The sequence below is a fragment of the Apodemus sylvaticus genome, chromosome 7, assembly GCF_947179515.1.
Source record: "Apodemus sylvaticus chromosome 7, mApoSyl1.1, whole genome shotgun sequence".
In the NCBI taxonomy this organism is placed as follows: Eukaryota; Metazoa; Chordata; class Mammalia; order Rodentia; family Muridae; genus Apodemus; species Apodemus sylvaticus.
The window spans coordinates 91294096-91366184 of record NC_067478.1 but is presented as its reverse complement, the minus strand read 5'-3'; the positions used below and the strand labels follow the sequence as shown (position 1 = coordinate 91366184).

General features: G+C 35.6%; 4 protein-coding genes and 2 pseudogenes across 4 annotated transcripts; all 6 read left to right on the top strand.

Annotated features, from left to right (window-relative positions):
- Positions 1 to 4481: 4481 nt before the first annotated feature.
- Positions 4482 to 5432, top strand: LOC127689760 (olfactory receptor 147). Its single transcript, XM_052189372.1, has one exon. The coding sequence runs from the start codon at positions 4482 to 4484 to the stop codon at positions 5430 to 5432; it is 951 nt and encodes a 316-aa protein (XP_052045332.1).
- Positions 5433 to 13149: 7717 nt separating this feature from the next.
- Positions 13150 to 14100, top strand: LOC127690027 (olfactory receptor 145-like; annotated as a pseudogene).
- Positions 14101 to 30629: 16529 nt separating this feature from the next.
- LOC127690026 (olfactory receptor 8B3-like) lies at positions 30630 to 31559 on the top strand. Its single transcript, XM_052189593.1, has one exon. The coding sequence runs from the start codon at positions 30630 to 30632 to the stop codon at positions 31557 to 31559; it is 930 nt and encodes a 309-aa protein (XP_052045553.1).
- A 5381-nt stretch (positions 31560 to 36940) lies between these two features.
- LOC127690024 (olfactory receptor 8B3-like) lies at positions 36941 to 37873 on the top strand. The gene has a single exon (XM_052189592.1). The coding sequence runs from the start codon at positions 36941 to 36943 to the stop codon at positions 37871 to 37873; it is 933 nt and encodes a 310-aa protein (XP_052045552.1).
- A 10229-nt stretch (positions 37874 to 48102) lies between these two features.
- Positions 48103 to 49034, top strand: LOC127690023 (olfactory receptor 8B3-like; annotated as a pseudogene).
- A 6586-nt stretch (positions 49035 to 55620) lies between these two features.
- Positions 55621 to 56553, top strand: LOC127690022 (olfactory receptor 8B3-like). Its single transcript, XM_052189591.1, has one exon. The coding sequence runs from the start codon at positions 55621 to 55623 to the stop codon at positions 56551 to 56553; it is 933 nt and encodes a 310-aa protein (XP_052045551.1).
- The last annotated feature ends 15536 nt before the right edge of the window (positions 56554 to 72089 follow it).

The window sequence follows — 72089 nt, the reverse complement described above, 5'->3', positions numbered from 1 at the left end:
ACAGGAATCCTACAAAACCCCAAAAAGAATGGACAAGATAAGAAATTCCTCCTGTCACATAATGATCAAAACACAAAATGTACACAAAAAAAGAGAATATTTAAAACATTAAGGGAAAAAAGTTGAGTATTTAGTCCATTGATACTAAGAAATATTAAGGAAAGCTGATTGTTGCCTCCTGTTATTTTTATTGTTAGAGGTGGAATTATGTTCATGTGGTTATATTCTTTGGAGTTTGTTAAAAGAATACTATGTTCCTGCTTTTTCTAGGGTGTAATTTCCCTCCTTCTTTTGGAGTTTTCCATTTTTTATCCTTTGAAGGGCTGAATTTTCTAAAACATACCGTGTAAATTTGTTAAAGGCAGACCTACCAGAATTATACCAGACTTCTTGCCAGACACTATGAAAGCAAGAACATCGTAGGCAGATGTCATACAGACCCTAAGAGAACACAAATGCCAGCCTAGGGTACTATACCCAGCAAAACTCTCAATTACCATAGATGTAGAAAGCAAGATATTCCATGACAAAAACATTTTGCTACATATAAGAAATACACCTCAGTGACAAAGACAGACACTACCTCAAAGTAAAAGGCTGGAAAACAATTTTTTAAGCAAATGGCACCAAGAAAAAAGCTGGAATAGTCATTCTAATATCAAATAAAGCCAACTTTCAACCTAAAGTTATCAAAAAGATAAGGAAGAACATTTCATATGCATCAAAAGAAAAAAATCTACAAAGAAGAACACTCGCTTCTGAACATCTATGCTCCAAATACGTAAATGAAACTTTACTATAACTCAAAGCACACATTGTATATCACACAATAATAGTGTCAGATTTCGACATCCCATTCTCATCAATGGACATATAATGGAAACAGAAACTAAATGGAGACACCGTGAAATTAACAGAAGTCATGAACCGAATGGATTTAACAGTTAGAACATTTTATCATAAAAAGGAAAAAAAGATAATACCTTCTTCTGAGCACCTAACCATACCTTCTGAAATGACCATATAATTGGTCACAAAAGAGGCCTCAACAGATCAACCGTCAAACCATCTCAACCATAAAACCCTGAGAAACATCTCCAGAGATCACAAGGTGTAGAAGTCCATCTATCATCCTGAAATTAGTCGTAGTGTAGAGATGATGATATGATTATTATTTGTCAGAAAATAAGATGATGATATTAGCCATATAGAAATATAATTTTTATGTGGCTGTTGTTCTATATTTGAATAATATTGTATCCTGGTTGTGGTTGGGTTAGTAGCAATATTTTCAGCATTGAGTTCCACAAATCTATGCAGAGACCTGTAAACTCACCCACATAAACCTACACCCCGTTGCACACAGTGTTCCTGAAAGCTGAACAATATTTGTGGTTTAGTTAATATCTAACCAATTTCAGTTTCTTAATTTTGCTATTGTTTTAACATTTCAATGTCACTATAAGCAGAAATTATGTGATAGAATTTCTATGTCTCTTTAAAAACATTATGTGAATTCCTATTTAATAATTTTAAGGACCTTGTTTTGTTTTTCTTTTCTCTTATCAATCTAAGAAATCAGCCCTTCAGTGCCCAAACACTCTGTATATGTTTACCAAGTCGTTCTTTTCTCCCTTCCCATTAAATCCACCCAACATGGTTGCATGACATCCCACAGACAGGTTGCAATAGTTTATCCCGTCATCAAAAATATTCTTTCTCATTTTAGAACTTATATTTAGTGTAATAAAATGTATCTCATTCATTAGTGTGTAAGCCTCTGTGTGTGTATGTTTGTGTGTGTGTATGTGTGTGTGTGTGTGTGTGTGTGTGTGTGTCTGTGTGTGTATGATTAGGGGAGTCACAATGTTTTCAGCTACTTAAAAAATATTCCCCTTTTATTGAAAGTTGACAAGTTTCAAATATCTATGTGGACCATTGTGAGCTATATTTGGTCAAAAGGGTACCAAAAAATGTTGAATCCTTACTATATTCTGTACATGAACACTGGTGGTTCCACTAAGTACAGTTAATTCATGAATTACAAATAGCACAGAAGCGCTGAATCTTATGTATTAACTACTTATTTAATTTTTGTTATTTACATTAATATAATTATAATATTGATAATATAAATAAAATTAATGAATAGACTATTAATGAAAGAAACATCTGTAGTAAATAAAAATTTAATGATGTACCTTAAAATATAGTTTTCAGAAATTTTAAATTTCTGCTTAAGCATGTTTAATTAACAAAGAGTTTGTAGGTAATGACATTCGAACATTAAATCTAGCAGTGTTTTCATGTAGTTTTAAGTTACAAGCCTTTACATTAAAATATATTCAGTGTATCAAGTTTTACTTAAAATATAAAAAATACATATCTTTTCACAAGTAAATCTTCATGTATATGTGGAAATTTGAAGTCATGTTTTTATGAAATTGTTGCTCATAAATATCAATCTTACTGATTTAACATTGTTCTATTATGGGTAAAGATTTATCTGAACAATGCAAGATAACTAAAGTGACTTGAAGTAAAGGACCATTCCAATTTTTTGTAATTTGTAAATTATCAATGCCTAAGAACAAATTAACTTATTTGACTGCCTGATATGTATATAATTCAACCCTGAGGTGCTCATCAATCAATGCATGTGTAAAGATTATGTGACATCATACACTGCATAGGTTTATTCCTTCTTTAATAAATATTATCGCAATTATTTTATTTCTGTGAAAAATTGAAAGAATTTAAAATCGACATGCTCTATGTGTGAATTACCGAGAATTACAAAGGGTACAGATGTGAATTGAGTACAATTAGTGTGGTTGAAGAGAAAAATATTGGAAAGATGCAAAATAGAAAGAGCAATATGAGGTGACTATGTTCAATGTTTATAAGATGCAACTCTTACTTTGCATAATAAATATAAAGTAAATTTACTAAAATAAGCATAACAAATAAAATTTACATTAATAAAATACAGATTTTTGTCTAAAACTAATTTACTTCATAGGCAGAATCAGTGAAAATGGTGTTAATTGTATTTACAACTTTGTAAGCATATACCCTGTGGACTAGATAATCCCTGGTGAAAATATTATGTGTACTATGACAAAGTGGGATTTAAACATAGATTTTGTTTTTTTCCCTTCCTACTTGATCACCATGGAGTGTTCCTTAGTGGGGACCTGTTCCTGGATTTCTAATCAGGTCTAAAAGTTTATAAGCCGTCTCTGTGTGCTCTATTTAAGTAGTGGCTCTGGAATGATATATGTGGATTTCCTTCACCAGATTTGCGAAAATGATTAGTTACAAGTGCTATTCATATCCCAGAGTGGATCTCAAATCATGAGACCTGTGCTATTACACTTCTACCACATAGGATTTTATGATGACATCTGGCCATCTTTAATTGGTATTTGATGCCAATTATATGTTCTGGATAGTGGAGGTAAGATATAGAAAGAGCTGTTGAAAAAATAAAAGGTAAGTTCATTCATTCCTATTCATGTATACAATTCCTTCTGTGTGTAAAAAAGAGAGGATTTATTACATTGAAAAACAAACAGCAAGAAAGAAAGAACAGAGCAGTAGTACAGTGCTCATATTCTGTTGTTACCTGTACTTATTTACTCTTTTTTGTATTGATTTCCTCTTGGGTCATATAGAAGATAAGCATAATATTTCGAGGTGACACATGAAATACAAAACTACCATAGCAGGGAGTGGGTACTTATTTTAAACAAAATACTAAAGCACCATGTACAGAAAGGATTTATATATAATGAGTATATAGTTTGAAAATTAAAATATGTATCATTAATGAAACCCAAACACACATTCATTACTATTTTCTCTTTCATACCTTTGTAAGCCTTTGAAAGCAAAACCTTTATCCCTCTGTGAAGTTGGGATAGAGTAGAAGAAAATATGAAGAAACAGAAAGAATATAATTAGATATTTTATTATTAAAAAGATAAATCTTGAGCTACTATGGATATCATCTAAACCTGTTATCAATTATTAGCTTCATTGAGTCTTTTTGTAAGTGCAGTGGAAACCTCACACACTGTGAGGAATGAATCTGTATGACTGATGCTCTACCAGAATTCACTGTTTATGTACATCAAGGAAGAACTAGGATGTAATGCAACTAAGGAATGTGAGTTGAAGGACCAGACTGAAGAGACTGTTTTTTTGTAAATGAAATCCCACTACCTAAGTTAATTAATGAATGAACATGCTTTCAAGGCACACTACCTCAATACTTTGAGGGAAGGATAGAAGAATATTATTGTAGTATTCAGATTATAAAAAAAAAAGTATGAGATAACTCTGATTTGCTTTAATGGGAGAGTATAATATATTCAGCTGACAAAGCATAACATTAATCAATTGTGCTAAATTCTGCTGATGGTAAAATTGTGGAACTGGTCCATGCATTAATAATTGTTTTCTCTTCTAGATTTTAAATGGTAAGCATGCTGACTGGAAATGGTTCCTCTGTGACAGAATTTGTCCTTGCTGGTTTGACAGATCGTCCAGAGCTCCAGCTACCTCTCTTTTACCTGTTTCTAATAATCTATATAATCACAGTAGTGGGGAACTTTGGCTTGATCACCCTGATTGGCCTCAATCCACACCTGCACACCCCTATGTACTATTTCCTCTTCAACCTCTCCTTCATTGATCTTTGCTACTCTTCTGTCTTCAGTCCCAAAATGCTGATGAACTTTGTCTCTGAGAAGAATTCCATCTCCTATGAGGGGTGCATGACTCAGCTGTTTCTCTTTCTCTTTTTTGTCATTTCTGAATGCTACATGTTGACCTCAATGGCCTATGATCGCTATGTGGCCATCTGTAATCCACTGCTCTATAAGGTCACCATGTCCCCTCAGGTCTGTACTGTGATATCTTTTGCTGCTTATGGGATGGGGTTTGCTGGATCCTCTGCCCACACAGGCTGCATGCTCAGACTTACCTTCTGCAATGCTAATGTCATCAACCATTACTTGTGTGACATTCTCCCTCTCCTCCAACTTTCCTGCACCAGCACCTATGTCAATGAGGTCGTGGTTCTCATAGTTGTGGGTATTAACATCACAGTCCCCAGCTTTACCATCCTCATTTCCTATGTTTTCATCCTTGCCAACATTCTAAACATCAAATCCACACAAGGAAGATCAAAAGCCTTCAGCACCTGTAGCTCTCACATCATGGCGATTTCTCTTTTCTTTGGATCAGCTGCATTCATGTATCTTAAATACTCTTCTGGATCTATGGAACAAGGAAAAATATCTTCAGTTTTCTACACTAATGTTGGGCCTATGCTCAACCCCATGATCTATAGTTTGAGGAACAAGGATGTTAAGATGGCATTAAGGAAATCACTGGTTAAGTTTCAGAGAAAAGACAGGTTGTAATTGGAATCAATAATCCTATAAAAAATTGGAGGATCTAAATTTTTGTTGCTATTTTAATTGAAGAGCTTTTAAATGTCAATGTGTGGGTTGGTAAACTTTCTTTACAAAATATGGAAAATTTCATTTTGTTTCTGGAACTCTAGCATACTTAACAGCTTATTTAAATGATTGAGTGATATCATATAAGCGATGCAATAAATACACAGGCAATTTTCATTGTTATTCCGTAATCTCTTTCCTAGGCTATTTCTCAACTCCAAAAGAAAAGTGGTATCTTCTTTTCTTTTATATTACAAAACATGGAAAACTTTGACATGTAAAACTCAAAATGATAAATAGTAGATGCTTTCTCATTTTGTAGTAGAATCATAGTTACCAAAATTATAGGGAACTATGTAGATGACAGCAAGAAGAAGGCAGATCATGTACATTGTTTTAGTCAGGTAAATTACATTCGTGTCCAATACACTGTACAGTGTGACTCTTGTTAACCATTTTTATATTTTAAATTTGTAAAATAAAAGCTTGTGCTGAGAATATTAATTATATTGTATGATCTGACATAATAATTATGTCAGTTGATGATTTTTTATTTTATTCTATTTACTCACTACATAGTAGACATCTATTGTTTAGCATAGTTTCTCATATACAGAATATATGGGATTTTATATTCAATTTCAAATAAAATCAGAAAAACTCATCAATGACATACATGACTTCTAATTAGTATTGCCAGAGTTGATAACATTTAAATACAGAACCTGATGACTTGTGCTTCAGAACAATTACATATTTTCATTAGTAATTTTAGATATATTTTTAGTATATTTAATAAAAAATAAATTGTATCTTCTGAAATATTTTAAATTTTGGATAAATTTTATAAATATTTATAGTTTGTAAATTATGTTTGAAGACTGGAGATTCACCCTCAGCTGTTACTTATCTTCACTTGATGCTCAACTCTGGCTTCCTTCCTAGTAAGCCTGGCTAGCTGGGATGTGAGCTGCTAGGAATTCTTTTTTTTTTTTTTCTTTATTGATATATATTTTTGTTTACATTTCAAATGATTTCCCCTTTTGGGGGGAAAATACCATAACTCCTCTTCCCTCCCCCTGTTCCTCCATCTACCCCTTCCCACTTCTCTGTTCTGGTATTCCCCTATACTGTTGCATTGAGTCCTTCCAGAACCAGAGGCCACTCCTCCATTCTTTTTGGACATCATTTAATATGTGGATTATGTCTTGGGTATTCAAAGTTTCTAGGCTAATATCCACTTATCAGTGAGTGCCTATACCATGATTAATCTTTTGAGACTGTGTTACCTCACTTAGTATGATGTTCTCCAGCTCCATCCATTTGTTTAAGAATTTCATGAATTCATTGTTTCTAACGGCTGAATAGTACTCGTTGTGTAAATGTACCACATTTTTTGTATCCTTTCCTCTGTTGAAGGACACCTGGGTTCTTTCCAGCTTCTGGCTACTATAAGTAGGGCTGCTATGAACATAGTGGAGCATGTGTCCTTATTGCATGCTGAAGAATCCTCAGGGTATATGCCCAGGAGTGGTATAGCAGGATCCTCAGGAAGTGTCATGCCCAGTTTTCTGAGGAACCGCCAGACTGATTTCCAAAGTGGTTGCACCATCTTGCAATCCCAACAGCAGTGGAGGAGTGTTCCTCTTTCTCCACATCCTCGCCAACACCTCCTGTCTCCTGAATTTTTGACCTTAGTCATTCTGACTGGTGTGAGGTTAAATCTCAGGGTTGTTTTGATTCTCGTGTCTCCACTTCCCACAAGTTCAGCACATTACAGATGCTTGACAGCAGCAGTACAACCTTACATAGGTTTAGAAGATACAACCTAGGCTACCAGGCTCAGGTAAAAAGCACTTTGACAAACAGCCATCTCTCCAGATCAAACACAAAAAAATTCATCAATGTGCTGTATGACTGATATCTTATTCTATGAGTTTGTCACAAAATATAATTCTTAAATCTTATAAGACAAAAGCTAGCAGGTCCGTTAATAATTTATAAAATATAAAGAGAATTGTAGTTGTCTTAAAAAAACAGCATTGCAGAAAATTAGTAAATTATCTGTGTTTGTAAGAGGTTATGTCGCAATAATCTAGGACCAGGGTTTCAGATACAGTAGTGGATAAGAAGCTCATTTACTCATTCTGCTAACGAACACTATGAAGAGCGAGGGTCTCAGAATTAGGCATCTAACTTTTATGTATAAGAATCTTCAACTACACTTTTTAGTTTTTGTCTCTTCTACTTTGTACTGTCTACGTGCTAAATAAACATTTAGTAGGTTGACTGAAGATGACCCAATGTATCACTGAAGTTCTGATACTTTCCAATCATTTTTCTAAATTTACCTTTGAATATTTTATTGATTTTTCAAGTTTGCTCAATGTTTTTTTAATGTTTAAACTGTTAAACACTAGCTTCCTATGCATTTTCCACATGATTCTTAATTACTAGAATGAATTTAGATTCATAGAAAAATATTCAAGATAGGAGAAGTAAGGCAGATAAATTTCACATACATTTTCTCTATTGTTATTCTATATTAGTGTATATATTTATTGATAATTAGTGAAGTAATATTAATATATTATTAAAGTATATGTATTATTCAGACTTATTTGAGATTGTTATTTATTTACTATCTGTCTATCTATCAACTATCTATCTACTTAGTATTGACTAGAACATTCTCTGTTACCTGTTATTCTGGTCTGAACTTACGATATTCCTTTAATCCTACTGCTGGATTATAGTCATACATACAGGCATACTATCCCATTATGCTTTGATTTTGTTTGTTTTTATTTCACATTCCTTATCTGTTTCAGGCTCACAAATAGAACATCACATTTAGTTCACTTGGTGAATTTTCATTTAGCTTACTGGTGTTTGTACGTGTGGTTGGTTGATTTGAGCATCTTTGCTATTTAGTCAGGCTTGTTGAACTTAGCTTTCTGAGTGCTAGGATTACAGCCCTGTATCAGGCTCTCATTATGTTCCTCATTGGCAGTTTCTAAACTTTGCATATTACAGATGAATTTGAAGACATTGAGGAGTCCTCTTAACACTATGTTATATAAAATGTTATCACGGTAGTTGCTATTTTATTGGGGAGGTAAACAAGCTATTTTAGTCAGCATATAAAATGAGTTTCACAACATTATTATGTGTAAGTTGTAGGGTCTTGCTTATATTCATGATCATCCCCTCTCCCCATCCACTGTTCTCCACTCTCTCAGGTTCATTTTTTCCCCATCTGGTAAATATCCCTTTAAACTTCAATGACACATATGTATGTTCATATATGTGAATATATTGTATGCATAATTATAATTAATTATATATTATTATTAATTAATTATTCCATATTTTCCTATGGAAGATAATGTGATATTTTGTCATTATTCTTCTCATCACCCTCTGTTGCTGCCTAATTTCTCTTTGTAAATGCCTGTCTCTCCTGTCATATTTCCTTATACAATTTTATATTTTATTATATGGAATATAATGAATATTTTATTTAAATATTTAAAATTCAGATTCTGCAGATAAGTAAAAAATATATAATATTTTTATAATTCTGGCTTGCATTCTTTAAAAAATATATTTGTAGTTTCATTCATTTTCTTCAGATGACATTTCATTCTTTTTATTCCTGAATAAAACACCATAGTGTACATTTGTTACATTTTTATTTTTTATAATATGTACCTGGACAAGTTTTATTTTATTTTTATTATTTTATATTTTAAATTACCATACAAGATAATATTCTTCTTTACAACATTTTGATAAATGCGTATAGTTGGACATTGTTTTTAATCACTGCTCCTTCCCCAGTACTGACAAATCTCCCAAACGCACTGCTTTACTTCCCACACAAAGACCCCCTTCTAAATTGCATTGCTTTCATTAAATCTAGATCTTCACATTGATTTCACTTCTCAGATTCACATCTTTTTCTTTCATTCTTTTCTTGGCATATATTAATTCTACATAATGATGAGAATCACGCACATTGCCATTCATATATGTTGTCATTCTATTATGTAGCTTTCCTGTATCCTACCTTTTTTTCCTGTACCTTATCTCGGATAGGCTTACTTCTTTCAAATTGTACAGATAAGTATATTATAATATCTAGAATCTAAAAGTGAAAGAAATGTGGTATTTTTCTTTCAAGGCGTCCATATTATTTCTGCTGTGATGATCTTCAGTACATTCACTTCCTATCAGTAGCACAACTTCATTTTACTTTATTGTGTGTTGAATACACAGAAGTCCAGCCATCAGAACTCCCCTCTCCCATTGGCCATTTTAATTAACATGCCAGTCACAGCTAATCAACTCATCCTAATACAAGGTTTCTCCTTTTACCTTTATAAACTGACATTTGGCTATGGGACACATTTGTCTCTTCTCTATCTAGAGGCAGTCTTCTGTCTCTCTGGGACAAATATTCCTTACTCCTCTTGCTTTGTCCTCATTTTTTCTTCTCCCTTGTCTTTTTTTTTTCCTGTCTTTGTCTTTTATTCCCTGTTCTTTCCCCCTCTGGGGCAAATCAACCTACTTTGTGCTGAAAACTTCTTATTGGTCTGCCTTGGGCAGATACCAGCCCCTTCAACTGCTATAGATTATTATGTGAGTAGCTAAGGGAGACTTATTATTTTTTTCCCTCCAGTAATATCCAAAGTACCTTTAAGCACCAGAATAATAGTAGGAAGTAAAACATCTACTTGGACAACACCTGAATTTCCTCATGTTCAATGCTATAATCAAATGGTATCCTCAGCAATATATAGGTCTTAACTTACAGGTTTTGGAGGATAACAAGTAAGTTTCTTCTTGTCTCTATTCAAGGCAGTCCCAATTACCCTCTCAAGGCTCAGGGATCTATGCAGAAGTGAAAGAAGAAAGACTGTGAGAACCAGAGCCAGATGACTCCAAGGAAAGAGTGCCTTCCAGATATGTGAGAACAGATATACATATGAACTTATAAAGACTGTTGTGACATGTACAGAAATACAACTTGTAAAAGTTCAAACCAGAGAAAAATCTTTGCACCAAGAAAGGAAACTGGACAGGTAGTCTAACCCTGGACTAAGAAGCTGTCTGAAATTGGTACATGCTAGGAAATGGAAAATCATTTTTCTCCAATGCAGTAACATTCTAGGTCATGCCTCATTTCTAGGAGTAGTTGACTAACACAAGCTTCATGTTTTTCTGTCTGTTTTGGTTTGGATTAGTATTATTTTGTTTTGATTTTCAATTTTTGAGGATTCTCTTAGATAGAGAGAGAGAGGGAGAGAGAGAGAGTAATTTTTATGAAAAAATATACAAAGAACTAAAAACAACCAAAAATTAAAAAACACAAAAGTAAGAAAGCCTAAACATTTAGTAAACTAACAAACCAAATATAATATTGGCTTTGGAATTGAACAGGAAGTTCTTTAAAACAAAAACAACTTATAAACAAATCTTCCCCAAATACTTTAAAAAGTGTCCTATGTCATTTGCTACCACATGAATGTAAATTAAAAACTACTTTAATAATATATCTTATTCCATTCACACTGCTAGTCATCGGGAATACAAATGTGGACATGGATGTAGGAAAGGGGTACCCTTTGTACAATGCTGACATACAGTGTACACTAATGTGGCCAATGTGGAAATAAATTTGCAGTACCCACAAACTATAAATAGCTCCACCATGTGGGCCAGCTATGAATCTGGGTATGTTCATATCCACTCTGTTAACAAGAGCTACAAAAAGGATGTAGATACCCATCAAGCAATGAAAAGGTAATAGAAACACAATAGGTATACTCAGTGGAATATTACTTAGCCATTAAGAAAAATGAAATTGTAAAACTTGATTTTAAATGGATGAAACTAGAAAATTATATAGAGAGCAAAAACAATCATATGTAGGTGCTATCTCAAATGTCCTGTTTTATGTATTTAGCCTGGAGAATAGGCAAAGTCAGGAAGGTAGTAACAGTATGTGAAAGCCCAGATTTAGTGTGGTAGCTGTTCATAAGTTTCCTATGCCTCAGGGGATAACTCACTCCAATAAATATATGGGTAGTAATATGTGTTCTGAGTGAGCATGTTACAGGGTTAAAAGAATGTCATCATAAGAAAGGTAAAAGGGGTTTAATTTAGCTTATAATCCCCAAAATGATAAAGTATACCATTGCAAGTATGACATAGAATTTTGTCAGAAGCAGTAAACAGAATCATCATACTGTCATGCACAAATAGGAAAGAGAGGGAGAGAGATAGAAAGTATATTAAGTGTGACTGGGCTAAAACCCCTCAAACCAGCCTTAAATAACATACTTATTACAGTACATCTCTACCTTTAAAAGTTTCATGACATCCCTAGGAGCACCACCAGTGGAACCAAGTTTTGTCATATGTGAGTATACTTGAGACATTTTTCATTTAAATTATAGTATAAGTGCATACTATCTGTACTTTCTATGTACACACACACACACACACACACACACACACACTTTCAGGTAGTGACAGTAGCTAGAAAGACTCATCTGTGGAAATAAGCAATGTCTTAGTTAATTCCCTATTCCCTGGAATATGCTCATTTGATATGGAATTTAAAAATGAATATAAAGTGCTGTGATTCCATGAAGCAAAATTAATTGAAGTGAACATGTATGTAAATACAGAAGAGTTAATTCTGTATAGTGTTTCCCCTGGAGAAGCATTTTAAATCAGGTCCCTAGGATTTGCAGTGTCAAAATCCTCTTGGGCCATATTGGCAGGTGGCTCTTTTGGCATCAGTAGATGCTACTTCTCTCCCCCAGGCTAGTGAGGATTCTCTGGGCAAAGTCTCTCCATCAGTTATAATCAGTAACTAATGATTTCTCAGAGCCTTTGAAAGCAAAGTGTATGTTCTAGATCTCTCACTAAAACATTTATTCCTAACTAAATGATGAGCATTGTCTTTTTCCTCAACATATAACCTAGATCAGTAGCTATCACTGTTACTGCAATGGAAGGGAAGAAAGTGAAGAAGATCCTTTGTTGAAGTTCCCATCCGAAAAGGTGAACTTTTTTTGATTTTTGAAACCTCTGCTAAGGGAGTCAAGACATATCATGTCTTTGATATGCCTCATCTTCTCATCTGATACCACCATGGAGTCTGAGTTAGGAGCTAGGCAATCAAGGTAGAAATTAAGCAGAGATGCTGAAGCTGTTTGCTCCTTATCCTACAGAAATTTATATTTAATATACACATCTTAATTTATTAAATATTAGTCCTATAAAACATTAAAATACCTTATTATTTATGTGTTTATATGTGTGCATGTATATATTTCACAGCTTTAATGTGAAGATAAGAGGAATATTTCCAGCAACTGATTCCCTCTTTTTCTGGATCCTAGGGACCAAACTGAGGTTATCACATTTGGAGGCAAGTGCTGTTTACTGTCACTCTGGGCCACTATTCACATTTATAGATTTCCTTATTTTTGTAAAAGTATACGTATGGAAATGTGAATTAAAAACAAGTACAGGGACTGATAGGTTTGAGAGTAATTTTCCATTCTGACTCTTAATATTATTATAGAGGGTCTATGTATTATAGAGCTAGAAAAATCTGGGATATCATCTTAATGTTCCTACTTCTTTCATTCTCACAGATATGACCTGAGGAGGAATGGCCTCTGGCAATGAATCTTCTACAGTGAAGGAGTTTATCCTGCTGGGATTGACACAACAGCCAGAGCTCCAGCTGCCTCTCTTCATCCTCTTCCTGGGAATTTATGTGGTCTCCATGGTGGGAAACCTGGGCTTGATTGTTCTGATTGTTTTGAATCCTCACCTGCACACCCCCATGTACTACTTTCTCTTCAACCTTTCCTTCATTGATTTCTGCTACTCCTCTGTCATAACCCCCAAAATGCTGGTGAGTTTTGTGAAGCAGAACATCATCTCTCATGCTGAATGCATGACTCAACTCTTCTTCTTTGCCTTCTTTGTTATTGATGAATGTTGTATTTTGACAGCGATGGCCTATGACAGATATGTGGCCATATGTAAGCCATTGCTTTATAAGGTTACCATGTCCTATCAGGTCTGTTTCATGATGACAATGAGTGTGTATACGATGGGGTTTGTGGGTGCCATAGCCCACACAATTTGCATGCTGAGACTCACCTTCTGTGGTGCCAACATCATTAATCATTACATGTGTGACATACCCCCTCTCCTGAAGCTCTCCTGCACAAACACCTCTATCAATGAGCTGGTCGTTTTCATTGTTGTGGGGGTCAATGTGATAGGACCCACATTGATAATCTTCACTTCTTATACGTTGATCATTTTTAACATTTCCCATATCCGTTCCACAGAAGGCAGGTCCAAGGCTGTTAGTACCTGTAGTTCTCACATAATCGCTGTTTCTATTTTCTTTGGAGCCTCAGCATTCATGTACCTTAAGCCTTCTCCTGTTGGATCTGTGGGTGAAGATAAAGTATCCACTGTTTTCTACACCATTGTTGGCCCAATGTTGAACCCTTTCATCTACAGTTTGAGAAACAAGGATGTCCACATTGCTCTGCATAAGACTTTGAAGAAAAGCATGCTTATCTAGATAGAAATTGTTTTCCTTCTAGATGAAGATCTTACTTGTTTCATGTGATGTATCAAGTTATAGAGGGAATCCTAAGAAGGTGAAATGAAATTCCAACTATTTGGTAATACAGAAAATTAATTACGAAAAACAGTTCACAGATTAAGGCAATGTGAAAAACAGGATGCATCATTCATTCTTTAAAAATTTTAAATAATTAGTAAGCTGAATAAACCCTTTACTTCCACAAAAAATAAAAATTAAATAATTAAATGAATTCTGAATTTTCAATAAATTAATACAATAAACTGAAATTGTAAATATTCAGTTGTTAATTCTCTAGCTTACGTTTTGATTTTCTAATTTCTGCTTTCTGTTTTGTCTTATTATAAAGCTTAGGATTATCACAAACTTCTTATTCTTTTGTATTATCCTTCTGATTGCTGAGCTATAAGCAGGAATTTGCCACTGTATATGATTTATGTGGATTTGAGTAGAAGAAGTTCTGAGTTAATAAATCCAGGAATGAAAAGACAGTGACTTTTGTTTTCTTTTTTCTTTTTTTTATTGGATATTTCATTATAATATATCTAGATTCTGTAGAACTGTGATGGACAACATAAATTTGGAGGTCTTAGGGCAATTCATTTCCTAATTTAGAAAACCTCTGTTTCATGTTGAACAAGTTTCTGTTAGGAGAGATTTCTTTCTTTCTCTGAAAGAAGAGGAAAAATGTGATTTTCCATGTTAGTGTTCCTTTAAATTCAAGGAAATTTGGAAAAGTAAAGTCAGATTTTCTTGCCCAGAAAATGCAATAGCAATTTTATTGGACAAAATAAATGCACGTATATCTATGTACATGTCTTAAATGCAGAATGAAAATTTATGTGACCCATGAAAAATAATTTATAAATGGTGCTTATGCATTAAGAGTTTATAAGGTAAAAGAGGAGTGCTGTTAAAAGAAAAGAATAAGTCATATGACTTTAATCACATAAAGAACTACATTTATTTCACTGTTTTGAAGTACTGTCTAATTTGTCCATACCATTCGGTTATGTTAAGCATTCCATAGCTAATTTGAAGGGAAATATATTTTACAATCTACCTTTAAAACTAGTGGGTTGCCAGTCTTTGCATGCCAGGGCAACTACTTTCCAAGTATTTGCATTTGAACTCTAGAGCAGACGCGGGTTTTAGGCTCTGAGCTACATCAGGTAGGAATCAAAATGAAAGCTTCTTTGATTTGATCATTTTACAAATGTGATATAAGTGTCCCAACATGGAAGGATGGCTGAAATTATAAACATGTGACTAGATTTGGCTATAAATTCTCTTAGGTTTTTTGCTCTGTATCCCCATGGACTTAGCTTCTAAAATACAAATGTTTCACAGATTAAATAATGTCATATATTTAAATAGAATTGCCCTGTTTCATCTTGTATAAGTTTTATTGTACGGTTTCTCAGCTGAAGATTATTGCCATGTAATATTCTTGAGATGAATAAGATTTTCATAAGCATTGCTTCTTGGCATTTTGGCTAAGATCAAGTGAAGATCTTCATACACCATCATTTCTCACCATTGCAGTTGGCTTATTGGGAGTTCTGAAATAGCTGTTATTGTGTAAACATTATCATAGCTAGTAAAGTTACCATTGAAATTTAGTCAGAAAAATTGGTAACACATGGAATTATTAAGATCCTTGCCACTGGAGATTTTATTTATGTAAATTATCTAATCAATATGGACTAGGTGTATAGATTAAGTAACTTTAATTGAAACATGTAACATAAAACCAGGCATGGTGGCACAAATCTTTGATCCTAGCTCTCAGGAGCCAGAGGTAGGCTGATTTCTGCAAGGTTGAGGCTAGCCTATCTACGGAGCAAGTTCAGGATAGCTAGGGCACTATATCATATTAACATGTTTATATGTGATACACACACATGCAGACACACATACACACACAAACACACACATACAAACACACACACATTAGCTGATCAAAAACAAGACCTATGGACATGCCAAAGCAAATGGGAATGAGGAAAAGCCCACAAGGCTTTAACTTTGCATAAAGAACTATATGCACCTGAGGAAATGTGGGAGAGAGAAAAGTGGTCTTCCCAGGGAAGAGATATGAATTGTTTTTCCAGCAACAAGTGGTCAGCCCTGGAAATATAAATATAAGTATCATTATACAGACAAATAAGGTTATATTTAAGAGTATATATGCATACACATATATCTTCAAGCAATAATAATTAGCACAAAAAGGCTAGCATTTGAAGGACACAAAGGAAGATTATATGGAAGTGTTTGGAGTGAGAAAAAGGGAAGGAGACACCTTATAATTATATTATAAACTAAAAAATATATCAGGAGCAGAGCAATGGGTCAGCCATTCAGAACACCTGATGGTCTTTCAGAGGACCTAAGTCCTAGGTTTAGTTCACAGAACCCACCGGTCAACTCAAAAGATTTTTTATTAGATATTTGTTTATTTACATTTCAAATGTCATACCCTTTCCCAATTTCCCTCTGAAAACACCCTATCTCATCCCCACTCCCCCTACTCACCAACCCACCAACTCCTGCTTCCCTGTCCTGAAATTCCCATATACTGGGGCTTCGATCCTCCTCAGAACCAAGGGCCTCTCCTATCTTTGATGTCCAACAAGGCCATCCTCTGCTACATATGCAACTGGAGCTATGGATCCCTCCATGTATATTCTTTAGTTGGTGGTTTAGTTCCTAGGGTCTCTGGGGGTACTGGTAGTTTCATATTGTTGTTTCTCCTACAGAGCTACAAACTCCTTCAGCATCTTCAGTCCTTTATCTTCTTTGGGATCCAATGCAATCTTCTGATCTTATAGTTTGCCAGGCATGTATCTTGTATACATACCCATATTTAGACACACAGTTCATTCACATAAAATAAGAAACTCTTTAAATACTTCAACTACAAAACAGCAATGATATACAAAGTATATAGACAGAAGGACATAGAGAAAACAATAGTTGTATATTTTAAAGTAATTAATTTATTTTATTAATAGGAAGAACATTTACTTATATATTTATTTAATCATTTATTATTATTTTATTTATTTAAATATGTATTTATTTATTTATTTATTTATAGTTGAATAACAATAAAATGTTCTATAAAATCTGGAAATCAGGACACACAAATGGTGAAGATCTGCCTTATTTTGTTCCTGAGGAACATGTGAAATGGCTATTGGGAGTTGCCTGCTGATAAAGGAGAAGTGGTCACTGTCCTTTAGGGACATGGCCACTGGTATGCTGCTTATGCCCCAGGGGATAACCACATACTCATGTAATTATAGGTAATACCAATTAGAAAAAAGGTTATTCATAGCAATAGAAAAAAGACATGAAGTTGGGAAGATGGTGGGAAGGGGCACTAGGATAATTTAGACAAAGGTAATGCTCGATGAATATGATAAATACATATTGAAGGACTGTACATGAATGTAAGAAACTTTAAAAGAATAAAATAGTTTTAAAGTAAAATAATGATTTTGGATTAAAATTCATGTACATGACTACTTCCTTTTAATTCTTTCTTACATGGCAGTGTCTAGAAATGTGTAATGTTTTTGACTAAATATATTAAATTAAATATAAGTGCATACAATTTCAGTATATCATTGGCAACTTTATTTTTTTAATGATACAAAATAGGATAATATCTTTCACATATAGTGCCACTGGTCTTTCAAGGAAATTAAATGTCATTGTTTTTTCTTCATTAATAATGGTTAATATAAGTATAACACTTGTTGTAAACTGGCATCATCTAAATATGGTCATTAACATAAGAATTATTTTAAAATGATGTTTATAGGGTAAGCTCTACTCTAATATGATTAGTGTATTTATAAGTAGAGGAAATGTGAATTTAGACAACGGCATTCATGCACAAAATAAGATCCTTCTGAGGACACAGTTAAGGGTAGTAATCTCTAACCCATGTGCTTTTTAATCATAAAAACCTGTGCACATACTGATTCTGGCTCCCAGAGATGTAAGGAAAAACAATTCCAATGTTTTGGGCTCTCAGTCTACCCTATTCTATCCTTGTGTTTTTAGCAGCAGCACTAAATTGTATATATGTGCTTTCACAAATACTGAGAAAAACAAGACAGTTAAAACAGAAGACAAACTTCAAACTTTGGAAGAACTGTTTATTAATTGGATTGTTTTTTTATTTTCCTTTGAAAACTGGCACACAGTATTATTACAGAGTGATAATTTGATATATGTTTTTAAACTAAAAGACAAGTTGAAGCACAAGTATGAGGTAAAAAAAGTTTTATTTGAACCAAAATGAATTAATCAGCCATTGAGAAAATGAAAATTTGACTTCCTCAAAAACCTTCTTTTGAAGTGATATCTGAGAGGGTGGGTTTATAGAAAATCAATTGACAGAACTGTCAAGAAGCATTTCATGAGACTGCCAACTAGTCTGCTCCACAAAAAACAACATATCCTGAGAAATCCCAGAAGATCCTCTGTACTCAGAACATTTGATAAGAAGCCACCCGAAGTCCTACAGCTGCCTCTGGGAGCCTAGTGGACTGTGAAACACATCACCCCCCCCCCACACACACACACACACACACCCCGGACCACTGAATACCACTCCCTTTCTGCCTAGTTCTTTCTACTGGGACAGACTGCTAGCTAGTCTGCTCCCCAGAAGACACCATAGCCTGAGGTATCCCAGAAGATCCACTGCACACAGAGCATTTGACAGGGTGTCCATAGGCACTTAGGTTCAGATGCACTTAGGGCATCTGAAACCACAGCTGGAGACTTCACAGGAGATCTGCTGCACTCAGGGGCAATTGGGCAACCTACATTACAGTCTGAAGACTTCTTAGGGGCTTGGTGGCATAGAGGGCAATTGACTTAAGAGACTGAGAGCCTTCCTGGAGTTCTGCTGTACACAGGGAAACAGAAAACACAGACCATAGCCCCCTCCCTTACCACCCTCTGATCCCACCCTTGATACACACACTCGAAGAACAGCTTTGATGCAAACCAAAATGACCCTAACATTCTACCTTACACCAATCAAAATTCTTGGCTAAGTTCAAAACCACAGGGAACAACACATGTTGGTAAAGATGTGGAGAAAGAAGAACACTCTTCCATTGATATTGGGATTGCAAACTGTTAGAACTACTCTGAAAATCAATCTGGAGGTTCCTCGGAAAATTGGAAGTAGATATACCTGAAGACCCAGCAATTTCAATCTTGGGAATATACCCAAAAGACTCCCCACCATGCCAGAGAGGCATGTGATTCTCTGTGTTCATAGTGGCCTGCTTTGTGATAGGCAGAAGCTGGAAACAATCCAGATGCCCCAAGACAGAAAAATGGATGCAGAATATGTAGTTCATTTACACAGTGGAATACTACTCAACTATTGAGAACGAGGACATCCTGAGTTTTGCAGGCAAATGGATGGAACTAGAAAATATCATACTGAGTGAGGTAATTCAGACCCAAAAGGACATATATGGTATGTACTCACTAATGGGTGGGTATTAGCCAAAAAACAAAGTACAGAATACCCAAGATACAGTCCACAGAACTCAAAAGGTCTACAAGCTGAAGGGCCCAAGTGAGGACACCTCAGTAGCACATGGGAGGATGAAGAAAGCAACCAAAATTGTGGAGGGAGAAACATGGAGGGGAAAGGGAACAGGAGGGGAGAGGGATACATGATCTTGTATTAGGTAGATGGAAATAACTGAAACCCTGAAGGCCAACAGAAAGAATGAAAACAGGCAACCTCAGGAGATAAGAGGTTGGGGGTACCCTCCAGAATGTACTAGAGACCTGGGAGGTGAGAGACTCTCATGACTCAAAGGGAGGGACCCTATATGAAATGCCCTACAGTGGGGAAAGGGTACTTGAAAAAAAGCCCACCTCCTTCAGAAAGACAGGGCATCAAGTGAATGATGTGTTGCTATCCGACAGTCAATATTCTGACCCATAAATTGTTTCCGTCTGAAAGAACTGTAGGTATGCAAATGGAGAAGAGCCTGAGGAAAAGAAGATCCAGCAACAGGCCCAAAGTGAGATCCAGCTCGAAGGAGGTCCCATGCATTGACACAATTACTGAGGCCATGGAGCATTCACAAAGTTGACCTATCATTACAGCCCTCTGAAAAACCCAACAAGCAGCTGAAATAATCAGACACAGATATTTGCACCCAACAAATGGACATATGTTGCTGAACCCTGTGGCTGAATTAGGGAAAAGCTGGAAGAGGCTGAGGAAGAGGGAAACCCTGTCGGAGGACCAGGAGTCTCAATTTACCTGGAGGCCAGAGATCTCTCAGATACTGGATCACCAACCAGGCAGCACACACCAGCTGGTATGAGGACCCCAACACTTATACAACAGAGGACTACCACATCTTGGTTCAGTCAGAGAAAATGCAGCTAATCCTCATGAGACTGGAGGAACCAGGGAGTTTAGAGGTCTAGTGCATATGGAGGGGCATCCTTGTTGGAGACACAGGGGTGGAGAGGAAGTATGAGATGCTCAACAGTTGGAGGGTGGACTGTGAGGGGAATAATATCTGGAATGTAAAAAAAAACTGGAAAAGAATAAATTAATTAAATAAAAAAAAGAAGTATCGCAGAAGCCAGAGGCTGACCACCAGTTCCTTTCTTACATTTCAGGTAAGAACTGTAATAAGCAGAAAAGTGATTTTACCCACAATATTTATTATCTTTATTGTACCTTGACTTACTCAAGAAATTACCAGGCTAAGTGAGAATGATATAGGTGATCAGTATGTAATACTTCATGAGTCCATGGACTAATAAATTATGACTTTATTCTGGTGACATTTTAAGACATTCCTTTCTTGTTTTCTACTTTTAGTATATATATTTCCGTCTTCCTTGCTAAACCATTAGATCACATCCCTAAAGCTAGCCACTGAGGTCTATTCCCATATTTGGATGCTTCATTATGCCTGACTAAAACTCCAAGTCCAGCTACCAAAGTATCATGCTCCAGCAATCAAAATTCATTATTTAGCTAAGATGTGCAGTCAAGACTTAAAAACTCATCTGAACAGAGATGACTCCCTTTTCTCCTTAAAAACTGCTTCTATGGAAACACTTGCTACAGACTTTACCTGACATAGAGGTACCCCCAACCCCACCACACACACACACACACACACACACACACACAAACATACACACACATGCACACACACACACACACACACACACACACACACACACACACACAGCTTGCTCCTGTGGGGAAATAAATCTTCTTTGTTGTTTTTGTTCTTAGTGTTTTATTGCTGTGAGAAGAGATAATGACCATGGAAATTCTCATAAAGGAAACCATTTAACTGATAATAACTTACACTTTCAATGCTTTAGTATTGTCATGATGGAAAGTACAGCAGTATAACAGCAGAAATGCCAATTTATAATTTTACATCTTAATCCACATACAGTAAAAGTGGAAACTAAGACACATTGGCAAGACTTTAGCTTATTAGTCCAATAAACCTTCCCTTACTGTGACACACTCATTCTAACAAGTCTACACCTTAATCGAACAAGGCCACACCTCCTAATAGTGCCACATTGTAAGCAAAAGATTTAAAAGGAATAGAATATGGGGGGTATCCCTGCTAAAAACCACTGCATTCAAGTCTTTGGCATTCTTAACCTTGTAGCCATGCATTGAGTCTTTCTTCAAATGTACCCATAATTTAAAACATGCTCAAATTTGTTTATTTTTTTCTTTTTTAAATTTTCTATATTCTTTGTTTACATTCCAAATGATTTCCCCTTTCCCAGTTCCCCCCTCCCCATAAGTTCCATAAGCCTTCTTCCCTCCCCCTGTTCCCCACTCAACCCCCTCCCACTACTCTGTTCTGGTAATCCCCTACAATGCTACATCAAATGATTTGATATGTGAATTGTGTATTAGGTATTCTGAGCGTCTCGGCTAATATCCACTTATCAATGACTGCATTCCATGTGTGTTCTTTTGTGAATGGGTTACCTCACTTAGGATGACATTTTCCAGTTCCAACCATTTGCCTAAGAATTTCATGAATTCATTGTTTTTAATTGCTGAATAGTATTCCATTGTGTAAATATACCACATTTTCTGTATCCATTCCTCCATTAAGAGACATCTGGGTTCTTTCAAGCTTCTGGCTATTATAAATAAGGCTGCTATGAACATAGTGGAGCATGCGTCCTTATTGCATGCTGGGGAATCCTCTGGGTTTATGCCCGAGAGTGCTAAAGCAGGGTCTTCCGAAAGTGTCATGCCCAGTTTTCTAAGGAACCACCAGACTGATCCAAAATGGTTGTACCAGTTTTCAATCCCACCAACAGAGGACGACTGTTCCTCTTTCTCCACATTCTTACCAACACCTGCTGTCTCCTGAGTTTTTAATCTTAGCCATTCTGACTGGTGTGAAGTGAAATCTCAGGGTTGTTTTGATTTGCATTTCTCTAATGACTAATGATGTCAAACATTTCTTAAGGTGCTTCTTAGCCATTTGAAGTTCTTAGGTGAAAATTCTTTGTTTAGATCTGTACCACATTTTCTAATAGGGTTATTTGGCTCTCTAAAGTCTAACTTCTTGAGTTCTTTGTATATATTGGATATTAGTCCTCTGTCAGATGTAGGGTTGGTGGAGATCTTTTCCTAATTTGTAGGCTGCCGTTTTGTCGTTTTGACAGTGTCCTTTGCCTTACAGAAACTTTGTAATTTTATAAGGTCCCATTTGTCAATTCTTGATCTTAGAGCCTAAGCTATTGGTGTTCTGTTCAGGAAATTTTCTCCTGTGCCCATGTGCTTCCCCAGTTTCTTTTCTATCAGTTTCAGTGTGTCTGATCATATGTGGAGGTTCTTAATCCATTTGGAGCTATATATTGCTTTTGGCAAGAGGGCCATTTTAACTATATTAATCCTGCCAATTCACAAACATGGAAGATTTTTTCATTTTCTGAGGTCTTCTTTGATTTCCTTCTTCAGAGACCTGAAGTTCTTGTCATACAGATCTTTCAGTTGTTTGGTTAAAGTCACACCAAGATACTTTACAATCCATTTTGAGCTTATTACAAGGAAATAAGAATGGATTGATTTGCATTCTTCTGCATGCTGACCTCCAGTTGAAGCAGCACCATTTGTTTAAAAGGCTTTCTTTTTCCCCACTGGATGGTTTTAGCTCCTTTGTTGAAGATCACGTGACCATAGGTATGTGGGTTCGTTTCTGGACCTTCAATTCTATTCCATTGATCTACCTGTGTGTCACTGTACCAATAAGATGCTGTTTTTAACACTACTGCTCTGTAGTATGGCTTGAGGCCCAGGATACTGATTCCCCCAGAAGTTATTTTACTGTTGAGAATAGTTTTAGTTATCCTGTGCTTTTTGTTATTGCAGATGAATCTGAGAATTGCCCTTTCTAACTCTTTGAAGAACTGAGTTGGGATTTTGATGGGAATTGCATTGAACCTATATATTGCTTTTGGCAAGAGGGCCATTTTAACTATATTAATCCTGCCAATTCACAAACATGGAAGATTTTTTCATTTTCTGAGGTCTTCTTCGATTTCCTTCTTCAGAGACCTGAAGTTCTTGTCATACAGATCTTTCAGTTGTTTGGTTAAAGTCACACCAAGATACTTTACATTGTTTGTGGCTATTGTGAATGGTGTCATTGCCCTAATTTCTTTCTCAGCCTGTATGTCGTTTGAGTATAGGGAGGCTACTGATTTGCTTGAGTTGATTTTTATAACCAGCCACTTTGCTGAAGTTGTTTATCAGTTGTAGGAGTTCTCTGGTGGAGTTTATTTGGGTCACTTATGTATAGTATCATATCATCTGCAAATAGTGATAGTTTGACTTTTTCCTTTCCAACTTATATCCCTTTGATTGCCTTATGTTGTCTAATATAGAACTTCAAGTACTATATTGAAAAGATATGGAGAGAGAGAGGGCACCCCTGTCTAGTCCCTGATTTTAGTGGTATTGCTTCAAGATTCTCTGCATTTAGTTTGATGTTGGCTACCGGTTTGCTGTATATTGCTTTTGCTATGTTTAGGTATGGGCCTTGAATTCCTGTTCTTTCCAAGACTTTTAGCATGAAAGGATGCTGAATTTTGTCAAATGCTTTTTCAGCATCTAATGAAATGGCCTTGTTTTTTTTTTTTCTTTGAGTTTGTTTATGTAGTGAATTTCATTGACGGATTTCCATATATTGAAACATCCCTGCATCCCTGGGGTGAAGCCTACTTGATTACAGTGAATGATCATTTTGATGTGTTCTTGGATTCATTTGGCAAGCACCTCATGGTACCTTCTCCAAAACTGACCTTAAAATTGGTCACAATACAGACCTCAACAGATATAAGAAGACCGAACTAATCCCATGCCTCCTATCAGATCATTATGGTGTAAGAGTGGTTTTCAATAGCAACAAAAACAACAGAAAGCCCACATACACATGGAAGCTGAACAATATTCTACTCAATGATACCTTGGTCAAGGAAGAAATAAAGAAAGAAATCAAAGATTTTTTGGAATTTAATGAAAATGAAGGGAAATCATACCCAAATTTATGGGACACAATGAAGGCAGAACTAAGAGGAAGACTCATAGCCCTGAGTGCCTTCAAAAAGAAACTGGAGAGAGAATACACTAGCAGTTTAATGGCATACCTGAAAGCCCTGGAAGAAAAAGAAGCTAATTCACCCAGTAGGAGTAGAAGACAGGAAATCATCAAACTCAGGGCTGAAATCAATCAAGTAGAAACAATGAGAACCATACAAAGAATCAACAAAACCAGGAGCTGGTTCTTTGAAAAAATCAACAAGATAGATAAACCCTTAGCGAGATTAACCAGAGGGCACAGAGATAGTATACAAATCAACAAAATCAGAAATGAAAAGGAGCTAAAACAACAGAAAAAGGAAATTCAAAAAAATCATCTGATCCTACTACAAAAGCCTGTACTCAACACCACTGGAAAATCTGTATGAAATGGACAATTTCCTAGACAGATACCAAATACAAAAATTAAATTAGGATCAAATAGATCATCTAAACAGTCCCATTACCCCTATAGAAATACAAGCATTCATTGAAAGTCTTCCAACCAAAAAAAAGTACAGGTCCAGATGGTTTTAGTGAAGAATTCTATTAGACATTCAAAGAAGACCTAGCACCAATACTCTTCAAACTATTCCACAAAATAGAAACAGAAGGAACACTACCTAACTTGTTCTATGAAGCCAAAATTATGCTGATACCAAAACCACACAGAGATTCAACAAAGAAAGAGAACTTCAGACCAATTTCCCTTATGAATATCGAGAAAATAAATCTCATTTGTGTTGAGAATTTGCTGTCTGTGTGTATCCTAGGCTGAAAACAATTTGGTGAGGAAAGAGTATATTTATTTAATCTTACAGATTGTAGTTTGTAATCAAGGGGAGCATATGCAGGAGCTGAGGCAGAATCCATAGATGAATGCTGCTTATTGGCTTGGTCAGACTTATTGGCTTAGCCAGACTCATATGCTTAAGCATAGCAGAGCTGAGAGTGAGTGGTACTCTTTTTACTTCAATAAGTAGCAAAATAATGTCCCCAAGGCAACCCACAGAGAAGTCTGATGGAGGAAATATTTCATTCGAGATTCTCTCTTGCCAGATATATGTAGATTTGTGTCACGTGGAAACAAAAAGTAACTAGAACACATTATTATTGATGATTCATCTGCTGTGGGAGTTTCTTTGGTCACTGCTGTGACAAAATGCCTTCCAGAGGCATTTTAAGGAAGGATTTATTTTGATTCACAGATTGATGGCAGCAACCATAAGGATTGAAAGAGGACAGTTGTGGGATCAGGAGACAGATGGCTGCTATGAAAGATTGGAAACAAGGAGAGGTGAACTCTGATTTTCAGGTCAGCATTTTTTTATTTTTTCTGAGATTTGACACATTGAAAGATGCCCCCCCATCTTTAGGATGTGTCTGCCTATGTCACTTAAATCTATAAGCTTTCCCATAAGGTGTTGAGACATGCTACACCTAGATTCTTCTAAATCCTGTTCAGGAGATAATCACTAATAATCATCATGCACATTTCTGTGGTTAATTTAATTCAATAGTGTCTTGAACAATTACATTATTTTTCAGCACTCTCTTTCTTCCAAATTAAACAGAAAAACTTGGTTACATGTGAATCTGAGGTAACACTAGCGCTAGTTTTGACGTCTATGTTGCTTACCGTGCGGATACCATTCCTTTTTACCTTTCCTGTGAAGCTTCGCTGGATAGGGTTACCTCAGGAAATTCTCCCGTACCAGGTTTTTCCACGTTCAGGCGCCAATTATGTTTTTGTTTTATTTTCTTGTACAAGTTCTTTCCATCAAAAGAAGTAATGTTTTTTATTTTAATTGCATGAATATGCACACAGAATTATGTATCAAAATAATGTAATAAATAGCGGTTTTCTTATGATTTTTTATCCAAGCCACTCCAATGGAGGCACGTTTTCATTTAAGATTCCCTCATTCCAGGGGACTATATTTGTGTCAAGTTGAAAATGATAACCAATACAAGTGCTGTTAAGAGGCTATTAATGGGAATATTCATTCCTATTGTTTGAAGTAGGGCATATTTGTAACTTGATACAGATCATGTGGTATTAGGTTATCAAGAGGATTCTAGTTCCTTTATCAAGAAGAAAAATGGGTGTATAACCCATGTCAAGTGGAGTCCCAGGTAAAAATAGCTAAGCTATTATTTTATGCTTTCTTTTCTTTACAGTATTTGAAAAATGTGGGGTATAAGGGAATCCACTAGTATATTTATTCTGTTGCAAAGTGGGCAAATAGTTTCTCCTAGTCTGTGGGCTGGCTCAAGACTGTAAAATGTTTCTGAGTTTGGTTTTGTTGGTCTGTTTAAAAGTCTTATATCCTTTTTAGAGTCTTCTATGCCGACATATTCAAAGAGTTTGTTTATGCTTTTATTTGTTTTTGTTTTTGTTTTGTTGTTGTTGTTGGTGGTGGTGGTGGTGTGTGTATGTGTGTGTATGTGTATGTGTGTGTGCAAGTTACATTAAGTTCAGTTTTTAAACTTATTTTTTGTATAATGTGAGATTTAAGGCCTTGTGTCCATTTCCATCCTGTATTTATTATGAATAATAATACCTCAGGAATTTGATATTCTCTGGTTATTGTAACTTATTGTAAAATAGGTATATATGTAACAGTTAAATTAACTACTATAAAGCATATGTTGAGAATTGTTAAATGGCTCATGATAAGTCTCTCAAACTACCAGTTGCCATTATGCATTTGCTTATACACTGTGTATAATTAGAATATTTTTTAATTCATTATCTCCTGTGCTACCTTAAATCTCATAAATTCTGTAAGGATAAATATCTTGCTGCTTACCTCCTATTCCATCTTAGTTCTAAATAGCGTAGAGGGTACACAGTGGGAATTCCTGAAATAATTGTGGAAGTTATGTATTATGTCTGCATTTATCTTCATAATCTTTCCTATGTTCCTCCCATGTTTTGGAATGGGTTGAGAAGCATGATGCTTACCACCTTATATCAGGTACCACACATCCTCACTTATATTTTATGTTCAAGTTCATAATGGGAAAATCTGTATGGACAGAGTAAAGTGATTGCTTAGGGTCTGGGAAGTTTTAACTAAATTGTGTTACTAAGTTTAACAGTCTAAGAAAAGGCTAAAGTGCATAAGACTATTAATTTTGTAAATAATATATAAGAAACCTAATGAATAATTTAGGAGAATTTTAAGAAATAAGGTTACAATAATTATAATCACATAACCACAAGAAAGAGAGAGAGGGGGGGGGGGAGAGAGGGAGAGAGAGAGAGAGAAGAAATGGGTAACTTCACTGCTTCTACTGAAACAAAATGAGGTATGGATTTCATGTGAACAATAAACAAAAAGACCTTTATAAGGCAACAAGAGGTGGAAGTTTAAGACCTATCATTAGGCAATGATTTTGGGATGGCATTAAAAGAAATATCTGTGAAAGAAAAGTAGATAAATTAAATATTTTCAAAGTAGTCACTTTAGAATGAAAATATAGTAAAATGAAATAATAAGTATCACTGGCTGAACAGGGTAATCAGAAATTTTTAGTAAGTGTTTATAAGTAACAACTTCTCAAGAAATATAAGTCATGCTGTTTCACAAAACCTAGCTCTACCACACACTACATCTACCAGAAACAATACTTGGGCAACCCAGACTACAGTCTGAGGGCAGTTTTCACTTAACTGCAGAAATGAGTAGACAAGGAATCTAAAATACTCATTTCTCTATAGATCTCAATATTACTGTGGAAATGAAATTCTGTCTTTCTACATTCACTAGGGGATTCACTTACCACAGAGAGAAGGGAAAATGCATGAAACCCTCAAGATCTAAAGACAGATATCATCCAGGGAGTAATACAATTCCCCAAGTTCACTCTTCTATCTAAATGTTATTCTCTGGGGAAGAGGCAAGCACACATCAACATTGTTTATAAGAAAATGTATTCTCCTAGTAAACCCACACAAAATCCTCTGTGCCGTGACATTGGCAGTGGGATGATATCATTACAGTTCATATTTTTTCTGCTTCAAGTAAAGACTCAAAGTATTAGTCACAGATGATCTTCTAAAATTCAACCATCATTCCAGGAACATTCAGGCACTAAGTTTTGACTACATCTTCTTAGACTGACAAGATGTGAAATGAATCCTTTGACTCTGAAGTATTTCTACTAGATAAACATGGATAAATAAGAATGAAAGAAATCTTCAAGGTTTGGACTGGGACATCTAACAGTGGGAGTGGGTGTTTCTCTGATTCTTTTGCCTTTTTTTGGAACTCCAGTTCTCATATTGGGTTGCCTCATTCACCCTCCATATGAGGACTTTTATCTTTTGGTATTTGTCTTGTTTTGTTTGTTTTTTGTTTGTTTGTTTGTTTGTTTTCGAGACAGGGTTTCTCTGTATAGCCCTGGCTGTCCTGGAACTCACTGTGTAGACCAGGCTGCCCTCTAACTGGTCTCTGCCTCCCAGAGTGCTGAGATTACAGGCGTGTGCCACCACCACTCGGCTACCTTATTTATGTTTTTCTATGTATGGTTGTTGTCTCTTGGAGGCGTATTCTTTTCAGAAGAAAAATACATATAGTGGATGAGTGAATCAAGGGAAGCAGGGAGGTACAGGAGAATAGGAAGCAGTGTAGAAAGAGGAAACTGTCCTCAAAATGTATGAGAGAATTTATTTTCAAAAATATAACACACATACACAGAGAGAGGGGTTGGGAGAAAATAATGAGATTCTGAATACTAGATATAGTAACAGATTTCTTAGTATAGGAAGATCATTAGCAAAGCTGTTTCTTGTCTATTCTATACAAATGGAGAATAAAGTGGCAGAAGAAAGCCATTAGGAGAAACAGAGAGTGTTAATAATTGTAAGTGGACACTAAATTCGCAGCATCTCTATTACTATTTTGATGCTTGCCCAGGACTCAAGTCTTCAAGATTGATGACTTTGACATTGGCCAGTAGCAGCTACATCACTCTTGTTCTTATAGTTTTGGAGTAAACACGTTCATTCATACCATAGTAGAGGAAAATCTGTAGCTGTAGAAGGTAGCTTTGCATTGCCAAGACATCTATTTCAAATTTCTTTTTCTTTCTTTCTTCCTTCCTTCCTTCCTTTCTTTCTTTCTTTCTTTCTTTCTTTCTTTCTTTCTTTCTTTCTTTCTTTCTTTCTTTCTTTCTTTCTTTCTTTCTTTCTTTCTTTCTTTCTGTCTCTCTGTCTCTGTGTCTCTCTGTCTCTCTCTCTCTCTCTCTCTCTCTCTCTCTCTCTCTCTCTCTCTCTCTCTTTCGCTCTGCCCTTTGTGTTCTTCATTTTAGCGAGTTACTACTACAAGTATTTAGAACCAGGTCATGCATTCAAATCACCAAGGTTTGGATTACTCCAGTCATACAGGGTAGAAATACCCGCCATTCCTAATCACGAGGGAAGCTCCAAAGAATGGTGTAGTAGAGGTGACCGCTTGCCTTTGTAGTCATAAGCATTGGTGTAGTAGCTTTAATGTTACCTTCCTTCCTCATGCTCATTTCTAGCTTCAGATTTCTTTAATGTAGAGAGGGCTCTAGTGAAGAAGAAATTAGGTGGAAAAAGATGAATCATTGTTTTTTTAGTTTTTATTCTTCATTCTTTGCATGTGTTTTCTTTTTCAGAAATAGTATTGAAATTTGGTACTGCTTGCCTTATAACTATAAGTCAATTTGTTTGCTACTACACCAGCTGATTCTGAAGACCCAGTTGGAACTAGAAAAAACATTCCCAGTATGCACATCACAGGTGGGATCGACCCATTGCTGAGTGTGGATCATCCTTTAATATAACTCTTTTTCCTGAGTCTAAAGATTTTCTTAGAAAAGAATGGACTCAGTAAATGTTTCCTTGGTGACTGAATTCATTCTAGTTGGATTGACACACCAGCCTGATCTCCAAATACCCCTGTTCCTTCTGTTTCTAGCAATGTATCTAGTCACTGCATTGGGAAATTTGGGTTTGATGATTTTAGTTTTACTAAATTCACATCTTCACACACCCATGTACTTTTTCCTCTTTAACTTGTCCTTTATAGATTTTTGTTATTCTTCTGTGTTCACTCCCAAAATGTTGATGAACTTCATATTAAGACGGAATGTCATTTCCTATATGCAATGTATGACTCAACTCTATTTCTTTTGTTTTTTCGTTGTTTCTGAATGCTATATGCTGACTTCAATGGCCTATGATCGATATGTGGCCATTTGTAATCCACTTTTGTATAATGTTCTGATGTCTCCTCAAATGTGTTTAAACCTGATGATTGGTTCATATTTGACGGCATTTTCTGATGCTGTAGCTCACACTGTGTGTATGCTGAGATTGTCTTTCTGTGATGCAAACATCAACCACTATTTCTGTGACATCCTCCCTTTGCTCCAGCTCTCCTGCACAAGCACCTATGTTAATAAGCTTGTAGCTTATGTCATAGTGGTCATCAACATCATTATTCCCACTCCTACCATCTTTATCTCTTATGGTTTTATCCTCTCCAGCATCTTCCGCATCAGTTCCTCTAAGGGCAGGTCCAAAGCCTTCAGCACCTGCAGCTCCCACATCATTGCTGTTTCTCTGTTCTTTGGTTCAGGTGCACTTGTGTATTTCAAACCCTCCTCAGCTGGGCCTATGGATGGAGTAAAAATCTCTTCTGTTTTTTATACCAATGTGGTTCCTATGATGAATCCATTAATCTACAGTTTGAAAAATAAGGATGTTAAAATTGCTCTAAGAAAAACTTTGACAAAGTGGAAGGTTTAATTGGATTCATGTGTTTTCATTCCTGTAATTTTGGTTTTAAATATATCTTGTATTTAATCAACATATTTACTTGGTAACTTTGTATCGCACATTTTCTTCTTCTTATATTTTTAATTTAATTTTTAAAATTTATTGAAATGGCAGAAAATATTACCATACAGAAAAGTTTGAGATCCAGCATGATGTGTTGAAATGTATATGTGTGAAATAATAAAACAAACCTGTCTTTTTCCCATCATATTATGAGGTTGAAATTAATTAATGGAAAGTCCAGAAAAGAACAGTCTCTAGGTTTTAAACAATCAAGGGGTACTTCTTCATTTCTGTGGTAAAACACTGGCCAAGAACAACTTGGAAGAGGCAATGATTTCTTTCCTTACAGGTTGCAATCTATCAGTGAGGGAAGTAAAGGCACAAAAACACCAAAACAAATAAGATGGAGGGATGCTTCTCACTGGCTTGGCTTCAAAGGCTTTCTCTGCTTCCTCCTGCCCAGGGTAATCTCCCTACAATGGTAAATAATAATGTACAAGGAAATTTTCTCCAAAAACAAGCTTATAAGCCAATCTCATGGAAATAACCCCTCAGTTGAGATTCTCTCTTCACAGGTGACTTTAGTTGTTATTAAGTTGGCAAAATCTAACCCGCATATGTAAGTTACATATTTATAGAAGGTACTCATGCCAACTATTCACTAAATAAGGGATTATTAAACTTTACCTGAGATTTTTTTTTACACAACTGTAGACATATAGGTATATAAAAACATATAATCAAATAATAATAACAATTGTAATGGAATTCCTGATAGTTATTTAAAGAAATTTATTTTAATACAATTTGTTTTTCTTTATGTATGTTTCTAGTGTGTAGATTGAGAAAGAGAATCAGAAATGCGGTGTGTCTATATGAGTATGATGTGTGTGTGTGTGTGTGTGTGTGTGTGTGTGTGTGTGTGTGTGTGTGTGTGTGTTTTGCAATCTCACCACAAAGTCCACATGGAGATGTATGGATATTTTGAGATTCACTCTTCCTTTTCCATCTTTTTTTGGGTATAATGTTTCTTGTCTACTGATGAGTTTCCCAGGCTAGTATCCCACTTACTTCTAAGAATTCTCCTCTCTTCTCCTCTCCGCTCCCCTCCCATAGGGATATTGAGATGACAGATTTGAGCTAGTATACCCAGTTTTATTCAGGTGATTGGAACTCAGCTCTTTTAACTTGAGAAGTAAGGGCTTTACTCATTGAATCAGTCTCTCAGCCCCTGAAGTAGTTTCCAGAAGAAAAATGTATTATTCTTCTCAGTTTTAAAATTGCAAATTCACAAATTTATGACAAAGATGTGCATATTTATATTCACATAATGAATTATATACCTTGAATAAATGGTTACTATTTATTCCAGGACAAGTCATTGTCAACACATAAGATTTATAAATATTTTTATTGTATAATAATCATCTTTTTATTTAAAGTATACAAATTTGCCAAAGTTTAGGGCAGGTTTAGAAATCTATTTAAATTCTAACCAAAACCAAGCCAATATTCATTTATGTTATTGTGTATAACTATGTATGTGAAGGGATGCTCATGTGTTTTCAATTTTATGGAGAATTTACATTGAATTTCTATGGGAATTTCATTGAATCTGTACATTGCTTTTTGTATGATGGCAATTTTCACAATATTAAAACTGATACTATCTGATCACAGGGGGTCTTTTCATCATTTGGTATTTCCATTTTATTTTCATATTACATATTACATGAAAAGCTGTTAATTATATAACTTGGGGTCAATATTATTATTCTTCAAAACCAGCATCGCATGTAGAAATATGTGACATAAGATTTTTATGTATGCATGAGTAAGCATGGGAATGCTTGGGAAAAGGGGGGAGCTGAATAAATGATAGGCAGTTATATTTTATTTCATTTTCTTAAAGCTTTTAGGGCTTTTATTTATATATTTTAGTACTTTGGGGGCTATTATTTTATTGGTTATTGTATTTATTTACATTAAAATGCTATCCCCCTTCCCAGTTAAACCCCCTGTCCTCACCCCCATTCTTCCTGTTTCTTTGAGGACACTCCCCTCCCACTCATCCCCTTCTGCTTCAGCACCCTAGCATTCTCCTATGATGGGGCATTGAGCCTCCACAGGACCAAGGGGATCCCCTCCCATTGATGCTGGATAAGGTAATTCTCTGTTTCATATGCAGCAGGAGCACTGGGCCCCTCCATGTGTACTCTTTGGTTGGTAGTTTAGTCCCTGGGAGCTTTGGGGGTCTGGTTGGTTGATATTGTTGTTCTTCCTGTGGGGTTGCTAACCCCTTCAGCTCCTTCAGTCCTTTCCCTAACTCCTCAATTGTGGACCTAGTTCTTACTCTAATGGTTGGCTACAAGGATCTGCATCTGCACTGGTTGGTCACAGCCTGTCAGGGAACCAGCAGGCTCCTGTCAGGAATCATTTCTTGGCATCAACAATAACATCTGGGTTTTGTAACAACCCAGATGTCCCTCAACAGAGGAATGGATACAGAAAATGTGATACATTTTCACAATGGAGTACAACTCAGCTATTCAAAACAAAGACTTAAAGAAAATTGTAGGCAAATGAATAGAACTAGAAAATATCCTGAGTGAGGGAATCCAGTGACAAAAGAACAAACATGGTATGTACTCATTGATAAGTGGATATTAGCCAAAAAAGGGGGTGCTCAGAATACAACTCACAGACCTTGTGAAACCCAAGATCAAAAAGGAAGATCAAAATGTGCATGTTTCAGTCCTACTCATAAGGGGGAAGAAAATAATCATGAGATGGAGAGGAAGGGAGGGAGGGATCTGGGAAGGAGAGAGGAGGTGGAGGAAAAAAGAGGGCAGGATCAGGTATGAGAGGAGATGTAGAGAAGTACAGAGGGTCAGAAAATTGAACAGAGGTGTGTAGCAGTGGGGGATGGGCAACTGGTGGTAGCTACTAGGAAGTGCCCAGATGCCAGGAACCCAGGAGTTTCTCAGGACCCAACAGGAATGGCATTACCCAAAATACCCAACAAAGGGGAGAGCCCCATATCCAGTAAAAAGGCATGCTCTCAGTTGAGGGATGGGGTCATCCGCTCATCTGAAAAATATTAACCCAGTATTGCTCCTCTCAGGAGCAATACAGGGACAAGGAATGGAGCAGAGACTGAAGGAAAGGGCATCCAGAGACTGCCCCACCAACGTGTTTTTCTGCTTTCCCTTCCCTGCCTCTAAAACTTCAAATACACACGGTTTACTCTCTCTAAAATTCAGGGTCTTTATGTCTTTAATTGTTGTTACACACACACACACACACAGACACATACATATGTATATCATCCTAAAAATGTAAATATAACCTTTAGGTTCATATAATGTTACTTCTTTGTATATGAGTTCACAACTTTACTCTTGATATTGGCTAATCAATTTGGGTAGTTTTGTCCATGAAAAAGCCTATTTGTTCCAATCTAAATTTCCTCAGTTGTCTTCAGTTATATAGTTCCGAGGCTCCATAGTATTTTTCTCCTCTATGTTTCCATTTCACCTGCTGTCATAATTGTTCAGAAATAAAGTTTTTAAAATAGAATCTGTGATATTTTTGGTAGCACAATATGGGAGGCAACTTGGTACTACACTCTACAACTTTGAGACAGAATTCCAAAAGTTAGGAGCAAGACCTATGGGCAATAACTTCAGGAAGCAAGAAAAGAAGAACCCTAAACTCAGATTTCCCATTTCAGCTCAGATAATTGGGGATACAGGAGTCTATCTATATTGGGAATATAAGTTCTCCAGAGTGATTGGAAAGTATAATTGTGGGTCCCTTGGGAAATAAGAATCAACATCCAAGATACAAGGCAACTCCTTAGCACCTTCTTTAACCTAAATGCTCTCCTCTGCGGAAAAGCCTAGAAATTCTAACTCTGCATATAAACACACATACCCCACAGTTAAGTAATTATTTTCTCTTCTTTCAAAAAAGACCTAAAGCCTTAATCACAAAATGTTCTGAAATTCAAGAAAAATAAGTTTAGTGTATATCTTTAAATTGAAAGATCTGAAACCTTTGTATTTAAACTATTTATCCAGATAAACAAGGATTAATAGTATATTAAGAGTGCTCTAATGTTTAGAGTGAACATTGTGACTTTCTGAATTCCAGGTATACTAAAACTTTTCTGTTTTCTCCCCACTTTTTAAAATGAATATTTGGTGTTTCTTTTCATTGTATTGAAAAGAGGTTTTCATCATATAATATATCCTGATTACTGTTTTCTCTTTCCTTACTCCTAGGATCCTCCTCACTTCTGCTCCGTTTCAAATCCACTCTTTCTGTCTCTCTTGGTATCTGATGGGTTTTAACAAGGTTCATCCTTGTCCTTTGCAAAAGGAGACTCAAGTGGAACTGGCAGAAGAAATCCTTATGGGGGAATCAAAGATTATTAAGAGGTGTTGGCGGCCACTGGAGTTATAGCAGTTCTGTTAGAGTTCTCCTGCAGGGTCAGAACACAAGTGTTCCAGCTTTATGACTGTGGCACAGGGGCAGGAGAGAGTCTCTCTATCCATCATTCTTAGTCTTTCAGTTTTAGCATATGCACATGCTTTTCATTCATACAACAGTAAAGACAAATCTGCAGCAGCAATCATCATTATACTGTGTTGCTGAGCTTAGAGTTTAATAATAAAGACATGGAGGCATCTATACAGTCTAACTCTGTTAACCATTTTGATGAGGGCTGTCTCCTGGGCTAACCATTCAGATTCAACCTGACTCCCTTGCCACCTTGTTTGCATGGTTCTCAGTCTCTCTGCATTCCACCCTCTTGTTAGTGTTACACAAAAGGCCTCTTTAGCAAGTCAATTTCTGCATACCAAAATCTATGGGTTGTCTGGAAAGACTCACCACCTGAGCCTGTTTTGTGCTTAAATTATGCAAAGACCCTGAGTCTTCTTCATAAGAATAACCCATACATTCTCAAAGAGTCACTGACAAAAGGTTACTTCAAAGCTTAGGTGCTACATTCCAGATTCATGTCACATACAACTGTTCTCCTAAAATTCAGCTTTAGTACTGCCCAGTTATTTACTTCCAATTTTAGTGTTATAGAGAGAGATATAATGAAAGAAGATGAGAAAAGGCTGAATCTTTCTTAGTGTTTTCTTCTCTTTATCTTGTAATATTTTTCTTAAATCATCCTGAAATTCAATCAAAGTCTTTCTTATTTAAAAATAATTTGCTTGCGACTCTATCAGCTGATTCTGTGTACATAGTTGGGGCTAGAAGATACATTACTGAGGGTGGATTATCTTCTAATACAACTCTTTTTCTGTGTCCACAGATTCCTGTAGAGAAGAATGGACTCAGGAAATGTTTCCTTGGTGACTGAATTTATTCTGGTAGGATTAACAGAGCAGGCTTATTTACAAATACCCCTGTTTCTTCTGTTTCTAGCAATGTACCTGGTCACTGCATTAGGAAATTTGTTTTTGATAATACTAACTGTGCTGAACTCTCACCTTCACACCCCTATGTACTTTTTCCTCTTTAACTTGTCTTTTATAGACCTCTGTTATTCTTCTGTGTTCACTCCCCAAATGCTGATGAGCTTTATAATAAGGAAGAATACAATTTCTTACATGGAATGTATGACTCAACTCTATTTCTTTTGTTTTTTTGTTATTTCTGAGTGTTATGTATTGACTTCAATGGCCTATGATCGCTATGTGGCCATCTGTAAACCACTGTTGTATAATCTTGTTATGTCCCCTAAGTTATGTTTAAACCTTATTCTTGGTTCATACTTTATTGCATTTTCTGATGCGGTAGCTCACACTGCATGCATGCTGAAACTGACATTTTGTGATGCCAACATCATCAACCATTACTTCTGTGATATTCCCACTTTGCTTCAGCTCTCCTGTACAAGTACATATGTCAATGAGCTTGTAATTTTTGTTGTTGGGTGCATTAATATCATTATTCCTTCTTCAACTATATTTATTTCCTATGGTCTCATCCTTTCCAATATCTTCTGCATGAGATCCTCAGAGGGCAGGTCCAAAGCTTTCAGCACCTGCAGCTCCCACATCATTGCTGTTTTTCTGTTCTTTGGGTCAAGTGCATTTGCTTATTTCAAATCCTCCTCAGCTGGGTCTTTAGATGAAGGAAAAATTTCTTCTGTCTTTTATACCAGTGTAGTTCCTATGATGAATCCCTTAATCTACAGCTTGAGAAACAAAGATATTAAACTTGCCCTCAGGAAAACTCTGAGCAGGACGAACTTTTGACAGTTCAATATTTTCTTTATGAATCTTATTTTCACATAGAGATAGTTTGTATTGATAGGCAATATAGGAGATGTCTGTCTTTGTCTTTCTTAGAAAATATTATGGCATTATTATTTCAAAAATTTCATGTATTAACATGCAGAAAATCATGGTGTTATCCTAAAACCACATATTTTCCTCAAAGGAAATTTGAGTCCTTTAATATTTCAGCAGTTTGTCATCTGTCTTTTCGATCATTTCCTCAGTTTCCTTTGCAGTGTCTTATTTAAAAACAATGTCTTAAAGCAATTTTCCTTTTCACTCCACTCATTACAAACTTAATATTTTCCTTCTATTAATAGAAAACTATTCTGCAAATTAAGTAATACTAGGATCCCAGTTTCTACTCTGTGTAGGGGTTTCTCATTGTAAAGTTATTTCTTTGAATGTATAATTCGAACATCTGATTCAGTTTGTTTTTTTTTCTGTACATCTTCCATTGGAAAGCAACATATCCTTTGCAATAGCTATCTTGATATATATGATTTATTGGTAATCCATAGTTTAATGAAATATATAGACTTTTCTTTTTGTTTCAGATTTCAAATACCCTTTAAATTCATATATACCTTTGCATAATATTATTGTTATTTTGAGAATATGAGCACAGGAATATAATTTGTTTTTGAAACTGAATTATGGTTTATTTATATGGGAGACATATGTCTAGAGATGTTGCAACTTTACAGGTTAATGTTTACACACACTCTTCAAGGAAGTTTGATCCTGAGTCATGTTTGAAAGCTCAAACTGAGTGGAGCTGTGAGCTGCAACTCAACTGGCTTTGCCTTTCTTCTTCCAATTACTTACCCATAAAACTCAGTTTCATTACTTAACATTTTCTGTTACTTAACATTGCAGTAAGAACTTTATATGCAATAAAGCCTCTGCTTAGTAAACACTTTTTGTAATGTATATATTTACACACACACATACACACACACACACACACACACACACACATACACATGAGTTTCCTCTACCTTGCCCCCTTATCTTTTTAAGACTTACTCATTTTACGTCTATGTATGCAGGCCACATATGTACAGAACCCTACAGAGGCCAGAAGAAAAACAAGCATCCTCTAGAATTAGAGTTACTGGTGTTTGTGAGATGCCTGGTACAGATACCAAAGCAAATCCTAGGTCCTCTGCAAAAGTAGCAAGTGCTCTTAATTAATGAGCCATAATTAATGAGCCATCTCTCCAGGCCACAACTCCACCCTTTTTAAGGCAAATTCTTTTGTGTGTGACAATATCTCTTAATAAACCTGAAGCTTACTATTTCTTGATCTAGACTGACTAGATGGAAGCTCCCAGGATCCTCAAATAGCTGAAATTATAGGATATGTCAGCATGCCCAGTTTCCATTAACATTTTATTAGAATTGTCTTTTTTTGAGGACTCTGGGTCTTGCTAGCCTTGATGATTATCGCTGTTTAGATGCCTATACAATGCTCACAAATAGAAAGTGTCACATAGTTGTAACCTCAGTGTAAACTAGCATCAATGTGGTAAGGTTTTGAGTTATATCTTGTTCAAATTACCCCGAGTAAGGAACAAGTCTGAATGCAAACTTCCCATTCTCAATCGAGGCTGTCTTCCATAGTATTTGACAGGAGAGTGAAATCCTGTATGTTTTATTTTGTTTTCTTCAAATCTCTCTTACCTGAGAGAATTATCATATTTTGTATATTTGTTAACATCACAATCAGGTGTCAATCATATCTTTAAAAAAAGGTGGGCCCTCTGAGCTAGCAAAGGACATACACAGGTACTAAGTTCTTAGCACAAATAAGATTCATTGCCCTAGAAGGGCAAGTAAAATAGGCTGCCTCTGTTTCAGACAAAGACAAAAGCAGGGTCTTCTTCTTTTGAATAGTAGGTTGTTTTGTTTTGTTTTTTTTTTTAAATAGCAGAGTAGTCTTTACCTGGTAAGTCCTAATTTGATAAGTTAGCCAAATAGCGAATTTTAATTTTTGAACCTTCATATTTTGTCTCAAGCATGAGTCAATGATCAATTATCGAAACGCACCTTGGGGTTTAGTTTAGGAATATAACCTAAGAGATTTTAGCAAGGGGTAAGAAAATGGAGAAATGGTGAGAGGGGAAAAGCCTGACGATGCCATGTCTGCCATTTATGGCCCATTAAGCAGCTCTTCAATATTCATGGCCCAGATGGCCTATGGCATAGGTAGAGATTATTGCAACAATAACTGAGTCCACTGCCTGTACAAAATAGACATTTACTAGTCTTTACTGCAGTGAAATGTCCCAGAGCTGGTCCAGGTAAGACAGAATTTATTTTATCAATGATTGTGCTTTTGTACTTTTCCTTTGTCTTCTCTTTAGCAATATCCAGAGATAATGAGTTCTCATAAATGCCCTCCATCTGTAAAGGAAGCCAGGGAAATGCATACAGAGAAATCAACTAAGGAGCATGGCAGAGCTTAGGGATGCTAACATTATGTCATTTATATAGGCTCCTGACCATGACTATTATAAACTACCCATGTGACCAAAATTTGCTATAGTGTATATGTTATATGCCTCTGTATAATATTTACATGTTCATGCATATATTCTTTCATGATTAAATGTTGTTTCAAAGCCTTGGTTAGACTGCTATTTAAATGAACATTGAACAAACTTGGGCAAACATGAAGAACAAAAGCCCCAGTTTATGTGACCAATTTTTATAGTACAAAATAGATATTATAGGACTGAACCTATAATGCAATGTAAAATTGTAGTGCAATCTAGACTCATCCAGAAACAAGACAACCTCTTAACCACATATAAAGAAGAATTTTCACTTAAGTATATTAAAGGGTAAAAAGTAATTTTCAGTCCAGTTGCATAGACTTGTGGAGTGCAATAAAATTATTTTTATATTAACACTGTTTTCAAGAGAGTATATTTTACTTTCCATTTTAGAGAACTTCATTTTAACCTCTTCTATAATTTTCATGATGTTTTTTCTCTGTGAAATTCTGCAAGTATTTTGTATAAGAATTATTCTAATAGCTCCCTGCCAGGGTTAAATGTAGGGCCTAACATGAACTACTGGTATTCTACCAATGATCTCTGTCCTCAGGAAATTAATATGCAATTTCATTTGCTAACAATAGAAATCTGATAAGTAACATGACAAGTCTGTATGCAAAAAAATTACTGAAGGATAACTGTAATTTTCATAATTAAAGATAAATTGTTTGCAGTGAGAACTGTCTAACTTTGCTAAAGGAAGTTGAGGCATAAATACACAGAAACATCTTTGCTAAGGCTTACACATGCTGTTTTGGATGCGCTGAATCCACAGTCATGAATGCTCATGCCTTTATCGTATGTATGCCTACATATGTGTTCTGCCCCCTTATGTAAACAATGAAGAATTTACCAAAGAACTGAAAAATTTGTAAAAGAAAACCACAAAACACTGTTTACAAAAAATTGTGAGACAACTGCACAGAAGCATAGTCTTTATTAATTGGTCAGAAAACTTACAACTCCTATAGTCTCAACATTTAAAACCATCTATAGAGTTAGTGTTATTCCTATCACATTCTAGTGAAATTTTAATCACACTATTTATAAATAATCTCAAAGGATTATGACTATACAAAGCCACCTTGGAAAAGATTGAAGCTAGATGAGTCGCAAATCTTAATTTCAGAAATTATTGCAAACCTATGGTGAACCAAACAGTTCATATGGAAATGTGCCCTCCCCTGCAGCCTTTCAGCAGGAATTTCAGATGCTAGCCTTTACTTCCCTCCTAGGGTATAGCTCTAGCCCATTATTCTCCAAGGACCTGCAGTTTCCTGAGGCACTAGTCACCTGATGCCAGTCTCCTGTAGAGCAAATGAAGCAGTTCTGCAGACTCCTTTGGGGGAAGGGTTCCCTTTCCCCCCGCCTATATATTTGGAGACCCCCCCCCCAATAAACTTTGAGCCTTGAGCAGGAAATCTTGTCTTGGCCTCTTGTTTCTCTCGCCATCCCCTTTCTATCCCCAGCTTTCATTCCAGGAACCCTGAAACCCTTTTGAATGTAGCCACTGGCAGCTACATGGAAATAAGGGTAGGTAATCAGGTATTATCAGAACAAGGTTCAAGAATGAACTTGTTCACGGAGAATTCTGAGTGCTTGTGAGAAAACTTTAAGACAAAATAAGACAAGAAAAGTCAAAGGTCTTGTATCCTCGGTTTCTTCAAAAACATACATTGTTCTTATAATGTACTTTTGTGCCCCTCCCAGGTACAGCAAATAAGAGTGAATTATATTATTATTTGTTTATGTGACTCCATGGAAAAATATTTTTGTCACATATGGGTTGTCCTTGTGATTATACATTTTACTGATGAAATTCTTCTTAAATCTCAGAGTATAAATGATCTGACATTCCACATAATGTTGGTTATTACATGAGACTTTTTTCACCTTAGTTTTAGGTTCCATTTTCCCAGGTTCCACTGCTTCATGATCAGCAATAACAAGAGATGGAATAGAAATACCATAAACTAAATCATAGGTAAAAGTTTTCAGAATATTGAAAGAAGGTCCCAAGACCATCTATCAGGAGAGGATAGACAGTATCATTATCTTGGAAAAATTGAGTGTAGAAATGTAATAAAATTATAGTGGACTTCTGCAGATACTGTATATCACTTACTTCAAGTGGGTCAAATTACTTGAGTCAAGATTTAAAATAAAGAAAATACTAGGTCAATGATTCACTGTACCATAGGTTGTGATAACATTTTTACAATCACAGGAAAAACACAGGTAGCCATTAAAAAAAAGACTCTCATCATGTGGAGATCTCTCTCATGTTTATTGAGGGTTAATACTATCAAATGGTTAATACTATCATCCTGTGTGGATCTATAACAACCTGAGAGACAATCTCCTGGTCATATTTTCTAGGAGTTTCTCGATTAAGCTATTAGAAGTGAAAAGATGCATTACGACTGTAGCTTGCACTATTCCATGGGATGTCATTCCAGACAATGAAGTGATTCTGAGTGGTACTCTTGTAGACTTATCTAGCATAAGGTCATCAGAGAGGCTTTCTCCAGCAATGTATAGGAGGCAGGGCAGCTGCAGAGACTCAGAGTCAAACATTAGGTGAGCTTGAGGAAGCCCATGGAGAAGGATGAAGAAGGATTGTACAAGTAAAGAGGGGTCAAGGCCACTACAAAAAAAAATACCCACAGAGTCAACTAACCAGAGCTCATAGCAGTGACAGAGACCAAACTGACAAATCATGGAGTCTGTCTAGATTTGACCTAGGTCCTATGCATATATGTTACTGTTGTGTAATTTGGTGTTCCTGTGAGACTCCTAATAGTGGGAGGAGGGCATTTTTCTGACTCTTTTGCCTGCTTTTAGCACCCTTTTCCTCCTACCAGTTTTCCTCATCGAGCCTTAATAGAAGGGATGTGCCTAGTTGTGATGTAACTTGATATATCATGTTCTGTTGATAACTATGGGAGGCCTACCCTTTTTAAGGGAAAAGAAGAGGTGGATCTTGAAAAGAGAAGACATTTGGAAAAGAAACTAGGAAGAAAGGAGAGAGGGGAAACTGCAACTTGAATGTAATATATGAGAGAAAAATAATTTGAAAAAGAAGTAAGCTGAGCAGCGACCATCACCTTTCTCTTGACTGAGGACACAGCATGGCAAGTTGTTTATCACTTCTACCACTTTGATTCTTCACCATGATTCTCTTTACCTTAGTCTGTAAGCCAATATACATTTCTTTTCCTTAAGTGGCTTCTGTTGGAAAATTTGTCACAGCAAGGAGAAAAGTAACTGCTGTGGAACTGAGCAGAAAATATTTTGGAATCATAGAATATGCAGATAACTCTTCTAACTCTACAATGATAACCTACTAATGAAAAGAGCCAGGGATTACACATAGATGTCTACGAGGAAACATGCAAATTTTTAATGAGCTCAGTAGCAGTGCTCACCATTACTGGTCATTAGGAATACTGAAATCAAAAGTATCTCCAGAAGCTAATTCTATACATCTTGATATCCACTGTAAAAACCAAACAAAACACATAAAACAACTTCCTGAACAGAATACCAATGACTTGGGATTTAAGATCAAAAACTGATAAATGGAATTCCTGAAACTGAAAAGCTTTTGTAAGGGAAAGAACACTGTCAATATGACAAAACAGCAGCCCACCAATTGGAAAAGGATCTTCAGCAACCCTATAGCAGACAGAGGGCTAATATCTAATATTCATAAAGAACTCAAGAAAGTAGACACAAACAATCCAAAAAACCCAATTAAAAATGGCTTACAGAGTTAAACAGAAATTTCTAAACAGAGGAATCTCATATGACAGAGAAACACTTAAAGAAATGTTCAATGGCCTTAGTCATCTGGAAAATGCAAATGAAAACACTCCAATATTCCATCTTATACCCGTCAAAATGGCTATGATCATGCTAGAAAGGATGCAGAGAAAGAGGAACACTCCTCCATTGCTGATAGAAATGCAAACTTCACATTTTGGAAATCAATTTGGCAGTTTCTAAGAAACTTAGAATGGTTCTACCTCAAAACCCAAATATACCACTCCTGGGCTTATGCCCAAAATATTTCTCAGTATCCTCAGTATACTACAGAGAGATTTAGTCAATGATGTTCGTAGTAGCTTTATTTGTAATAGTAAGAAACTGGAAACAAACTAGATCTTCCTAGGCTGAAGAATGGATTAAAAAAATTTTTTGGTGCATCTGTACAATGAAATACTATTCAGCTATTAAAAACAAAGACATCATGAATGTATTCAGTTATAAGGGTACATTAGTCATAAAGTACAACCATGCTACAATCCACAGAATAAAAGAAACCGGGTAATAAGGAGGTATTGAGGAAGGATGTGGGAATCTTACTCAAAGTGAAACCTGATTAGTCATAAGAGATTGATGGATAGAGGGAACTGGGTAGGGGAGGAGGTGAGGAAGGGAATGCGGATGGCAAACAGGTGTTAGAAGAGAGGGTGGTGAAAGTAGTCTCGGGTGCAAATGGAAAGAGTTAGTTTGGGGTAGGAGCTAGGCATCTCTGGGGACTCACTGTGAGTCTATGATTTGAGAGAGGATAAAGGGAATCTATGAGGGGTAACCCTAGCTTAGATTCCCACTAGAGGGTAGTATAGAGACTGAAGTGGCTACTTCCTATACTGAGTCAGGACTTCTGTAGGAGGGAGGGGGACATCAATCCACCCACAAAATCTTCAATACAAAATGTGTCTTGCCACAAGGTATGCAGGGATAAAGATGGAGCAGAGTCTGAGTGAATAGTTAACTAAAAAATTGTCCCAACTTGAGATCCATCCCATGCGAGAGAGGCAATCCCTGGCACTATTAGCAATACTCTACTATGCTTGCTGACAGGAACCTTGCATAAATGTCTTCTAGATGTTCCATCTAGCAGCAGATAGCGGCAGATGCAAATACCTAAGCCAAATATCAGACAGAGCTCAGGGATTCTTGTGGAAGAGCTGAGAAATGAGCAAGTGTGAGGGGTTAAGGACACCACAAGAAGACCCATTGAGTCAACTACCCTGGGACCAGAAGTGTTTTAAAATTCTGGGCCATCAACCAGGGAACATTCAGGAGCTGGACCTAGAAAGCCTACATATCTGTAGCAATTGGTTCCTTGGTATTCATGTGGTTTTCCTAACAAGTGGAACAGGGGCTGTTTCTGTGTATGTTCCCAGACATTGGATCTCTTCCCCCTCTTCTTAGACTGCCTGGTTGATCCTCAGTCAGAGAGGATGTACCTAGACCTGCTGGGACCAGATGTGCCTTGGTGGGGTGGTACATAAAACGACTCCCCTTTCCTCAGAGAAGGGGGGGGGGGGACAAAGGGAGGAGAGATTTGTAAAGGTGGGAAGGGGAAGAAAGGGAAGAATGGTAAAAGTACAATGTGGAATGTGGAATTTTCTGGTATATTTAATCTTTCATATAAACTCATTTTATGAAGAATACAGACCTGACATTCAGTCACCCTAATAAAAACATGACTTCAGGTAAATTTAAAAAAATAAACAAATAACTTATAGTCTTACTTTTCTTTATAATAGTACATAATAATTAACTGTCCTAATAAAATGTTCCTTGCAAGAAAAAAAATGTTGCTTAGAGAGGTACAACATTTCTTATCTAAACTGAGGTCCTGAAAAATTTGTGGCGATATTCATAATCTTTTCTATTCTCTTGATATGCTTTTGAGTATGTCTGTAACTACAATGGTTTCCATGCATTTTTTCAGTCACTAAATATATGTATTCAGGAACATTTGATATTCAGTGTTCAGTGAGCATATCAATGTACAGGCAGTAACATTGCCTAGTTCCTGGAACTCCATCTCTAGACCAGGCTGTACTCAAACTAAGAGATCTGCCTGCCTTTGCCTCCAGGGTGGTAGAAGTAAAGACAGGGGCACCACTGCCCACTGGAATAATTAAACTAAACAGCGTAGTACATGAATCATAAATATACATGAATATATAAATAACAAGATTTTCAAATGACAATCAAATATATATAAATCCTTGTAAAAACCGGAAACAGTGGCAGTATGAATACCTGACTCACATCTTCAAAAAATTTCACACAGTGGGTTTCTATGTAAATGCAAGCACTAAAATTTAAGACTTACTGAAGATATCAAGAGAGGAAAATTTGATTTAGGGTGAGGCAAAAATAAAGCAAGAATTAAAAGAAAAATTTATAAAGCTAAAGTACTTAAATTGGACTTTATAACATAAAAATAATTTCTTCTAAGAGATAGTATTGAAAGCATGAAATTATAACTCCAATTATTGACTGAAGTTCTCAGATGTATCCAGTGGGTATTTAGAAGTAACAACTACACGCACAAAATACTGATCATTTAAAATAATTTAAATAATATCTTTAACATCTCTATCTCTATTTTTATCTTTATATCTCTCTATATTTATCTGTATCTCTATCTTTATCATCTTTATCTCTATTCCTATTATCATCATGATTCTCATCTATCTATCTATCTATCTATCTATCTATCTATCTATCTATCTTTATATCTGGGATTCTGTGACATGCAGAACTTGAAGTCATTTATCAAATCATTAAATTTTTTCAGAAAACAGTTATTAGGAAGCTTGGAGTATATTCAGCTGGAAATTCTTGATCAAGATGAAGAAAGAAACAATGAAACAAACAGTAGATACCTCTATAGAGATCAAGATAATTGGGGAAGTTGGGAGTTTACAATTCAACATCCATAAGAAGATATTTTTACCCTTAAGAGAAAAATTTTAAGTCCCAAGGGAACTAAAGGCATATCATGATGCAAGTTGTAAATACAATCACCTCAGTTTCTTTTTATATTTACATTCTATTCTCTTGGGAAGGGAATAAGTTTGCCTCTAGTCCATTTATAAGCAAGTGAGTTGAGCCACTTAACTCACAATAAAATTTTTGCCATATCTAGAGGCAGTATGAGGATAATAATAAAGTTAGTTTCCTCTGCTGTTGGAAAGCATTCCAAATTCTAATAATAAAATTTCACCTGTAGTTCAGAAGTATTTTTATGGTATATCAGGAATTAAGTCTTTACTATATTTTCTTAATATAATAAAAGCCTTAGAACCCAAACTTTTTCTTCTAACGACACTGAAGAGGAGAGGTAAGAAATCTCTGAATTTTTGATGATATGTTGATTTTCTTAATCCCTCATGAATGAAATCCTTCTTAATATGAGACAGACTTCAATGTGACATTTCTTTTCATGCCAAAATCTCCTAGCCTTATTCCTTGCTCCACCAGAAATAAATTGATATCTATGGCCACCAGTAAGTGGCCAAGGCCTCAGCCTCCAGTTTTATATGTGTGGAGAAGACTCTGTTGAAAGAATAAATAAATGGGAGAAAAATGTTTCTGTCCTCATCTATTTTCACTTAACCACCTTTCTAGAAATTGTATTTACATATATATCCCTATGCTTCTCTGTATACGATAATTTGCTGAGGGACTGCACATTTTGATTTATGTGCTCATGTGGAGCTAGTCTCACACATATTCAACACACACTTCACTTGTGGGGAAAGAACCATGATAGGAAAAGAGATCGTTTTCTAATGAGAATATTTTTCTGTCTGCAGATTCTCTTAGAGAAACATGGCCTCTACAAATGTCTCTTTGGTAACTGAATTCATTCTGGTAGGCTTAACAAACCAGCCTGATCTCCAGATACCCCTATTCTTTGTGTTTCTAATAATATATATTGTTACTGCATTGGGAAATGTGTGTTTGGTAATTCTTATTGTGCTCAACTCTCACCTCCACAGCCCTATGTACTTCTTTCTCTTTAATTTGTCCCTCATAGACCTCTGCTACTCTACTGTGTTCACTCCAAAAATGCTGATGAACTTTATGCTGAGCAAGAATGCAATTTCTTACATGGAATGTTTGACCCAGTTATATTTCTTTTGTTTTTTGTCATTTCTGAGTGTTATATGTTGACTTCAATGGCCTATGATCGCTACGTGGCCATCTGTAATCCACTCTTGTACACTGTTGCCATGTCCCCTAAATTGTGTTTGAACCTTATGATTGGTACATATGTGATGGCATTTTCTGGTGCCATGGCTCACACAGGATGTATGCTAAGACTGACTTTCTGTCATGCTAACACCATCAACCACTACTTCTTTGACATCCTCCCTGTGATGCAGCTCTCCTGTACCAGCACCTATATCAATGAGCTTGTAGTTTTAATTGTTGTGGGCATCAACATCATTGTGCCCAGCATCACTATCTTCATCTCTTACGGTTTCATTCTTTCTAACATTTTCCACATCAAGTCCAATGAAGGCAGGTCCAAGGCCTTCAGTACCTGCAGTTCCCATATAATTGCAGTTTGTCTCTTCTTTGGATCAGGTGCATTTATGTATCTCAAACCATCTTCTTCTTCATCTATGGATCAAGGAAAAACCTCTTCTGTATTTTATACAAATGTGGTTCCCATGATGAATCCCTTAATTTACAGTTTAAGGAACAATGATGTAAAAATGGCCCTGAGGAAAACTCTGAGGAGATGGAAATTTTGAAAGGATAAAACATGTATCTGCCTGAGGCTAGGAGGCATACTGATATTTCTTAAATATACTTAAAATGCTTTTCAGAATGACATTTTATTCTATTTTCTTCCCTAGGCATTATTCTGTTTTTAAATTTAGTCTTTAAAATTTACCATAGAATGCCTTGGAATATTGATGCATTATCTCTTGATTAATGCAACAATTATTTTATTCATGTTCAAAAAATAAAATTTGAATAATTTTAAAATTTATTTCTCATAGTTTTAAATTATCTTTTTTCTTTATGATTTTCAAAATTATGAATGATTTTTGGCTTTTGTTTAATTGTGCCTATTATTTAAATGACATGTTTGCTTTTCTAATGTCATTATGAAGGTTTGATTTTCCATGAAAATTGAATTGTTTTGCAATTTATCAAGTAGACTAGTACAAGTATGATCATTTGCCATTGGTTGTAGGTTTTCTTCATTTCAACTTATAATGTGTCTTTGTGAATGTAAGTCAGAACAATGCCTTTCTTTCTGTGTTCTCCATTGTAGTGCAAATAAATTCTTAAACTACTCATAAAAACTGTCAGATACATTACACTGTGCTTATTACTTTTATTGGCAAACAACTCTATCTTAGGTTGCTTACATTCATGTACTGTGTGTACTTAATACTGATGCTCAAAGAGGAAAATGATGTATTGTTAATAAAATAAGCTAAATTTTCCAAATGTTCCTGGTTTCAAGTCAACAGCTTCTATATTTATGGATTCTTAATTCATGTTATTGTTTTTACTTGAGGAATTACGACTATCCAACAATAGTTCCATTATAAAAAATGACTTTTTCCCTGTGTGGTAAGTATACGTGTGTGTGTGTGTGTGTGTGTGTGTGTGTCTGTCTGTGTGTATTCTCTTTAACTATAGTTTTTAGTTTGTTGAAGATTATTGTTCTTATAGGAGCAGATAAAATCTTTTAGAGTGGGGAGTTGAGTTCATCCATAATATTATAAATAAAGTTATCTGAGTGTTAGTCTGTATTATAAGATAATTTGATAAAGGATAGAAAAAACTGAAATAATAGGGTTTAGACCAGGAATCAAAGAAGCTAGGCATTCAAACAACTCATTGCCGAGAATTTTAAAGGAAGATTTGGGAATCAGCTTCCTTCATAGTTTTATGAATGTATTATGACAATAATGATCCTTACTGACTAGATATCAATAGAAATTCAGGTAATGAAGATGCTTACACTAGAAGATAGATATTGGCTGCATTTGTAGCAAATCAAGAAGTTTGAAGACAACCATGGCAAGAGAACTGCAAGTGATCACGGAGACTCTGGGTGGGAAGATCAAATTCAGTTCATGACTGTTAGGAAGATAGGTCTCCCTTTAGCTCCAATGTTCTGCTGAAAATTCCTAGAAATATCATAAGGATCATTTCTATTGACAGGTTGACTGCTTATGTTATTGGATAGCAAATTTAAACTCAAGGGGGACTGAAAACAAATCATTCCTGTATTGGTTGACTTTTATGTGCTATTCTTATATGGAATGTAAGTTGCAGAAAAAACAAGGTACAGTTAGCAAATAAGATGTTTTTTATTTGTTTGTTTGTTTGTGTGCTTGTTTCTTTGTTTATTGGATTAAACTGTTGGTGAAAATTTAAGAATGTCTTCTATTTTATTTTGTTTTATTTTATTTTATTTTATTTTATTTTGTTTTGTTTTATTTTATTTTATTTTATTTTATTTTATTTTATTTTACTTTATGGTTTTCAAGTCAGGATTTTTCTGCTCTGGCCATACTAGAACTCCATCTGTAGACCAGGCTGGTGTCAAACTCATAGAGATCCACCTACCTTTGCAGCCTGAGTGCTGGGATTAAAGGTATGTGCCATTACCCCTGGCTAAGACAATGTCTTTTTGACATAATAGAGAATTGGATAGCTTTTTAAATAGGGAAGATAATGTACATTTTTGCAGTCCTTAATTTGAAGCACTAAATATCCATATGTAGCTTCAAAAAAACAACTCGAGATATAATATTTGACATATTCAAAGGATGGGGGTGGCTGACTTTCCTCAGGTCAAGCTGGCTATTTATGCAAAGAGTAAAGACTCTTCTGGAAAATACAGATATCAACTATTGTGGTGGGCCAATATGATGTGGGTAATATGGGTTGTCTTTAGAGGAGTTCCAGTATTTCTCCCAAAATCGAATCAAGATGGCTATAAATGGGTGGACTCTTACTGGCAATAATACCTACCTTTTGAGATCATGAAAGTCATCAGCATCCTTTTCTATTGGCCACTGTTTACATGGAAAGCCTTCCTAACCCCCAGTTTCAGACTTTGTGCAGATACCAACAAAGGGGATCTTTATCCATCTTTCTGTAGGAGGCATTCATTACAGTATAGCTCTTACACCTTTTATAATAACTGGGCTATATGAGTCAGGACTAATATTTAACATGCAGAGGGTTGCTTGATTACTATGCTTGTTATAATTACAGAATTAGTGTGAAGTGATACAGTTTCTATTAAAGTTCATAAGACATGTTCTACATTATCTTGAGCTATATAATACTAGCTTAGAGCATTTTGTAACTTATTACCTAGAGATTCACATATGTCTAAAAGTACAGCTTCTACATACATGGACACATATTTCAATGTGTACCTATATACACATGTGTATACACATGAATGTATACACATGTATAAACAGATACACACATATATGTATATACATATATATCCCACAAGCACACATAAAGCAAGTACATACGCAACAATTTCATGAAGGCATACACACACACAGAGTATGGAGAGAGAATAGGTAGTTGGTCCTTAGTCTTTTCTGTGTAGATATGGTGTGGAATAGTCATATCCTTGACTGCTTATAGCATGAAAGGTGATATGGTTTAACAATAAAAATTAATTGATAAAAAATTTCTTTAAATGTGCTGAGTTAAGTGTGCTGTAAATAAAACAGTGGTAATTCTAAAAATACCACTTTAAAAAGGATGCAAAATCATAAGACAGAATAAAAGTATTATATATATAATATATGTATATATATATATATATATATGGACCAAGAAAAGGATTTCATTCAACACTAATGCTGGGATAAAGATTACAATGATAAGCCTTTTGGAATTTCTAATCAAATTGTACCAAAGTATTAGACTAAGACATTGGGGGAAAAAGACAAGAAATCATGAAGTGTAGAAATAATATTTTTTAATAAATACCAGAATTGGTTGCTACCACCTCAATGGTTTATGTTCCAGAAAAAAATATATATACACAGCCTTGACATTTTAATATATCCTAAGCAGCACAATAATTGAGCAACTTACTAACCTGCATGCTGCTAGAATTTACCTCCCACTGATAATTCCAAGTTAATATTTACTAATTTCTATGTTCCTTCTTGGCTGCTCTTAATTCCAACTAGTAAGCGGTCTGGGCCACAGTTTCATGGTGCTCTCCTTGCATTTCTATGCCATGTCTCCCCTCTCTCCAAACTCTCCTAGAATGGTGGATCTCTTTCCCCTCTTTCTGGTCCCAAGCCTGGGAATCCTAAAATCCAGTCTGTCTTTCCTCCTCAGTTATTATCTGCTGGACTCTTCATTTACCAATCAGAATCAAGATGGGATAGTTTCCCAAAAGCTATATACAGGCTCTCTAGCGCAAACTGTTTTTGGGGACCCAATTAGCATTAAAATGCAAGCAGTTACAATGAAGAATAATGAATTCTCTTCAGGAAGGATATGGCCTTCTACATCAAAAGTTCTAAAGATTCAAACAAATATTTTATATTGAACACAAATATTCAACAATCTTTAAGTGTCAACATATATATGTCAATTCTATTTTAATATACTAACAATGACTAGTATGAGACCTTAATTAAGAAAATAAGCATATATAAAAATGAATCCCTATAGAGAGTAATAAAAGTGTACAACAAAATATGCCCAACTTTATTAGAAAATTAGTAAGAAATAAATATAAGGAAAGGTTGAAAAACAATCATGATAAGACAGCCATGTCCAAACTAACCTTACATGCTTAGCTGGATTAAAGAAAAACTTAAAATATAGCCATTGGAGTGACTATATATATGTTTGACTATTTTTGCTTGACTTTAGTTATTTGACTTATAAAAGTGATTCTTTATGTATTAACATTCCTTCAACATTTGGTAAAGGTTTGAAAAGTATTGATATTAATATTTTTAAATGGTTCAATATAGCATTCACTTTTGTTTTGTTTTGTCCTGAGTAACACCTCTATGTTCCGAATGATAGATTCCTTCAGAACTCTGAAGGAACAGAGATCAAAACCAACTCCAGGGTAGTATCCAAATAAGTTGCATCATGACATATTTGATACTTCCCTCCACCCTGGAGCTGATGCTAGGAGATAATGTGTCTAGGAGCTTTTATATTTTATTCCTCTGACATATTTCAGGGAGGAACAGTGGAGATCTCCTTTGCAATCCCCATATCTATTCTTTTTTCCCCTACATCTATTCTTATTGTTACAGAAAATGAATGCAGTGCATTTTAATTCCTATTAACACCTGACAATAGTTCAACATTTTGTACAATAGGCAAAGATCTGGTTAACACCTAGAAAGTTTAGGGCATTGGAAATGCCACACTCACCATTTATATTTTTAATTAGGAGAAACTGCAGGTGAGATTTTTCATCTCTTATCCCTATACTGACTTGAGAGTATTAACTCTACAGCCAGTCACTTCCACCTACTCTTCTTACTGCATTTGGGATCAGAGTAAGTAATTTGTTGTTTAGAAAGACCTGTGAGACAGGCTACATAGAAAATAACCTTAGAAATAACAGGTAAACACAATGTGACATTAAATGTGTGTGTGCATGTTACACTTGTTTCCTAGGAGAGTGATTTCATCCTTATTCTGTGTAACTATGTCAGAAGTAGTTCATGGCTTGTTTCCCACTGTCAGTCCAGTGTGGCTGCGATCATAGCAGACCAGGATGCAAGAACTCCATGCCTTGTTTTCACAATCTTCACAGATTGATTAGCACATAATTGTGGCTCAGATACTGTGTTAATTAAGAAGGATTCTGGACTTCCTATTCTTTTACCTTGATGAATTAGAAACTATGTAGTTTTCATTGTCCCTGGAGCATTTCCAATCCCTAAAGTGAAGGAAAACTTGAGTAAAATATCATAGTTCCCTAAGGAAATAATGACAGATTAAAAGTCCAAGGCATAGCTGTAAACCATTTATCTCCCTAATACACATAGAAACTATTCCTTTGAGAAGCCTGGGTGATTATCCTATTTATATGGGACTGTGTGATAGCATTAGTAGCACATTGAAACTCTTACACATAAAAGGGAAAGGAGATAATTTTATTTTGCTTCTTGAGATGACTTTAACCTATCACACTAAGTTATGAGTTTCAGTTTGAGAAACTGACTGAACATAACTCAAAATATATCTATGACATAACTGCTCATTCAAGACAAGCTAAGTAAGTAAAAAAAAATGAAGAAACAGTATATTTTTAGCTTGATAAATGTGACTTTCTGAATTCCATTCATTTTATTGTCCTCCTTTGAGTTTTAAGTCCAGAGATCTAAAATAAAAATCGCTATTTTCCATATTTTGCTGATTCAAATGAAAGATATATAAAGTTCTGTTCAAAATGAGGCATGGAAACTGCTCAGAGATATTGGGGACATTAGAGAAAGCAGAATTTTGAAGTAATTCATTCTTCTTGGATAAAATCTTACTGTTCTATATTCTTAGATTTTTTTCCTATCATGTGGAAGTAATGAAACCATTCTTGATTTTTTTAAAACAACATACTGATATCATTTTGTCAAAGTTTAACCTGTGTTAGAGATCAACAAATGTTGCCAAGGTATATTTATCTGATCTCATCAATGAGGGAAGTTTCATGAGAAGGAAAAACTGAATATCATTCTATCTTGTTTCAGCTCTCTCCTTCCATATTCTTTGAATTTCAGAAGACATGCTTGCATATGGATGGGCTTGATATAGTATAAAATTGTTTATTTTTTTAATAATTAAATGTGGAAAGAGTATAACAGCCAGAGGACAAATTATTATAAGGAAAAATGTGTTTTTGGACACATAATAGAAGTTATATATACAAACTTAACAATAATTGTGAAACCATGCATAAAATTTGTGCAACCCCAGTACAGTGCAACCGAAATCTTGAATAGGAAAGAGAGTGGGATTTGAAGTCCCTTCCTTAGCAATTGTAGGCTGCTGTGAGAAGGGGACTGAGTTTTCTCTAAGAGTGTAGTCCCTGGTGAGTTAACCATCTCCCAAGGAAGGCCACATTTCCAAAAATATATTAGCAGTACAAATTAGCCTGAAGATGAATAAAAATAACAGAAACTGAGTTGTGTGTGTGTGTGTTTTAAAAATTTAAGCACAAGATAATGATTATATTAAGGAAATTAGTTCTGAGGACGGCGTTCTGTGTTGTATAAAAGATTATTGTGGGAATGTTTGTATTTTACTCTAACATGATTTCTCTTGGCCTGTGCTAACAGATTCCTTTAAAGAAGAATGGGCACTGAAAATGTCTCTTTAGTGACTGAGTTTATTCTGGTGGGATTAACCAAGAAGCCTGACCTCCAGTGCCCCCTCTTCTTCTTGTTTCTAACGATGTGTGTGGTCACTGTGTTGGGAAATCTGGGTTTGATCAGCTTAATTGGACTGAATTCTCACCTCCACACTCCAATGTACTTTTTCCTCTTTAATTTGTCCTTTGTTGACCTCTGGTACTCTTCTGTGTTCACACCTAAAATGCTGATGAATTTTATATCAGAGAAAAACATTATTTCCTATAGAGGATGCATGACCCAGCTTTTCTTTTTCTGTTTTTTCGCCATTTCTGAGTGTTATGTTTTAACCTCAATGGCCTATGATTGCTATGTGGCCATTTGTAATCCACTCTTGTATAATATGGTCATGTCTCCTAAGCTATGTTTGAGCCTTATGTTGAGTTCATACATGATGGCATTTTCTGGTGCCATGGCTCACACAGGATGTATGCTAAGACTGATCTTCTGTGATGAAAACACTATCAATCACTATTTTTGTGACATCCTTCCTTTGCTTCAGCTCTCCTGCACCAGCACCTATGTCAATGAGCTGGAGGTATTTGTTGTTGTGGGCATTAATATTCTTGTTCCCAGCATCACCATCTTTATCTCTTATGGTTTCATCCTCTCAAGTATTTTTCATATCATGTCCAAGGAGGGCAAGTCCAAAGCCTTTAGCACGTGCAGTTCCCATATAATAGCAGTTTCTCTGTTCTTTGGATCAGGTGCATTTATGTATCTCAAACCATCTTCTGCTGAGTCAATGAATGAAGACAAAATCTCCTCTGTCTTTTATACCAATACAGTTCCTCTGCTGAATCCTTTAATCTACAGCTTGAGGAACAAAGATGTTAAAGGTGCCTTGATAACGACCCTGAGTAAGAGAAAGTGTTGATCTGAAAGACTGTCCTGTCTCATGTAGTTATTAGGCTTAGAAAGTCATTAGTTTCATATGAGTGGTCATTATTTTTTGTTAGAAGAATTATGAAAACTTAGGCTTCCTTTCAATAATTTATCTCTACTTTTTATAGATAAGGACTTCCATTTCTTATCATCAGAATGTTTAATTTGTTTCACATGTATATGGATAAATTTATACATTTGAAATTATATATTTTACCTTTTCTTCATGTGAAAAAACATTAATGTCTAATGTCTAATAATGACCATGCTGCACAAGGTGTCAAGGACATGGAGGGACTCAGTTGGCGCAAGCCTTCAGAAAGATGACAGTATGCTTCTATTTTAGACATCCTTACACTTGTTTAGGATACAACCTTTACAAATTGGAAATGGAAGTTTTCATAGTAAACTCAAGCTGCATGTTCATATTAACAAGCACTGTTTTCCAAAAAATTTTTTAGCAAAATTTTCTAGTTAATCTGCCAAATTAAAACTTTTTTCCCAGTAATTACAGTCATGATTTGAGACAGAAACATTTGGAAATGACTCAACATAAAAATGGCAAATTTAAACTTCAGATCTTATTTGCAGAATAACAGAAGTTGTGGTAATATATTTTATGAAACAAGATGCTTAACTATTACTATTTAGGGAAAATTATAAAACACTATCAAATTTAATGTTATCAAATTCCAATATAAATATCTTAAACATAACTTGTAAGTATTGTGTTAATTTTTCTAACCATTAAAATTTTTGACACTTTGAAACAGAATAAGCAATTGATTTTTCTATTATGGTAGTTTTTGACAATATTAAATCTGGTACTGACATTTCAGAAATCACAACTATTTACCCACCTGAAACCAATATTAGCCACCTTGTTTTTTTTTAAAGAATTCATCTACACATGTGCATATATTTGAAATTGTTGTTTAATGTTCTCATTTAACATTTTTAGTTAAAAATGGTTTTGTTATTCGATAAATTCGTTATTTACATTTCAAATGATTTTCCCTTTTCTAGACCCCCACTCCCCGAAAGTCCCATCAGCCCCCTTCGCTCCCCCTTTTTTCCCACCCAACACTTTCCACTTCCCTGTTCTGGTTTTGCCCTATACTGCTTCACTGAGTCTTTCCAGATCAAGGGGCCACTCCTCCGTTCTTCTTGTACCTCATTTGATGTGTGGATTATGTTTTTGGTATTCCAGTTTTCTAGGTAAATATCCACTTATTAGTGAGTGCATACCATGATTCATCTTTTGAGTCTGGGTTACCTTACTTAGTATGATGTTCTCCAGCTCCATCCATTTGCCTACGAATTTCATGAATTCATTATTTCTTTTTTTTTAATTTATTGATATATTTATTTACATTTCAAATGATTTCCCCTTTTCTGGACCCCCACTCCCCGAAAGTCCCATCAGTCCCCTTCCCTCCCCCTGTTTTCCCACCCAACCCTTCCCACTTTCCTGTTCTGATTTTGTTCTATACTGCTTCACTGAGTCTTTCCAGAACAAGGGGCCACTCCTCCGTTCTTCTTGTACCTCATTTGATGTGTGGATTATGTTTTTGGTATTCCAGTTTTATAGGTTAATATCCACTTATTAGTGAGTGCATACCATTATTCATCTTTTGAGTCTGGGTTACCTCACTTAGTATGATGTTCTCCAGCTCCATCCATTTGCCTAAGAATTTCATGAATTCATTGTTTCTAATGGCTGAATAGTACTCCATTGTGTAGATATACCAAATTTTTTGCATGCACTCTTCTGTTGAGGGATACCTGGGTTCTTTCCAACTTCTGGCAATTATAAATAGGGCTGCTATGAACATAGTAGAACATGTATCCTTATTTTCGGAGGAACCGCCAGACTGATTTCCAGAGTGGTTGTACCAATTTGCAACCCTACCAGCATTGGAGGAGTGTTCCTCTTTCTCCACATCCTGGCCAACACCTGCTGTCTCCTGAAATTTTAATCTTAGCCATTCTGACTGGTGTGAGATGAAATCTCAGGGCTGTTTTGATTTGCATTTCCCTAATGAAGTTGAGCATTTTTTAAGATGTTTCTCCGCCATCCGAAGTTCTTCAAGTGAGAATTCTTTGTTTAACTCTGTACCCCATTTTTTAATAGGGTTGTTTGGTTTTCTGGAGTCTAACTTCTTGAGTTCTTATTTCTAATGGCTGAATAGTACTCCATTGTGTATATATACCACATTTTTTGCATCCATTCTTCTGCTGAGGGATGCCTGGGTTCTTTCCAGCTTCTGGCTATTATAAATAGGGCTGCTATGAACATGGTGGAACATGTATCCTTAGTACATGCTGGGGAATCTTCTGTGTATATGCCCAGGAGTGGTATAGCAGGATCTTCTGGAAGTGAGGTGCCCAGTTTTCGAAGGAACCGCCAGACTGATTTCCAGAGTGGTTGTACCAATTTGCAACCCCACCAACAGTGGAGTAGTGTTCCTCTTTCTCCACATCCTCGCCAACATCTGCTGTCTCCTGAATTTTTAATTTTAGCCATTCTGACTGGTGTAAGGTGAAATCTCAGGGTTGTTTTGATTTGCATTTCCCTAATGACTAATGAAGTTGAGCATTTTTTAAGATGCTTCTCCGCCATCCGAAGTTCTTCAGGTTAAAATTCTTTGTTTAACTCTACATGTGTGTGTGCTTGTATGATCTTATTGGACCATGGGCAAACAGAAACCCGCAGAGGCCACAAGAGGGCACCCAAAGCACAGGACTAGAGTTAATGATTGTGAGCCTCAGTGTGGACTTCCTGAGATAGACCCAGGTCTTCTGCCAGAGTGATGAATATTTTCAACAACTGAGCCATGTCTCTTGATCCAATAAAGAGGTTTTCTTTGTTGAGAAAAAAGTGTTTCTTGTCAGTGATATCAATGCTCTCTTGTACCTTTTGCATTTTGGAATACTTGATTCACATATTTCCCTCTCTGGCTGCACTGTACCATACTTTTGAGTTCTGTACCTTGCTGGGCACACTTTTAGATTACCTGCAGCTTGACAAGAGTATCTTTTAGGTTTTTCCATTGCATTGATTATGTTTCTCACTGTAATGTGTGTCAAGTTTACGATGAATTCTGTTTATACATATTTTTCAATCTGAATAAAGTACAGCTAAAATCAAATTCTAGCTTTTTAAGTCAATTAGCTTTTGTACATTTGTAGAGAGAACTCCTGGGGATATTATTAAATAAAATCAAAGTGACAAAAAGAATGTTGCTTTGTACTCCCCCCTAACATACACACATAAGAGAATGGATAAAAAAATGGAATAAAAATATTAAAAATCACTTTACAGGAGACTAGACATTGATAATGAAGGGAGTGTCAACTGAAACCTCTGAAGTATTATCAGACCCAGGTTTTCTTGCATGATCTAGTTGAAACGACACAATTCCAGCTATTAGGTCTATAAAGTAAAAGTATTGTATTAGACTTCCCTAAATGGTTTCATATTTTGAGAGTTGTATGGAAAATAGATATTGAATTTAAATCTACTTTGTTAAAATCTACAAAAATGTATAAGCTAATGTATATATTTGTAATATTTTCTATCTTATCTATTATCTATTGAGTACCAAGAGCAGCAGCATCTATTAACAAAAATGAAAACATTTAAATACAATTTTTAAAAATTAGATATCTTTCTGAGTTTGAAGCTGGTCTGGTCTACAAAGTGAATTCCAGGACAGCTAGGACTACACAGAGAAACTCTGTCTCAAAAAAAAAAAAGTTAAAGTCACGTTATCATAAAAACTTTGAAATTTAAACAATTAATACACTGAAATTTTCTCTACTGAAAGAGGTATATCTCAGTGAACTTCTATATAGTTAGAATAGGCATTTTCAGGCTGTGGATTTTCACATTAGATGTTATTCTTTTATTCTTAATTATATAATATATTTTTGATGTATTTATCTATCAACAAAATGACAGAAAATTTAACAGAACTAGAAGTATAAAAACCATTCACTTTATGTCTATCATTTTTCAATTTATCTACATTGAACTCATAGTCTGAGACCTCTTTTAATTATATTCTTGAGGGTATTTATCTATGCATGTGTTTTTAAAAAAGACTATTAGTTTTTTCTAAAATACTTGATGCTCTAAATTCTAGTAAAACTTGGAGGAATCTTGATGGTTTTATCTCTATCTGTAAAATGAAAACAAGATTAAGAGACACTGATGAATGATGCCTAATCCTGCTTAAAATTCCAGACCAGCATCAGGAGAGGGCAACTCTGAGGATCCTCCAAAAGTATTTACACCCTTCCTAAACAAAAATACCAAATGACGAGTTATTTGTTCATATGTACAGATTTGTAACTTCAAATATTCAAATGTCCAAACATATAATGTCATGCATTTCATTCAGCTCAAATCTTTGTTTAATTTTTGAGAGATGACATTTTTCTTCATGAGAATAGAGTATTAAAATCATCTCCTGTTTTAAAGAAGTTAGCCTATGCCTTCATATCAAGTAATATTTTACCAAATTGAGTGCATCTGTATTATATATAGGTGTGAGTGTATGTGTGTGTATGTGTGTGTGTGTTTAAATTAAAATTTCCTCTTGATAGTTTGTTCTCATAGTCACGATTCTGACTAGAAAAGTACATTTCTTGGAGCCAACACATAAATTGTTCCTTTTTTCATTCATATTGCTAGTCAATGTATTATGATTAGAAAATTTAACCCATTAGTAAAATATGTTTACTGACTCCTGTCATTTTGTTGACTTTATATTCTTTGTTTGTTTATTTTTACCCTCTCATGTGTTGAACTAAAGGTTTAATGTGGTCAGTTGTTTCCTATATCCTTCAGGATATTTTAATTTTTCTTCAGTTTAAAGGATTCTTTCTTTTATATTTCATAGACATGACTAAGAAACCACATACTTCTTTTCATCATGGAAATTATTTTTGTCCTTAATTATAACAAATTATTTTTCTGAGTAGTTTAGTCTGGATTTGGATTTCTCTTTAAATTTTCAAACACACTACTTGAATAGTCCCTGATGAGGAGTAGAGACTACAGTCATCTGTGAGTATCAGAATCTATATCAGCAAAATGTTGACAATATGGCCTTTTAAATGTGAGCAGAATGAAGATGACTCCAAAGAATGTGAAAGAATAGATTGGGAAAGGCCCATGATAAAAAGCCCTACACAAAGAACTACAGGCATTAAACTTGGAAGAGGGATATGTGATCCTGTTCACAGAAGAGCACCCAAATAGGTTGTCCAATGCCAAATGATTAGCCCTGAAAACAGACATAAAAATAATATGTACTCAACAGGCTGCATTTAGTTATTGTTACATGCCATGCACATACTAAAAGCACATTTTTTTTAGCATAGAGATGAACAGATCCATAAAGATTCAGATGGAGATAAGTGGGGAAAGGGTCATGACAAGGAAAATGAAGAGATGAGTCTGAAAACATAGTAGGTCTCATTCACAAAATGCAGCTACTCTGGTAGAAGACTCTACCAGAAGAAGTTTACCTTTAGAAGGTAAATATAAATTACCTTCTAAACCTACATTTTTTAGGCCCAACACCTCTAAAAGTTGCAGTACTTCACCAACAAAATGTCAAAATGGATGGAATAAAGCCCAAGAGGCCTCACCCTTAAACAAAAATCTGCTAGTCCAGGGAAGCTGGAAACAAGAGCTTCAGGCAAGAGCATACTAATCTGTGGTTCAGATCCAAATAATCAACCCCGAAAACATAAATACCAGTAATAGTGTAGTCAAAATGTTTTATTTAGCATATATATTTGCAATTATTGCATATATATGTATACACATACACATGTATACACATATACACATATATACATATACACATATACACATATACACATATATTCATATACACACACATATATATACATATATGCATATACACATACATATTCCTATATACATATATATAATTATTAATTAAAAGGAGACAAAAAATTGAAGGAGAGATAGGAGAAATATAGGGGAGGGTTTGGAAGGAGGAAAGGGAAGGAAAATTGTTTGTAATTAAGTTGCAATCTCAAAAATAATAACAGCAACAAAGATATTTCCAGGTTCATAAAGATATTTTTGATAAATTTGCAAGTATGCCAAAGGGCCTGTCTTTTAGTGTTGTTTGGTGTGGTTTCATTATAGATTATAATGTACTACTTTTCTGAGTATTTATTATTTTAACCATAATATGATGCAGGATTTCCCTCCTGCCTTTGTTGCTTAAGGCTCTAAATGCCTTTTGTAGCTTGGTGTGCTTCATTTTCTCTAGATTTGGGAAATTTTCTGCTGTGATTTTTTTTAAAAAAATATATTCTTTTCTATACATGTAACAAAATCCTTCATTTTCCATGTTGAACATTCAGAGTTTTAAAAAGTGTCTCCCAATTTATGATCTAATCTATAAAAATCTGCTTTTTGTTTTGTGTTTTTATTTATTTTTCTTATTCACTTTTTATCCTGCTCATTGTCTGCTTCCCTGTCACACTCTCACACAGTCATTCCCCAGTCCTATCTGCGCTTCTCTAAGCCAGTGCCTTCACCCATGTATCCCCTTCACTCTGGTACTTCAAGTCTCTGCAAGGCTAAAATCTTCCCTTCATACTGAGTTGAGACAAGGCACCCAGGTAGTAGAATATATTCTACTTACAGGCAACAGCTTTGGGATAGCCCTCGTTCCAGTTATTAAGGACCTACATAATGAACTGGATGCACATCTGCAACATATCTGCTAGGAGGCCTTGGTCCAACCTGTGTATGTCGTTTGGTTAGTGTTTCAGGCTCTGAGAGACCCAAGGGTCCAGGCTAGTCAATTCTGTTGGTCTTCCTGTGAGTTTCCTACTTACTTCGGGTTATGATCAATCCTTCTGCCTGTTCTTCTATAAGAGTCCCCACCTCGTTTGGCTCTTTGGCAATGGTGTCTGTATCTTTCTGAGTCAGCTACTGGGTGTAGCCTCTAAGAGAACATACTTGTGTCTGCAAGCATAACAGAGTATCATTAATAGTGTTAGGAACTGGTCCTTGCTCATGGGATGAGTGTCAAGTTGGCTCAGTTATTGATTGGCCATTCCCTCAGCCTTTGCTCCTAAGCCCATGCTTATACTACTTGTAGTCAGGATAAATTTTAGGCCAAACTTTTTGTGGGTGGCTTGGTGTTCCTGCCACTCTATCAGGATTCCAGTCTGGCTACAAGAGGTGGCCTCTTCATTTCATTTCCATTCAGATTCCATATCCCCAATATAATGAGTCACAGCCAAAGTCACCCCTATTTATTCTTGGGTGCCCCCCTCCAATCCCAGGACTCTGTCTCATCCTGGAGATGCTCCCCATCACCTACTTCAGTTTCAGATTTCCAATCATTTTCATGGCCATCTAGCCATCTTTCCTGTCCTTCCCTACACCTTAGCCTTAACTCTCCCTTTCCCTCCCCATTGCCCCTTCCTATGTTCTAATCTTCTTCATTTATTGTTGTTATTGACAAAAGTCATTCACTCTGTAACCTCTCTTCAGGTCTTCAATTTTGGTTCTCTCATTGACTTTTTGATTTTATATTTTTCATTTATAGATCTCTGAGTTTGGATTTTTTTCAGTATTGGGAAAGAATGAAATATGTAAAAAAATCAATAAGTAATATGCTGTTTTATTATTTTTTATTTATTCCTCTCTAATATCATGCATCCACACCCTTCACTTCTCCCAGTTCTCTCATGTACATATCTCCCCTCTTCCTTGGTTCTACTCCTTCATTTCCCTTCAGGGAAGAGCAGATATCCAGGGATATCAACAGAACAGTATATACCAATATACAATAAGTTTAAACAAAAAGCTTCATATCAGAGTTAGGCAAGGCAACCCAGTAGGAGTTAAAGGGTCCCAAGAGTGGGAAAAAGAGACATTCCCCCTCCCACTGTTAGAACCCATGTAAGTTCCATGATTGCCACTTCAGTCTGTGAGACCATAAAAAGCCTGGCTTAGTTTATTCCATGTGTTGTGTTCTCCTGCAGTTCTTGACCCCTTTGACTCCTGACCCCCACCCTTGCCACCTTATGCTTTCCACAGGATTCCATGAGCTCCAAGTGAGAAACCTGGTGGATATCTTCAATTTGGGCTCTTCCTCCTTATGTTTGACTGTAGGTGTTAGGTGCAGCAGGAAGCCTCTCTTATGACAATTCGGCTAGGCATTGATTTGTGAGGATAGCAGAACACCACTAGAAATGATTTTATTCATTTTTAAAAAAAGGTTTATACAACATAAATTGTTCTAACTCTGTATTTTTGTAAGTTACTGCTATACTTCAAGATTTATATCAGCAACTTCACATTTCCAGGAAGAATAATGCAACAAAACAAAACACCCAAAACAAACACAAAGAATTATCCTTTCTCTTGATATTGGCAGATTTTTAGTTTGTACATTTAAGCGTTTTTCTTGATAATTTCATACACATATCTAGTCTAGTGCATCCTGAGTATTCTTGCACAATTTAGCTCCTCTCACTTTTCTTCTACTCCCACCAATGTACCCTCTTTTCTATATATTCCTTTCCATCCTTTTATACTATGTTTTCTGAGCCTTCTGGGTTGTATGTGGGTGGAATACAGCTATCTCTTTGGGGACTGAGGATTCAACAGTCACTTATTCTCTTATTCCTAATACCCAGAACACCCATAAGTCTCTGCATTCATTACTTTTCACTGCCAAAGAAGATTGCATGATTATGACTACATCCTAGAATAACACTTTTCTATAGTTTGGAGTAAAATCCTAAACTTTTAGGAAACTGTGATTATTATGTCAACTTTGCAAAATTACAATCATAGATTCTCCCCTATTGTATTTTCAGACTTGAATATGTATAGTTGATCTTATAGCTAGTAAAAGTATTAAAAATTAAGGTTGGAAATATAACAACTAAAAGTATAAAAGAAAGAAAAGTTGACATTTTCAATAAATGATCCTGAAAATCCTTACCATTAACATGTAACTGAATGAAACCATTTTAACTTGGACAGAACTCAACTCCTTAATATAAGACCTCATAACTTAAAACTATAAAGTGAAAATTAGAAAGCATCAGAAAGTAGACAGACATAAAAATTGTTTTTGAATAGAATCTGGTAGCACAGGAAATGCTACCAGCAATCAACAATGAGGATCTCATGTGACTGACTTAAAAGCTTTGATACAATAAAGAAAATTATTAAGTGAAGAGGTAGTCACATAATGGGAGAAAAAGTTCTCTATAAATACATAGGATAGAAGTTACACAATTATAATATGTAAAGAACTGAAAAAAGCTGAATAAGACAAAAGTACCAATGAATTAAAAATATACATGTAAACTACACTATGAGCTTTCAATAGAAGAATTAGAAACGGTTAACAAACACTTGAAAAATTGTTCAATATCTTTATCTGTATTAGTGAGATTTTGTTGCTGGATTACTGGAATGACTTATATGCTGAAGTCCAGCTAATCCAAAAATTTCTGGCTGTAAACAGAAAGTTCAGGTATCCAGAAATTACTCAGTCCACAGGGCTGGATATCTCAGTTGGTCTTCAGTATATGTTGGAATCCCACAGAAGTAGACTCCATTGCCAGTGCAAAAAAGATGTCCACAAAGGTAAGGAAAGTAGCCCTAAGACCAAATGCTTCTATCTTTCATGTACTTATATAGGTCTAGCACATGTCCAATATGGGTCCAGGACAATGTATGACCCATATTAAAGGTGTGTCTTCTTCAATGGTGTGGACTAAAAGTAGTGTTACCCACTTCAAACCAAGAAAAAAAAAATCTCCTGCAGATATGTCTTCCATCTGTGAATTGTAGGTCATTCCAGATATAATCAAGTTGACAACCAAGAATAGTTATTGCAAAGAGTTTACTTTGTCTTATGAGTCGAGAAGGAGGATCCATATCACATGGCAGCAGGAAGTCAAAACAGGAAGCCATCTTATGACATTTCCACTCACAGTTAAGAATCAGAGAATGAGCTGGATGCAGGGAAAGGCTACAAATTTTCAAAGCCATCCAGCACCCATTACATATATTCTCTAGCAAAGTTACACTTCTAAAAGGCACCCTGATCTCCCCATACAGCACCATTAAAAATGGAGCAAATATCTAAATACATAGCCCAGTGGGAGGACAACTCTAATTTAGATTATCATATTACACTTGGAAAACACAGATTAAAATTACTTGATTCTTTCCCACTCCTGTTTGAGATGCATCAGCAAGGAGACTAATAACAAATACTGACTTGGATGGGAGAAATAAAGAAAGCATTGCACATTGCTTAAAGGCTTGTGAATTGGCTCAGGGACTTTTGAAATCAGCCTGCAGTTTACTCAGAAAACTAGAGATAAACTCACCATGTTAATGAGCTGTCTGCTGCTAGGCATAAATCCTAATGAATCTACTCTTACTATGAAGACCCTTGTACAACAATGTTCACAGATACTTTATTAATGACATCTAAGATATTAAAATGGCTGAGCCACCCACATGATGAAGGAGCAATGAAAATCTATATTGGTACACATAGACAATAAAAATGCATTCATCTACAAAAAATAAAATTATGAGATTTGAAAGTAAATGTATGGGATTAGGGGAAAAAAACACAAAATAAAGTAACAGGGATCCAGAAAGTGAGACACTACATGCTCTCTCTCACATGTGGACCGAATGATTGAAAATTTAAATTGTATAAGAAACTCTGGAAGCTAAGAAATGAGGACAATGGAGAAAATCTTAAAGACAGTAGAGTAATAAAGTGCAGGCATTATAAAGAAAAAAGGAAACAGAGAGTAGTTTCAAAGATATGGGGACATTAGGTTAAGACAAAGGAAAGAATGAATAGAGGGATAACTAATATGTCCATGGATGCATTGATAGTGTGATTGATGTAATTAACTACTTTCTTATTGGAATTAAGGCCCACTCCAAAAAAGAAAATTCACGGCTTGTACTAAATCTGGTCAAGATTCCTTTAGTGGGGAGCTCAGAGGCTAAAGGAGAAAACAATTACAATTATTTTTCTAGCTTGATGTTGTTTCACATTACCTTGTTTTAGTCTCTATATTAATCCCTTTATTGGTACAACTAGTACAACTCTCCATCCTTATTAAGGAAATTACTTTATGCTATGGACAATAGCTAATACAGGTCCTACAACTTGTCAAGTACAGTGAAAAATGTCTTCAGAATACAAACTCCTGAATGGGACATCTATATTAGAGTCTTGGTCCCAAGTCTAAAGGAATATCTTGGAAGAAAGGTGATGGGATGGAAGAGCCAAAGGTTATGGGGGACTACTTTAAACACATGTTTACTGTATATAAGACAGCAGCTGGAATAAATGGTGTCAATGTAACTGTGGCTGCCTGCTTAGGATCCATACAAGATTAATAGAGTCAGAATTCTAGCTTGGATAATGAAAGAATTCATTCAGCCCAACCCTAGCAGAGGAGCTATTGACAACTGATTACTGATGAGGGAGTAAGATTAGTTTTCTCTGTGGGTGTAATATGAGTGCCATGAACACATCTTGTTCAGAAAGTAGCATTTCATGACTCTGCTCTTTCTTCAGACTCTCAGATTAATTTCATCTCCCTTCTGTAATGCACCCTAAGCTTTGCATGGAGTATTAGTGTTGATACAGATATCCTTTCAAAGGCTAATCACTCAAACTCATTTATTATTAACACTTTGTGCAATTAAGCATCTCGGAAATAACTACCACCATCTGCAATATGAAATATCTGGGAGTGGGGAGTCAGGAAAAGGGAAATCATTTGAAATGTAAAAAAAATATATCAAATAAAAAAGAAAACAGTGAAGATCTATGGATATATATATATATATATATATATATATAAAGATTAGGAGTCCATCTGAAAAGATGATCCTTTCATAAATGCATGTTCAGTAGGTTTTCCATAATATAACTATCCTGCTATCCATGGGTTTGGAAAGGCTTTCAGTACCGTGTTAAATATCCCCCCTTTGAAACCGAACACAAAACCATAAAGTAAACAGTTGATTAAACAGCCTTTCCATTATTGCACCAGTGGTGGTTTCTTGACTTGTACATGCGCAATGTTGTATGTAGGTAGCGATATCATTAATGTCTTTTTATATTCATCATTATGCATAATGATTTCCCAGACAATGAGTGATCCCCAGGAGACAGAAAAAAAGAGAAAGATTCTTTTTCCTTTCAAGTATGATTTTTCTGTCCTGAAGCCAAAGTGTATTCTTCAGGAATAAGGTATTTCTATCTGGCTTTGCTGGGCAACCAAGAGCAATAGCAATACACTGTGTTGTTTTAAGTATTTGCCATGTGCCACCATGTTATCACCAACTTACTTACAGAATTTTATTTAGTTGTCATAGTAACCTGATGAAATATGTGCTCTTAGTTATGATTGCAACTGTATAAATTATAAACAAAAAGCAAAAATCGTTTAGCTAATAAAATTAATTATACTGAATTCTTAGAAGGAAACTTATGTTACAATTACTAACCATTATGAAAGTAAAACCTGGAGGTAGGAAATTGTATAAAATGAAGTATTCCAATACAGACTATTGAACTGAGCTACTGCAATTATTGAAAATTTTCAGACAAAAGAAATAGGAAATATAGAATGAGAACATATAGGACATTTCTATTTTAAATGTCTGAAGTGACCCAGCTATATATAATAGGAACAGCAAAAATCAGAAAGCAAACATAATTTCTTGTTGTTTTTTATTAGATATATTTTTTATTTATATTTCAAATGATTTCCCCTTTCCCAGTTCCCCCCTCTCTGAAAGTCCCATAAGCCCTCTTCACTCCTCCTGTTCCCCAATCAACCCCTTCCCGCTTCCCTATCCTGGTATTCCCCTACACTGCTACATCTAGCCTTTCTAGGACCAGGGGCCTCTCCGTCCTTCTTCTTGAACATAATTTGATATGTGAATTGTGTTTTGGGTATTCTGAGCTTCTGAGCTAATATCCACATATCAGTGAGTGCATACCAGGATGTTCTTTTGTGATTGGGTTACCTCACTTAGGAGGATATTTTAGATCTCCATCCATTTGCTAAAGGATTTCATGTATTCATTGTTTTTAATAGCTGAGTAGTATTCCATAGTGTAAATATACCACATTTTCTGTATCCATTCCTCCATTAAGAGACATCTGGGTTCTTTCCAGCTTCTGGCTATTATTAATAGAGCTGTTATGAACATAGCGGAGCATGTGTTCTTATGACATTCTAGGGAATCAGAATGACTAAGATAATAAAAAAAAACTCAGGAGACAGCAGGTATTGGTGAGGATGTGGAGAAAGAGGAACACTCCTCCACTGGTGGTAGGATTGCAAGCTAGTACCACCACTCTGGAAATCACACTTGCAGTTTCTCAGAAAACTTGGCATGATAATACTAGAGGACCCTGTTATACCACTCCTGGGCATATACCCAGAGGATTCCCTGCACGTAATAAGGACACAAACACAATTTGCTGACAAAGATTCAGCAAAACTGAGCCATGCAATCCAATTGCTGTCCTGTTGTACTCCACTTTGAGTCTTGGTATCAGCCTATTGCATAGTAACTTGTGTGTACAAGGGGGTTGTTTAATATTCTACAACTTGGGGATATGCGATCAGTGGGAAATTTCTTAGGAACCAACAATTTATGCCTCTTCCAGGAATATAGATTTCTAAGCTTCCCCAGGAACATTCTGAGCATGCTACCCCTTATGCTCTTAGGGAGATAACCTTATTTGGCCATACATGAAGGACTTCCTTATGACCTGGAAGTTGTGATTCAAATGAAGACACCAGAGATCTCCATATGAATCTCTGACTTAAGACACTCTTGGAACATATGCCCCTCTACTTACTCAGGAACAAGATAATAGGAATAAAATAAGCTTTTAAAAGTGAACAAGATTCTGTTGGCTAGAGGAGTTGGCAGCATATCAGATTAAAAGCATCTTTCTACTATATGATCAGGAGATTGTATAGCATAGAAGGTTAGGGGGCGCATATGGTATGCCCCTCCAGGAAAAGATACAGGAACAAAATTAGATTGCTGGAGTAGACAATGCCCTCCCTATACAGAAGCTTAAACTGATGGAGAAAGAATGGTGTGGATAAATAATAAATAATGAAGAATCACGACTTACACTTCATAGAAAAGTTAGCTTGTGCAGGAACACTGCAGTATTGTATGTCCGAGGAACAAAATAATACTAAGATTAGACATATAAATGAATTTTACAAAGATATAAACATCACATTATGACAAAAATTGAATAATTACTGCAGCGGTTTTGACCTGAAAATTTCTCTTGGAGCTAATACAATCAACACTCTGCCCATGAAAAGTTGATAATATACTGCTTCAGCACAGCAGTTTATGCAGGCTCGCCTGGAGATTTTCTATCTAGTGTCTTTGAAACAATAAAAGATACAAGCCTATGTTTCATGATCTCTCAAACTATGCCTCTAGATTCTTAGGGTATGGGGTTGATGAGGAAAAATGATAGTAAAAGATAACTGTTGTGTCATGGTTTAGCAATCATGACTAAACTTATGTGTGATGAATAGGAAGTGCAAACACATGTCTGAGGACAAAAATGATATGATCTAAGTTTTGGAACAGCATGAATCTATTCCTGCCTACTGAGTTGTGAACAAATAAAGAAGAACCTCAACTGCCAGTCAGTCAGGCTACAAGAATGCCTCTGACCACTGTGTCTGACTCACTTCTCCTTCTTCTATGCCTTATCTCCTCTGAGGGACCTAGCCTATGCTGGGGCTGTACCCTTGCAGGAAAGGAATGAAATAATACCACATATTCCCCTCAGATATGGATACAACATATAGATAGGATCTTGTTTTGGGGCTTGCCTTGGGAATTGTACAAGTCTGAGGGTGAATGAAAAACTTCGGTAAAATTTTTAGTCCCTTAGGAATTAAAGATAGATCTTGGCTCATGGTGTAAACAAAATCCTCATATTCCCTTCATACATCATGGGTCTGTTCTCAAGGGAAGGGAACAAACAAGATTTCATTGTGTTTAAAGCCCAGTATACTGTATTAATATTATTACCCTCACATCAAAGCTTTTCTGTTTTATAAAGTTGCAAATTGACCAACACGAGAACGATTTCTCTGTTATGAAAAAGAGAAAACTTTCTTTTGATTACTTTCTCTGTAATCAAAAATCATAACCAAAAAAATGTACATTAGAAATCTTAAATATTTCTAAGATAAGTTACTAATTAAGTCTTAGTAACAACAACAAAAGCCCCAATGATATACAAATCCTGAAAATTTCATTTCAAACAAGAATAAGGAAACACCAATGTTTTCTGCCTCAACAAGGGTGAGTTTGTCAAATCTATATACCTTAATGTCTTTTTTAAATAAGGGAAGTTCAGGGATATAAGACAGGTTCATTTCTTTCCCACT

Coding starts and splice junctions, on each gene's coding strand:
- LOC127690024 (XM_052189592.1), top strand. CDS start 36,941: ATGGACTCAGGAAATGTTTCCTTGGTGACTGAATTTATTCTGGTAGGA.
- LOC127689760 (XM_052189372.1), top strand. CDS start 4,482: ATGGTAAGCATGCTGACTGGAAATGGTTCCTCTGTGACAGAATTTGTC.
- LOC127690026 (XM_052189593.1), top strand. CDS start 30,630: ATGGACTCAGTAAATGTTTCCTTGGTGACTGAATTCATTCTAGTTGGA.
- LOC127690022 (XM_052189591.1), top strand. CDS start 55,621: ATGGGCACTGAAAATGTCTCTTTAGTGACTGAGTTTATTCTGGTGGGA.